This window comes from Salvia splendens, chromosome 13 (genome assembly GCF_004379255.2).
Source record: "Salvia splendens isolate huo1 chromosome 13, SspV2, whole genome shotgun sequence".
Lineage (NCBI taxonomy): Eukaryota > Viridiplantae > Streptophyta > Magnoliopsida > Lamiales > Lamiaceae > Salvia > Salvia splendens.
The window spans coordinates 15,846,093-15,918,181 of NC_056044.1; the positions used below are offsets into that span (position 1 = coordinate 15,846,093).

The window sequence follows — 72,089 nt, forward strand, 5'->3', positions numbered from 1 at the left end:
CAAGAACAAATCCGGGCAACATATATTTCTTGAATCCTTAAGATTCACATTAGATGATGTGATTGTTGGATTGTTGAGAAAGTGAGGGAGATTGTTTGTCTGGCCAGACTATGAAACACTGTTTTTGTGATACTCGATGATATTTCTTTTCTAAATGTAAAACTCGAGTTCACTATGGTATGGATGACATAACTTTTATAAAATGTTTTCGGCATGAGCCCACTGAGTATATTAAGTACTCAGCCCTGCATTTCTTTTAAAAATGTGCAGGTTGAGCGGTGATGTTGCGGCGGATGTTGAGTTGAGCCTTAAGAATTTCCGGATGCGTCGTGTCTTCATACATGCGCGTCATCCTATGACTCACTTTAGATACTTGATTTCCGCCGCCTCGTTTTAAATTGTCTTCTTTCTGAAAGTCTTCTGTTTTTCTTCATACTGTTTTATGACATTAATTACCTTGAGACATTAATCCGCTGATTAACTTTTTGATAAACTAAAATAATTCTTTTGGAAGTTAATTGAGTTTCTTATTAAATGTCGTCATTTATTGTTCCTCATAGTCACGATTTCCCCGTCTTGACTATCCTTAGTAAGGGCGGTCGTGACAACATTCTTGCAACCCCCATCCAACGAGAAGGCCGTGAGAAGCTTCTTGGGACATGCAGGGTTCTATAGAAGATTTATCAAGGACTTTTCGAAAATCTCTAAGCCTCTTTGTAAATTACTTGAAAAGGATGTGAAATTTAATTTTACTTATGATTGTTTACAGGCTTTTGAAGATTTGAAGAAGGCTTTAGTTAGTGCTCCCATTCTCATCACTCCCAATTGGAGTCAACCATTTGTAATCATGTGTGATGCAAGCGAAATTGCCGTTGGTTCCGCATTGGGGCAGAAGAGAGATAAAATTTTTAGAGTCATTTATTATGCTAGTAGAACCTTAGATTCAGCACAAGCTGACTATACGACCACAGAAAGGGAGATGCTTGCTATAGTTTATTCTTTTGATAAATTTAGAGCTTATCTTGTTGGGACTAAAACCATTGTTTACACTAATCATGCAGCTATTATGCACTTGTTTGCAAAGGAGGACGCAAAACCAAGACTCATCCGGTGGATCCTACTACTCTAAGAATTCGATGTTGAAATAAGAGATAGAGAAGGGTGTGAGAATGTAGTGGCGGATCACTTGTCTCGGTTGGAGCACCAGGTGGAAGGAGAAGATCTATCATGAGAAATTAATGAGGACTTCTCCGACGAGCATCATTCTTCACTCAAGCTACTTTTCCTTGGTATGCCGACATTGATAATTATTTAGCAGCCAAGGTACACCCTCCCGATCTTAGTCCTTATCAAAGGAAGAAATTTTATAGAGATGTTAGATCTTATTTTTGGGATGAGCCCTACTTGTTTAAAAGATGTGCAGATACTATACTTAGGGGGTGTGTACCGCAAGAAGATTGGGTAGCCATAGTAGAAAGATGTCGCTCGTCACCAACTGGAGGATACTTTGATGTGCGAAGGACCACCATCAAAATCCTACAAAGAGGGTTCTATTGGCCAACCATCTACCGTGACTTTGCCAGTTTTGTGCTCTAATGCAACGAATGTGAGCGTACGGGGGGAATATGAAAGAAGAAGGAGATGCCTATGAACACCATCATTGAGGTAGAATTATTTGATGTATGGGGGATAGACTTTATGGGACCATTCCCAAAATCAGGGGAGTACCAATACATTTTACTTGCAGTTGAATATATGTCTAGATGGGTGGAAGCAATTCCTACCAAAACTAATGATTCTAGAGTTGTAACTGCTTTTGTGAGGAAAAATATTTTTAGTATGTTTGGCACACCCCGCGCTCTCATAAGCGATGGAGGATCTCACTTCAACAATAGGTGGCTAGACAATGTATTGGACAAATATGGCGTTAAGCACAGAGTCACCTCGCCATATCACCCCCAAGCCAATGGGCAGAACAAGCTTGCAAGTAGGGAAATCAAGTCCGTCCTACAGTAAACAGTAAGCACTAATAGAAAGGATTGGGCACTCCGTTTGGATGGAGTTAAGCACAGAGTCACCTCACCATATCACCCCCCAAGCCAATGCGTTGTGGGCATACCGTACCGCATACAAATCACCTATAGGTATGTCTCCTTATCAATTAGTTTTTGGAAAATCATGTCATTTTCCTTTTGAGATGGAGTATAGGTCTTATTGGGCAATAAAGAAGTTGAATAAAGATTTCCAAAAGGCCGGGGAGGAAAGGCGTCTCTTTCTCAATGAGATGGATGAATTTCAAATGGAAGCCTATGATTGCTCATCTACTTACAAAGAAAGGATGAAGGCGTACCATGATAGGATGATTAGTCCACAAGAGCTCACCTTGGGGGATGTAGTTTTGTTGCACAATTCGAGACTCTCTCTTTTCCCAGAAAAGTTGAAGTCCAAATGGACCGGTCCGTACATGATCAAGAAAATCTATGATAGTGAGACGGTCGAGTTGCTAGCTCCGGATGGGATGTTGTTCAAGCCAATGGCCACCGTGTGAAGAAATACTATAGTCCGGACAAGGTGGTGGAAGATGAAGTAGCACTAGAAGAACCACCCAAGGAGTAAAAAGGTGGTAAAGTCAAGCTAATGACTATAAAAGAGCGTTTGTTGGGGGGCAACTCAGCCATTTATTTCAATATTTGCTTAAGTTTTTTAGTACCTTTTTGGTTTAATTTTCATTTTTGTGTTGTTAAAAAAAATTCGCAGGTTTCTGGACTTCCGCCATCGACCGCTGCAGCGGCCCGCTGGCCACTCTCTGGAACGATTCTGATCCGTCGCAACGACCGCTGCCCAATTGCAGTTTCCAGCGCAATTTTTTGAATTTTTCGAATTTTCACCACGTCCAGCACTACGCTAATTTTTTCAAGGTACATTTTCTTTTTAGTAGTTTACTTACGTCCCTACCGACTCTACAAACTTATTTTACACTTTGTTGTAAATAAGTTTAGGGGGATGGAAGGGTGGACCGTGAGTTTAGATTTTTGTTTTTAGGGTTTTGGATTAAGTTTTTGTTTTTAAAAAACTCCGAAGGTGAATCCATGTCATGAACTTAGCATGAAGAACTTAGAAACACGCATTCTTAGGAACACATTATACCGAGTTGCCGTTGATATTTAATTCCATCCATGTTTAAGTATGGCATGACGTCTTGATTTGATAGTTTGGTGAAAAGGTTCATAATTAGTGAATTGCTTGTTCGACTTGAATCATGCATATACCTTGTGAGATTTTAGCCTTAAATTCTTTCTTGTGTGATTTATCTGCATTCATGTATATGTTTCTAGAACTTGCTCCTAGTCTGCTTAAGTTTACATAGTGTTTAAGTTGTTTTTGGTGGATGTTATACCATCTTTTCTTAGCTACTTTTATACCCAAAAAATTTCGACCCTCTCAAAAAATTTTCCTTCGGAGCCAACTTTTGAGCCTTTAAGCATATTCTTTGGAAGCCAAATAAATGGGGACAATTCCTTGGGATAGTTAGATTTTGATATCTTTTGTAAAGGTATTGGAGAGAAAATGAGGAAGGTATAAAAATAGTGTGCTTATTGTAGAAAAGTGCAAGTTGTGAAATAGAAAAATTCAAAATATGTGCTTGATCTAGAAAGATGTTTATGAGAAGAAAAGAAAAAAAAAGAAATGTTGTGAAGAAAAGAAAAGAAAAAATTAAAGGATTGGAAAAGTGAGTTGAAGAAGAAAAATAAAGTGTTAAAAGTGGAGTCATTTTTACTCTACTTGGGATACTTTTATTTTTTAGTCACTTTTAGCCAAATATTCTTCACCTATCAAAGAGCCTACATTACAATAAAAAATAAAGTCCTTTCGGACTTTTGATGTTGAACCACATCTAGTAGAGGAGGGATTAGATTTTGAGCAAGCCTATGGTAAACTTTGCATGATTTGAGTGCTTATACACCTTGCCTTTATACACTTTGAGAGTGAGAGAAAAAAATCATTTCCCATCTTTGGAAGTTAGTCACATGTGAGTGTTGATTGCGTTAATACATGCTTGATCCTTTTATTCCATACTTTGAGGCAATTACGACGTCTACTCCTTGTGCATTCCGTGCGTGTATTTTGTGTCTTTATTATTTTGTTCGAGGACGAACAAAAATGTAAGTTTGGGAGAGTTGATACGCTCGGATTTTGCACTGTTTTAAGGCCTTTATTAGGTCCGTTTTTAATGTCAAACCCACAATTCATGTCCATATTTTCTCTAGTTTGGTACTTTGACGTGTTTTGTGAGATTTGTGCATATTTGAGCCTAAAAGACGTCAAAAAAGTCGAAGTTCGAAATCTGGAGCATTCAAGATGCCCAGCGGTCCGCTGCGACCGTTGGGGCCCAGCGACCGCCGAACCAGCTGCCCGCCACAAAAACGCGGCGCACGAAATTGACCTACTTTCTCCCCAAGATTTACCAAACTTAGCCATTTTTTTCCTTATTTGATGGAGCCCAATTTTCCCTCTATAAATAGCCCCTCAAACCTCTTTATTAGCATCTTCTTTTTGCATATAATTCTAGATCATAAAATTGAGAGAGTTCTTCATTGTGCAAGAGGTTGACGAAGGAATCAAGAGAAGGTCAAGGCTACAAGGATTCAACCTTTGGGTTTGATTGCTTTAGTTCTTATGTTCACTTTGTTTTCTCTTCATTCTATGTTTTTAGCTTATTCAATTATGTGTAACTAAATTCATAGGATTCTAGGGATGTGTTAGTAACGACTTTGGTTATACAATTCTGTTTTGCTATTTAATATCCGTTTTATTTTTACTTTGTTTCTTCTCTAAGTCGTTCTATAATATTTCACGTTTGAGCGACACATTCGGTGATGATTTAATATAACTTGCTACATAATCGTGAGAGGAGGTTGGCGAGTTAGATCCACTTAGTAGACACTACAATTAGCTTCCCTTAAAACGACACTGTTAACTTATAGTGAGGACTTTATAAGGGTCTTAGGAGCTTTTAGGAGTTACGGATTTAGGATTGACAACCCTAGTGTTAGTAATTGAAAGAGCAGGTTTGTGTCAGGTGTCGTGTCGAGCACAGGATGTATCCTACTGATCAGGATGGAACCCCAGCTATGCCTGAACCTGGTATCAATAATTCCTCAACCCACTTCTACTGACTAGTATAGTGGACGTAAGGGTCGAATCCCACATAGATGAATGTGCTTTGGGAATTGTGGTAAAATTCTGGAAAGGTTTGGTTAGCTACCACGCTTTGGATTGAGACTTTATCTAGGCTGGAATTTAAGATGTTACTCTACTGACTAGGAGGCGGGCTGAAAGATGATTGACATGTAGCTGTGTACGTGGAAAGTGGGGAGCATAGGTTTCAGGAAATATATGGAAAGTACGAGTTTACTATAAAAGGCTAAACGGAATATCAGAGGAAAAGAGGTAGTTAGGTGACTAGGCCTACAGATCTGAAAAGTGACAGCTGAAAAGTAAAGGACAAAAGTAAAAAGTGGTTAAAAAGCAAAAGTGGTCCAAAAGTTGGATGGAGATGTTATCTTCTTCAACATGAATCAAATCAGATCAGCGAATCCAGAAAAACACAGATTAACAACTTCATGAACACAGATCTACAATTAAAACCACAAATCAAAAGATCAAATACCGACACTGCAACTAAACTTACTGGGTGACATGCAAGGTGGCAGAAACTACGTAAACTAGGCTTTCACATTTAACCATTTCAGATCTAAAATCTATCAGCAAACTGAACTCAAGAACTCAGATCTATCAATTCGGAAATGGAAACATGCTCGCAACAACTAGAAATTACCTTAACTACTGGATTTAAGCTATCTAGGCAGAAAAGAACGAGATCAAACAAGAACCGATGCACAAAAACAACTTCATATCATAGAAACGTTTGGATCACAACTAAGACTGCAAAGTAAGCAAATATTGAAAGTGCAATAAATCCAACGTAAGAAAACAAAGTGCGATTAACTAAGAAAGCAAATAAAGATTGTTTGTCACTCCGGGCGATGAAACTGTTAACACTACGAAACACGCTGACTGTAACGAAAGGATGTGGAACTCTGGCGAACTGATGAGCTTCAGGTGACCATGGTTGTCAGCGAGGAACGAGAATATGAAGGATAATGCTAAAGGATTGATCTACCGAAGAGAGATTGCTAACTAAGCATAGGGGTTGATGAACTAATAGATGATGATTCTCTCTCCAAGTGGCTTCCTTTTATAGGGAGGCCTCCCTTGATTTTTAAGGTAGACTTCAAACATGAAATGACTCTTTTGCCCCCTTGCTTGCGGCTGATCTTCCCAGCTATCCTTCTTCTCCATCTCGAGCCTTTTTGGCATGCATACTGGTCAGGATAGCAACATCCTGACGCCCTTTTCACCTGAATTCTCCTAACATTCCCATACTGGCTAGAACACTTCCCTGCACATGTTAGCAACTGTTTTGCAGATATATTCCAACTATGCACATTATACTGACCAGTAACCAAGGCCTAGAATACGACTTATCAGTAATCTATGTTTGTACCGCATGGGCAAAACTTATAAAATGTGCTAGGGTATTGTAGTTGGAATTTGTATAACCATAACTGTGAACGCACATCCCTGGAATTCTCTTATCTCTCATACTTTTACCTCTTTAATTATTTGCATTTAGTTGTTTATTGTTTTCAAACTATTTTTAGTTTTCAAAATCTCCAAAATTCTCGATTTTGCAAATAGTGAACAAAGCTTAGTAGAAGATAGTCAGTCTGTGACTTTATTCCCCGTGTTCGATATGTGGTACTGACCTTTAGCTATATTATATGTACTCTGTATACTTGAAGGTTTATTTAGGGCTAATAAAAAGTGCATCAACCCGTCAGGAATGAATACGAGCCAGCCAAATTCTAAATTACGGAGGCAAATTGATGATGTAGTTAGGGATTTGCTGAATTCTCAACAACACATTCAAGGAAACATGCAAGCAATAATGACTTGGTGCATAACATACATGACAACCGGAAAGAGCAGAAAGCGGCTATGGATATGCTGACTAAACAACTATCCCAGATGGCCATGATGTTGAATGAAATACGTGGATATGATGGTAAGATACCCGTGACTGTCTAGATGTCGGACAAGGCTAACATTAGCAAAATCACTCTAAGGTAGGGTAAAGATTATGATGAGCCTCTGGACAGAACAGAGGAGGAAGATGGAGAAGAGAACAGTGAGGGTACCCCCTTAAAGGAGGCAAGAGAGCCATTTCCTCAGTTTGCTGAACCACAATCTCCCGACCCAGAACCAGAGGAGTTGATTGAGGAAGTTAAGAAGCATGAAAGGGATGAATCAGGTGAAGGAACAACCAATGCAGTTTAGCATCTGAAACCGTACCCATACAGGGGAGAAGCCAAAAGGCAGAAGGAGGATCCGACCGACTTCATGGAGATTTTTGGCAAGCTTGAGATCAACCTGCCCTTTCTACAAGCATTGAAGCTACTCCCATTCAGCAGGTTTATCATGGACTTCATAGCTGGAAAAGCTAAGGCCGACGGGAAGATTGTGATCGGGGAAAGTGTGTCTGTTGTAATCCAGAAGAGGAGGCTTCCTTCTAAATGGACTGATCCTCGGATGTTTACTCTACCCATCATTATTTGGGATGTTAAAATTGAGCATGCTATGTTGTAATCCAGAAGAGGAGGCTTCCGTCTATTAATGTGCTGCCTATCCCGGTTTACAAGAGATTGGCTGGAGTCAGCCTAGTAGATACAAAGGTGGTTATCCAACTTGCAGATAGATCATGCATTAGTCCTGAAGGAGTACTGGAAAATGTGATTGTGAGGGTGCATGACTTCCTATATCCTACAGATTTTCACGTGATTCGTATGAATGAGTCTGAAGCTGATGAATCCAGTGGAGTATTATTGGGAAGGCCATTCTAGCAAACGACCAAGACTATAATCGACGTGTGTGACGGTACGATTTGCTTGGATTATCATGGGGAGAAATTCACTTTCAATATTGATGAAGCAATGAAAAAACCTTTGGATACTGAAAATCTACATTCGTTAGATGTGATTTACCCATTAGTCCAAGAATTTCTTGAGACTGAACTCTTGCAGGAGCAGCTTGCAGCTGCAGAATTGAACAACTCGATTGAAGAAGAGGTCTCTGGATGGTGTGAGACAATTTTGACACAGGATATGACCGATGAAGAGATCAATGATGCAATCATGGAATTCTGCCAGAAGCCGACCTCAACTGGATCAACAAGTTTTGCTCAACTGAGCAGTTTGGAAAAAGTGCCCGATTTTGGGGAGCTAGCAGCAAAGAATATAGAGAAAAACCATTGCCCCAAGAGGCGGTCATGTCTAAGAAGGAGTTGAAGACATTACCCCCAGGATTAAAGTATGCTTACCTCGGGGAAGAGGAAACCTTTCCAGTCATCATCAACAGCCTGTTGACAGAGAGACAAGAGGAAGAGTTATTGGAAGTGCTAAGGAGAAACCAGAAGGCCATTGGATGATCTTTGTTGGACATTGTCGGGATCAGCACTGACCTCTGCATGCATCACATACGCCTCGAAGATGGTGCGAAAGCTCACAGAGAGCAACAAAGGAAGCTGAACCCCAACATGAGAGAAGAGGTTCTGAAAGAAGTGCTAAAGCTACTAGCATTGGGGATTATTTACTCCATTCCTGACAGCAAATGGGTCAGTCCAGTACACATGGTTCCAAAGAAGTCTAGAATTGAAGTGGTTGAAAACGACAAGAATGACCTGGTACCTACTAGGTTGGTTACAGGGTTGAGGATGTGTATTGATTATCGGAAATTGAATGATGCTACGAGGAAATATCATTTTCCACTACCTTTCATTGACTAGATGCTAGAGAGATTAGCCGGTAAACAATATTTTTGCTTTCTAGATGGATACAGTGGGTATTTTCAAATTTGTGTGGACTCCAAAGATCAGGAAAAAACAACTTTCACATGCCCTTTTGGGACGTATGCGTATAGGAGGATGCCCTTTGGTCTCTGCAATGCACCAGGGACGTTCCAAAGGTGCATGATGAGTATCTTCTCCGACTTGCTCGAAGATTGTATTGATATCTTCATGGATGATTTCACAATATATAAGAATTCTTTTGAGTCGTGTAATCTTGATCGAGTGTTAAGAAGATGTCAAGAGAAGAATTTGGTATTGAATTTCGAGAAATGCCATTTCATTGTCCCTGAAGGAATTGTTCTGGGCCATATTGTGTTAGAGAACGGGATACAGGTTGATAAGGCTAAGGTGGAAGTGATAAACAAATTGTCGTTCCCTACCAATCAGAAAGAAATACGGGCTTTTCTGGGACATGCTGGGTTTTACAGGAGATTCATCAGAGACTTTGCAAAAATTGCTCAGCCATCAACCCATCTTCTCAAAAATGATGTGGAGTTTGTTTTTGATGAACCATGTCAGAAGGCGTTCCAGATCCTGAAGGATCGACTTGTCACATCCCCAATCATCAGAGCTCTTGACTAGAACCACCCCTTTGAGGTGATGTACGACGCTAGAGACTTTGCAGTGGGAGCAGTTCTTGGTCAGAAGATTGATGGGAAAAGTTATGTCATCTTTTATGCTTCTAAAACTCACAACCAGGCTCAGAAGAATTATGATACAACGGAGAAGGAGATGTTGGCTATAGTGTACTCTTTTGAAAAGTTTCGCCCTTACTTACTTGGGTCCAAAGTTATTGTTTATACTGACCATGAAGCAATCAAATACCTCTTGGTGAAAAAAGAGTCGAAGCACAGACTGATCTGTTGGGTGTTACTACTGCAAGAATTTCATTGGGAGGCGAAGGACAAAGCTGGGACAGAGAATAGAGTGGCTGACCATTTAAGCAGGATAAATCAAGGAGAGGATAAAGAAGATGTCCCCGACGCTTTTCCAGAAGAGCACCTGTATTTTACCTAAGGATCGAATGTATTGATCAGCTGGAAGGATGTGCTCGACGCAGCTGATCCAGTTGCCTTTTTAAATGAAGTAAGCAGAAGGTAAGCTGAGTGATATAGCGAATTATTTGGTAACTGGATAACTGCCTTCTACTCCGGAGGTGACTAGGGCCCAGAGATTAAAGATTAAGAGTGAAGCAAAGTACTATTTGTGGGATGACCCTTACCAATGGAAAATGGGAGTTGACCAAGTCATCAGAAGGTGCATCCCTGAGTGGGATCAAGAAGATATATTGGTTCATTGTCACTCTCTCGCCTGTGGTGGTCACTTCAGCCCAAAAAAGACAGCCAGGAAAGTCCTGGATAGTGGTTTCTATTGGCCAGACTTACACAAGAATGCCTATGAATTTTGCAGGAGGTGTAGTCGTTGACAGCTGACCGGGGGGATTTTTGCTAGAGATGAGATGCCGCAAGTACCCATCGTGGTTGCGAGATATTCGATGTTTGGGGAATGGATTTCATGGGCCCCTTCCCACCGTCATACGAGAATACTTATATATTGGTTGTTGTAGATTATGTGTCTAAATGGATAGAGGCTAAAGATACAAGCTCATGTGAGTCAAAAGAAGTCGCGAAATTCCTGAAGGCCGACACTTTCAACCGATATGGAGTACCCCGAGCTATTATATCTGATTAGGGAACTTATTTCTGTAACCAGACTATCGAAGCACTGATGAGAGAGTATGGGGTTCACCACATGCTATCTACTCCTTACCATCCTCAGGAAAATGGGCAAGCAGATCTCTCGAACAGGGAAATCAAGGCTATTCTGGAGAACACAGTAAACCCTTCTAGGAAAGATAGGAGCAACCGACTCGATGATGCTTTATGGGCTTATCGAACTGAGTTCAAAACTCCCATTAGAATGCCACCTTACAGGCTTATATTTGGCAAGATGTGCCATCTCCCTGTCGGCATTGAACATAAGGCTTATTGGGCAGTAAAGGAGATGAATATGAATCCCCAGGTATGTGAGGAGGAAAGGAAGTTTCAGCTACAAAAACTGGAGGAACTTAGACTTGAGTCGTATGACGCTACCAAAATGCGGCATGACAAAAACCTCTGGGTCAAGGAATTGCAGGTGGGACAGAAAGTTTTGTTGTTTCAATCAAGACTCAAGCTAATGCCAGGAAAGTTTAAATCCAAGTGGACGGGACCATATACCATCGTCGCCCTGAGAACGAATGGGGCCGTGGAACTTCAAGGGAGTGATCTTAACTCTACTCATTCCATGGCTAATGGTCACAGGGTTAAACTCTTTAGGGACAACTCAGAAGTGCGTACAGTGGAAGAAATTCCACTGTGCACAACTAATGTTCTCGCCTGAGTCGATCAGTTCGTAAATGTTCTAGGTGATCCACTTGATTAGTTGGACGAAGCATGTCGAATCATGAGTGGATCAAGTGAATCTCTAGAACAGTTGCAAGGTTTGTACAAATTTGTGAATAGTGTCTTTTTCAGTTTTAAAATGAAAATCCAAACAAAGTAAAATGTTCAAAAATCGAAAATATTTTTCGGATTCAGATCGGGTGGATCAGGCTGCACTCGTTGAAAAATTTAAAATCTAACTTGATCCATCTGTTCCGAATTCCCAAGTTTTAGGTAGAATTTCTATTTTTCGCTAAGTGTTAAAAAGAGGGGATGACCAGCACGTATAGAAAAAAAGGGGGGGAAACGGAGATTTTAGGAGGGAAACCGAAGAGTTGCGAATAGAATAGTGATATTTGAAACCTCCGGACTCCACTCCCCCAACTACCCCCTAAATTTCTCACAATGATTTCTCTCTGCAGATTTCGGTGAAAGTAAACCCTAGCTCCTAAATCCACCACAATCCACCGAGGAAATGGAAGGAAAGTCACACAACGCTTCCGGAAGTGCCTCGGCGACAAAATCCGTCAGATGTTCGAAACCCAGACAGTAAGGAGTTGAGAGGTCAGGTGCAATCCCGACCAACGCAACACCCCAAATCGCTGGGAGTAGCAGTCAAACCACGGTCTCAGTCTCCCTGGAGTCGTTGACGAAGTTCCTCCAGGGGCTGAAACTCGATGCTGATGCTACGTTGTTGCTAGCTCAAATGGGAGCCATACCTACCCCACCACCGACTGATGATGTACAAATCCTCGAAACTTGCAGTGGGGGAACAATGGATGGTAACGAATACGAAGAAGCGGGGAGGATGAATGAGTGAAGCAGTGGAACATGGAGAAGAGGTTGAACAACAGTAAATGAGCCAATGAATTCGTAGCGAATGGAGGAAGCCGAGCAAGCCCTACTCACGCCTGAAGAAATCATAGCGAATTTGGCAGCAATGAATTCTGAAGCTGCTGATATGGAGGCGGATGGGGACAAGACTGTTGAATGGGACCCTACTGAGAGGGTACAGAAAGCTACTGATGAAACACCGGAGAGTAAAGATGTGGTGATCATAACGGATGAAGAGGAGAAGACTGAGAAGGTAGTTCCTAGAGATGAGGTTGCTAGAGCAAGAGCTGCGACCGTCCACATTTATTAGCGGAGGCTAGCCAGAGAGGAGACCTTAGGAAGGAGGTCTACAGAGGAACAATCAAGGGAAACCCCTGGGCAGAGAGAAGGGGAACCTTAGAGAAGGAGGTCTTGCCGCACTGCCCGTAATCTGAATGACTGTCATATCCTAGGGGCCATCTTCAAGAGCTATGAAGAAATGACCATCATAGAAAGGATACACAGGATGACCTACTGCCCTAAACCAGAGTTGTTTGGTGTACAATTCCTCACGAATGCAGGTGTCTTGGTACAGAAGGGTGGCATACTTCAATTCTATGAGGTGACTAGGCCAGGTTCACAGTCGGTGGGGGCTGTCAAGAAGAAAAGTAAGAAGAAGTAGGTGGAGGTAGTTGTGAATAAGAAGGAGAGAGAGGCAAAAGCAAGGATCGAAGCCACCACATCCGCAATGCAAACACAAGCTAAGGCTACCACATCTGCTGCACCTGAGATGTCTCCGGGATATGCCAACCTTGTGGAGCTGGTGGGACACCTAGATGATTGGAGAGCCAGAACGGAAGGGCATATGGAGAGGATAGCCCTGAATACTGAGAGAATAGCCCTTAGCTCCAAGGCCCAAACAAAGTTTCTAACATCCCAGATGGAGATACAGATGAAACACAATGAGGATGTTAAGACATAGGTCTACGCGGTGTGAGAGATGGTGTCCCTGATGGCCAGAGAGTTAATACCGCTGAAGCAAAGGGCTCCCCAACATGCAACCCAAGGTGCAAGCAGCAGACGTGCGGCTGGACGAGATGACTCCCACCCCAGAATAGCTGACTCTAGGAGAGATCAACCAAGGAGATGAACCCCTCCATTGACCCAGTAATTTTAGTTTTCTGTTTGTGTATAATTGTGTATCTGTTTGTCTTCTTCACACTTAGCCTGGTGTCCAGTCAAAGTATGAGAAGTTTTTCTCTTTTCTATATGTTTTCTATGTTTGATGTGATGTTTTCTCCCACTTAGCCCGATGCACGGTCTAAGTGTGAGAAGTTTTTGTCACGCCCGCATTTCCTAAGGATAGGAAGTACGGTGGACCGCGACTAGGGGGGGGGAATAAAGAAGCGGGGAAGAAAGGGGGTAACAAGAATATTTGACCCAAAACATTTAAAAAAAGGAAGTTCACTTTTAAACATTGTACTTAAGACGACATTACAAAAGTTAAAGTATTCAGAGTTTAAAGGAAAACATTGTATCGGGTTACAAGCAGCGGAAAGACCAAAAGACAGATGCTGCCATGTATGACGACACGACACCATCCAAAAGACCAAATAAAAATACTATTTCAGCTTTGGCTGCTCATCATCCGTCATCCCCATCGTCGCTCAACCTGCACATTAAGAAAACAACATGCAGGGCTGAGTACTTATGCACTCAGTGGACACACGCCAAAAACATAGTTTGTCATGCCATAACAGTGTAACCTTGGGGTTTTGAGTATAATGAAAATAACCCAAGTACACAAAATACATTTCATAAATTCGACTGCGCAGTCATTTTCCGATATTGCCACCCTTATTCCCTCAATCAAACACTATCTGATCCAAACCATGACAAGGGGCGTGGCCACACCCCAGGTCATCTAGACCGGCCAACTTGCTCTCAGATGGCACCCAGTCTCGTGTACACTAGCCTGAGGGTTCGCAGCCCAACAGACCCGAATTCGATTAAACATATGTGGTAAACCACTTCAGATAGGTTTCAAAACGAAATAATTGGCAAGACAAACAGTTCACCTCCATAAACATTTCCGGAACAAAGTCCGTATTTAAAGATAACCCACATAAAAGTAGGGTAGAAAAGCCCACCTCGATTGCTTAGCTTTTAAAACAGTTCCCTTCAACCACACTTTCCTCGAAAAAGATCACCCTTTTGAAAGATAAATAATATCATGATTAGAGTCAGAAGAGACGAGACTTTAAACGACAATGCATGATTCCTACGTGGACGACTTCAACATCTAGCACGTTACACGTACATACACTTAACAACATATTACAAAACAAACACACAAAGTCACACGTTCGAAACACACCCCGCACGCAAACGACGTACCCAAAACGCGCACACGACACACGAACACAGCACTCCAAGTCCTGGCATACCCTTACTGTGCAAACGGCTCACTTGGCTCGGACAAGGTTCGGAAAAAGCTCGGAAAAAGGATCGGCGTCTCGGCCTGGCTCGGTGTCTCGGCCGCCTGGCTCGGCACCTCGGCCGACCGTCTCGGCCGCCTGGCTCGGCACCTCGGCCGACCGTCTCGGCCGCCTGGCTCGGCACCTCGGCCGCCTGGCTCGGCACCTCGGCCGACCGTCTCGGCCGCCTGGCTCGGCACCTCGGCCGCCTGTCTCGGCACAGCTCGGCACCTGTCTCGGCACAGCTCGGCACTTGTCTCGGCACAGCTCGGCACCTGTCTCGGCACAGCTCGGCACCTGTCTCGGCACAGCTCGGCACCTGTCTCGGCTCAGCTCGGCACCTGTCTCGGCACAGCTCGGCACCTCGGCCGACCATCTCGGCCGTCCGACTCGGCACCTCGGCCGACCGTCTCGGCCGCCTGTTCGGCACCTCAGCCGACCGTCTCGGCCGTCCGGCTCGGCACCTCGACCGACCGTCTCGGCCGTCCGGCTCGGCACCTCGGCCGACCACCTCGGCCGTCTGCTCGGCGCCTAATTTACACCCCTTTTCCTCTGACCCCCGATTCTCAAACCCTATACGACAAACACACCACGCATTCTACATCCCAAAACACACCCAAACACCTGGGATCATCCCTTCCAGACTCTCCACAAATCTGCCCTAGGCTGAACCCAACAACTCTCGGCCAACACACACGAAAACTCTCGAACCAAACACTGATTCCTCCGAGCCATCTCTTGGCCAAACACACCCACATTCATCACAAAAACCTATCACTCAGAAACACGCCACTTGCACATGAAAACATCTCCCAACAACATGCAACTCGCGAAACTGCGCAGTTTACTTGCAAAAATCATAATAAAATCATACGACATCCAAAGGGGCTGAAAATTACACACCACACAGAAAACACATCCAAGATTATACAGTAAAAAAATCGTACCGAAAGGAGATCGTTTGCTCAGTCAAAAAGGGGTCGGAACCCACTGTCAGTTACCAACAAAGACATGCTTCACACAGACACATCATCCCACAACCTATTCAGCACCTAAACCCCCCAAAACGTCCTATATGCATGAGGTTTCGAAATTAACAAGGGTTAGGGGTTACCTTTCTCCGAATAGTTCGAAACGTAGGTCAAAGCTTCCCTACTCCGATTTCAAAACGGTACGCGAGAGTTTGCTACCTTAATGAAATCAGGAATCAATGAGAGGGAGTAAGAGGGAAGGTAAAAACCGAGAGGGAGAAGAAGGGAGACTTACCAGAGAGAGAGTAACTTTGCGAGAGAGAGAGCGAGCGAGAGAATGAGAGAGACCGAAGAGGGAAAGAGATTGGAAAAGGGGAAAAGAATCGGTTAAGAGGGAGTGGGGGAGGTTGAGAAATTAGTGGGGAGAGGGGGAGGGGTTTTTTTTTGAAAAGCCGAGAGAATTAGGGAGGGAGGAATTTAATTTGTTATTTAGGATTTTAATTCTAGCTTAATTAGTTAATCACTTTTAATGCTAGGTAAAAACACCCCATCCGCAACAATAGTGTAAAGCAATTAATATTTCCACACCATATATTAAGCACAACACATAAGACATCCATTAATTAAAGAACCAAAAACCACAAAATCTCGGATATTACATTCCTCCCACCTTAACAAAATTTCGTCCCGAAATTTGTTAGATCACTCAAACAGCTCTGGAAACCTCTCTCTCATCTTATCTTCTAATTCCCATGTTGCTTCTTCGATTCCATGATTCCTCCACCGTACTTTCACCGAAGCGATTGACTTATTCCTCAATTCTTGCACTCTTCGATCCACAATGGCCTCGGGCTTCTCCTCATAGCTTAGATCGGGATTTAGGACCATCATTTCTTCTTGGTGAACGATGTGTGTGGGGTCATACACATACTTCCTCAATTGTGACACATGGAAGACGTTGTGCACATTTCCGAAGCTTGGTGGTAGGGCCAATCTGTATGCTACCACGCCGACTCTATCCAAAATCTCGTATGGACCGATAAATCGGGGTCTCAGCTTTCCCCTCACTCCAAAACGAGTTATTCCCTTAGAAGGGGAAACTTTCAGAAAGACCTTTTCCCCGACCTCGAACTGTAACTCGGTCCTTCGAACATCCGCATAAGATTTCTGTCGATCTTGTGCCTCCTTGATCCTCCCACGGATTTGTCGGACAATCTCTATCATTTCTTCTACAGAGTCTGGTCCGAGAATTCTTCTCTCACCCACTTCATCCCAATAAAGTGGCGATCTACACTTCTTTCCATACAAGGCCTCATATGGGGCCATCTTGATAGTCGCCTGGTAACTATTATTGTAAGCGAACTCTACCAAGGGCAACACTTCTTCCCAACCTACGCCTCGATCTAGCACCACGGCTCGTAGCATGTCCTCCAATGCTTGTATCGTTCTCTCCGACTGCCCGTCGGTTTGCGGGTGGAACGCTGTACTGAAATTCAACTTAGTCCCCAACTCGCGCTGCAGGCTTGTCCAAAATCTAGAAGTGAATTTAGCATCACGATCAGATGTGATTGTCGCTGGGACTCCATGCAAGCGTATAATTTCCCGTACATATACCTTAGCCAACTGATCGGATCCATAAGTGGCACGAACCGGCACAAAATGGGCAGATTTGGTGAGGCGATCTATAATCACCCAAATCACCGTGTTCCCTCGCTGGGATTTTGGCAGTCCTATCACAAAGTCCATTGCAATATGTTCCCACTTCCATTCCGGAATCTCGAGGGGTTGCAATTTCCCATAGGGCCGTTGGTGTAGCGCCTTTACTTGTTGACATGCTAGGCATCTCTCCACAAATGCCGCAACATGCTTTTTCATACCGTTCCACCAAAACTGTCTTTTCAAGTCTTGATACATTTTGGTGCTCCCTGGATGAGCAGCGTATGGGGTTTCATGTGCTTCTCTCATGATTTCCATCCTCAGGCCTTCATCCTTAGGCACACACAACCTTCCCTTGTATGTGAGACCATTATCCGCTGCCTCACGAAAATTTCCGAGTTCACCCGTCCTCACTTCTGAGCGAATCTTTTCTAGTAACGTATCTCGCCGTTGAGCTTCTACAATTCTGGCTCTTAAGTCGGGTTCCATCACCAACGTGGCTACTATCCCTTCCACAGTCTCGGGCATTCTCACCACTTCCAAGCGCATCTTACTGAACTCTTGGATTATACTCTCTTCGATAGTAAGAAAGGTGGCCAGCTGAGATTGAGACTTCCTACTAAGAGCATCGGCCACTACGTTTGCTTTTCCCGGATGGTAATTTATACCACAATCGTAGTCCTTTACCAACTCGAGCCACCTACGTTGGCGCATGTTCAACTCCTTTTGCTCAAAGAAGTACTTTAGACTCTTATGGTCCGTGTATATCTCACAACGGACTCCATAAAGATGATGTCTCCAGATCTTCAAAGCATGTACCACAGCTGTCAGTTCCAAGTCATGCGTCGGATAATTCAGTTCATGGGGCTTCAATTGTCTCGATGCATATGCAATCACTTTCCCCTTCTGCATAAGCACACATCCCAGTCCCACCTTCGACGCATCCGTATATACCGCATAGTCAGTCTCTGGCTCCGGCACAGCTAGGATTGGTGCGGTGGTCAATTTCTCCTTCAACAACTGAAAGCTCGCCTCACATTCTGGCGTCCAAATCATCTTGACTCCCTTTTTCAGTTGTTGCGTCATTGGCCTTGCTATCTTCGAGAATCCCTCGATGAATCTTCGATAATAGCCCGCCAGTCCTAAAAAGCTTCGGATTTCGTTTTGTGTAGAAGGTGACTTCCACTCCTGCACCGCTTCTACCTTGGCCGGATCTACACGAATTCCATCTGAAGTTACTACATGTCCAAGAAAATTTACTTCCTTGAGCCAAAACTCGCATTTACTGAACTTGGCATATAGTTTCTCGTCCCTTAGAGTTGCTAGGACGGTTCTCAAGTGCTCTTTGTGCTCCTCCTCGTTCTTTGAGTAAACAAGCACGTCATCGATGAAAACCAGGACAAACCGATCCAGAAATGGATGGAACACGCGGTTCATAAGGTCCATGAACACTGCCGGGGCGTTCGTCAGTCCAAAAGGCATTACAACGAACTCATAATGACCATATCTTGTTCGAAAAGCTGTCTTGGGTACATCTTCTCGCCGAACCCTCAGCTGATGGTACCCAGACCTCAAATCCATCTTAGAGAAGACTCCTGCCCCTCGAAGTTGGTCAAACAAGTCGTCTATCCTTGGTAGTGGATACTTGTTCTTCAGCGTTAGTTTGTTTAGCTCCCGGTAGTCGATGTACATCCTCATCGTTCCATCCTTCTTCTTTACGAACAACACTGGTGCTCCCCATGGTGACACGCTAGGTCTAATGAATCCCAATTCCAGTAGCTCTTGCAGTTGCACCTTAAGCTCCTCCAACTCTTTTGGCGCCATTCTATAAGGTGCTTTGGATATTGGTGCCGATCCGGGCTCCAGATCGATCGTGAATTCTACCTGCCTGTCGGGTGGGGGTCCCGGCAATGCATCGGGGAAGACATCGGGATATTCACTCACTATCGCCACATCTTCTATCTTCCTGTCTTTCTTCTCCTCCCCATTCAAATAAACAAGGTACGCTGGACATCCCTTCCTCATCATTGTAGTGGCTTGCAGCGCAGAGATAATGGACTTGCGTCGGCTCATTGGGACTCCGTGAAACTTCATCGGCTCTTTTCCGGGGGTTTCAAACGAAATTTTCCTTTCTCTACAATGAAGGGTAACGTGGTTCTCCGCTAACCAATCCATACCCAAGATTATGTCTACGCTACCCATCGTCATTACTTGCAAATTATAAGCCACTAAACTGAGTTCACCTATTCCAAAGTTCACACATGCACAAGATCGGGATATATCTATAGCCCCGCCTACCGGTGAGGTCACACTCATAGTGGGTTCGGTCTTAACAGTAGGTAATTCCAAAGTATCCACACAAGACGTTGATATAAAGGAATGCGACGCACCCGTATCAAACAAGACAACTATAGGCATATTGAGAAGTGTGCCCATACCTGCCAAGTTTCCTTGCTCAAAGGTTTCTTTCCCGTTTGCCGGCTGTTTCCCCTTCAAGGCGTAGGCCCTTGCTTGCGATGGTAATCCTTGGCGGCGTTGTTGCGGTGGAGGTGCAGGTAGTGCCTGGGATTGTGGACGGAAACCTAGCTGGTTCTGTCTCGTTCCCGTTCCCATGTGCTTGTTTGGGCAATTTCGGATGTAGTGGCCACTCCCACCACAGTTGAAGCACCTAGGGTCTCGACACTCCCCGGCGTGGTACTTGAAGCACCTTCCACATTGAGGGTTCCTCGGCGGAAAGTTTGCCCTCGGTTGAAAGGTATTCTGTCTTCCGCCATTGTAGGGTGCGTTCCTCATGTGTTGTGGCCTCTTGCCACCATACTGAGTTTGATCACCATCCCACCTCCTCTTCTCTTGATGACCTGGCTGAGCTTGTAGAGGTGTCGCGTTTGTTGTCGCCACAACTCTTGGTTTAGGGAGTGCATCTTCCACGTCCAGTGCACAAGTCAAGATCTCCGAGTAGGAGAGTTCTCCTCGACAGGCCAACGCGGCCTTTATCTCATCTCTGAGCCCGGCCCGGAACTTCACCGCCCATTTCTCATCGGTGTCCATCAACTCGGGCGCATATCGTGCCATCTGCGCGAGGGCTCGGTCATACTCGGTCACAGTCATTCGGCCTTGGCTTAGCGTGTGGAATTCTACCACCTTGGCCCGTCTGTACGTCTTTGGGACATACTTGCTGTCAATCTCCACCTTAAACTCCTCCCATGTTAGCGCTTCCAGGCGTGCAGGATTCATAGTCCTTTGCCGAGTCTCCCACCAACAATCGGCATCACCCGATAGTTGAAAGGTGGCGCAAGCAATGCGCTCCTGATCTGTGCACTCCATAACCCTGAAAATACGTTCGAGGCTGCGTATCCACTCTTCGGCTTTTGATGGATCTCCTTGTTCATCGAATTTTGGGGGATTCTGCCTGGAGAACGTAACTATGAATCTTTCCTGCTGAGGCGGGGGTGGAGGTGGTGGTGGCGGTGGTGGTGGAGGTGGTGCCTCCACGTTGGGTCCTTGTCGTGGTTGGCGTGCACGTCTTGGCGGCATTCTGATTCAATATCCAAAAGTGTTACTACAATTCTCATCCAAAATTACCACTTTCTCAAAATTTTCTTATAAAACCTTCATGTAGTATAAGATGCAACACATAGGATATAAACCAAAATCAAATTCTCATTAAAAGAAAGAAGGCCAACATTGTTCCCAAGAGTAGATCGTACTGAAAGCAAAAACTGAAAAGACAACGAACTATTCTAATTCTAGACTACGACTCTATCATCCTCATCCATAGGCCCTTCCTCCGGGTCTTCGTCGTCGTCCTCCTCGGAGTTCCCTGGCAGAGCCTCCTCATAAACATCTTCATACCCTTGTTCACCCTCGTACATGCTCACATACTTGTCCTGATACACGACCCTCTCTTCCACCTCCTGTGGGGGCTGCTCCTCTCGAGAGTCCACCAGTGCACAGTACACGGCTTTCCGAAAGCCAGCCATGTCACCCACCATGTCATCGGTAGCGGGCTCATGCCACGTGTACCTCCTCGCCGTTCTTTCGGCCCACTCCTTCCAGCTATCGGGAAGCAAATCTATTAGCTTCTCAATGCCGTCATGCTCTGTCACTCCGAACTCCTGAGCTGCCCTCCAGAGGGTGTTGAAGTGTGCCACGAACTCGATCAACGGTACATGATCCTTCTTCCGGTACACTCTATAATCTCTGAGCACCCTCTGTGCCCTAAGTCTATCGCGATCACTCCGTTGCGGGGTTCGGAACATACGCGCCATCTATAGAAAAAACAGAAACAACCGCCTCGCGTATAAAAAACAGAGTACATAACCGAAGAAGAGAGAGAGAGAGAGAGAGAGTGTATGCACGTATCGCTGTTCTAACCCAAACCCGCTGGTGTTCAAAGGCCAAAAGCTCTTATCTATCATAGGTCCAAGAAGCACTAGTGAAATTCTATCACGTCTAAGTTCAAACATTCAAAAGGCCAACACATACTCACATAAAAGCTCACATCAACATTCACGTCATCATATCATCACACATCAGCCACATGCTTTCATATAAGTTCATCATACATCAACAGTTCATAACACCATAACAGTTCATAACTCAAATAATTTCCAACTTTTCCACATCACGTTGTACCCTTCCACAAGTCTCAACATTTACTTAAACTTTACATAAAACATTTTCAACACCAAAATCACAATTTCCTCCACTTCCATATACTTTCCAAAATTTCGAAATTTTCATTACCTCATTTCAGGTTGAGTGCGATGAGTCGGATGTTGAGCCAATGACACTTTTGAAAACTTACTCCAGTCAGAAAAAGAATTTTTTTTTGGGTCCAGAGCAGAAAGAGAAAACCTAGGCTCTGATACCACTCTGTCACGCCCGCATTTCCTAAGGATAGGAAGTACGGTGGACCGCGACTAGGGGGGGGAATAAAGAAGCGGGGAAGAAAGGGGGTAACAAGAATATTTGACCCAAAACATTTAAAAAAAGGAAGTTCACTTTTAAACATTGTACTTAAGACGACATTACAAAAGTTAAAGTATTCAGAGTTTAAAGGAAAACATTGTATCGGGTTACAAGCAGCGGAAAGACCAAAAGACAGATGCTGCCATGTATGACGACACGACACCATCCAAAAGACCAAATAAAAATACTATTTCAGCTTTGGCTGCTCATCATCCTTCATCCCCATCGTCGCTCAACCTGCACATTAAGAAAACAACATGCAGGGCTGAGTACTTATGCACTCAGTGGACACACGCCAAAAACATAGTTTGTCATGCCATAACAGTGTAACCTTGGGGTTTTGAGTATAATGAAAATAACCCAAGTACACAAAATACATTTCATAAATTCGACTGCGCAGTCATTTTCCGATATTGCCACCCTTATTCCCTCAATCAAACACTATCTGATCCAAACCATGACAAGGGGCGTGGCCACACCCCAGGTCATCTAGACCGGCCAACTTGCTCTCAGATGGCACCCAGTCTCGTGTACACTAGCCTGAGGGTTCGCAGCCCAACAGACCCGAATTCGATTAAACATATGTGGTAAACCACTTCAGATAGGTTTCAAAACGAAATAATTGGCAAGACAAACAGTTCACCTCCATAAACATTTCCGGAACAAAGTCCGTATTTAAAGATAACCCACATAAAAGTAGGGTAGAAAAGCCCACCTCGATTGCTTAGCTTTTAAAACAGTTCCCTTCAACCACACTTTCCTCGAAAAAGATCACCCTTTTGAAAGATAAATAATATCATGATTAGAGTCAGAAGAGACGAGACTTTAAACGACAATGCATGATTCCTACGTGGACGACTTCAACATCTAGCACGTTACACGTACATACACTTAACAACATATTACAAAACAAACACACAAAGTCACACGTTCGAAACACACCCCGCACGCAAACGACGTACCCAAAACGCGCACACGACACACGAACACAGCACTCCAAGTCCTGGCATACCCTTACTGTGCAAACGGCTCACTTGGCTCGGACAAGGTTCGGAAAAAGCTCGGAAAAAGGATCGGCGTCTCGGCCTGGCTCGGTGTCTCGGCCGCCTGGCTCGGCACCTCGGCCGACCGTCTCGGCCGCCTGGCTCGGCACCTCGGCCGACCGTCTCGGCCGCCTGGCTCGGCACCTCGGCCGCCTGGCTCGGCACCTCGGCCGACCGTCTCGGCCGCCTGGCTCGGCACCTCGGCCGCCTGTCTCGGCACAGCTCGGCACCTGTCTCGGCACAGCTCGGCACTTGTCTCGGCACAGCTCGGCACCTGTCTCGGCACAGCTCGGCACCTGTCTCGGCACAGCTCGGCACCTGTCTCGGCTCAGCTCGGCACCTGTCTCGGCACAGCTCGGCACCTCGGCCGACCATCTCGGCCGTCCGACTCGGCACCTCGGCCGACCGTCTCGGCCGCCTGTTCGGCACCTCAGCCGACCGTCTCGGCCGTCCGGCTCGGCACCTCGACCGACCGTCTCGGCCGTCCGGCTCGGCACCTCGGCCGACCACCTCGGCCGTCTGCTCGGCGCCTAATTTACACCCCTTTTCCTCTGACCCCCGATTCTCAAACCCTATACGACAAACACACCACGCATTCTACATCCCAAAACACACCCAAACACCTGGGATCATCCCTTCCAGACTCTCCACAAATCTGCCCTAGGCTGAACCCAACAACTCTCGGCCAACACACACGAAAACTCTCGAACCAAACACTGATTCCTCCGAGCCATCTCTTGGCCAAACACACCCACATTCATCACAAAAACCTATCACTCAGAAACACGCCACTTGCACATGAAAACATCTCCCAACAACATGCAACTCGCGAAACTGCGCAGTTTACTTGCAAAAATCATAATAAAATCATACGACATCCAAAGGGGCTGAAAATTACACACCACACAGAAAACACATCCAAGATTATACAGTAAAAAAATCGTACCGAAAGGAGATCGTTTGCTCAGTCAAAAAGGGGTCGGAACCCACTGTCAGTTACCAACAAAGACATGCTTCACACAGACACATCATCCCACAACCTATTCAGCACCTAAACCCCCCAAAACGTCCTATATGCATGAGGTTTCGAAATTAACAAGGGTTAGGGGTTACCTTTCTCCGAATAGTTCGAAACGTAGGTCAAAGCTTCCCTACTCCGATTTCAAAACGGTACGCGAGAGTTTGCTACCTTAATGAAATCAGGAATCAATGAGAGGGAGTAAGAGGGAAGGTAAAAACCGAGAGGGAGAAGAAGGGAGACTTACCAGAGAGAGAGTAACTTTGCGAGAGAGAGAGCGAGCGAGAGAATGAGAGAGACCGAAGAGGGAAAGAGATTGGAAAAGGGGAAAAGAATCGGTTAAGAGGGAGTGGGGGAGGTTGAGAAATTAGTGGGGAGAGGGGGAGGGGTTTTTTTTTGAAAAGCCGAGAGAATTAGGGAGGGAGGAATTTAATTTGTTATTTAGGATTTTAATTCTAGCTTAATTAGTTAATCACTTTTAATGCTAGGTAAAAACACCCCATCCGCAACAATAGTGTAAAGCAATTAATATTTCCACACCATATATTAAGCACAACACATAAGACATCCATTAATTAAAGAACCAAAAACCACAAAATCTCGGATATTACAGTTTTTGTTTGATAATAGGGTTTTTTATGTTTTTAGAGTGTCTCTTGTTGTAGCACTTACTACTCTTTTACACTTTATCATGCTAGATTGAGGGAATGTTAAGATAAAGTGAGAGGGAGAAGTAGTGTGGAGTATTTGGACATAAGCATGACTTGACTTATCTATGTTTACCTTATCTACCTGTTAAATCATCTGAATCAACTGAGCGAAGCATGTTGAATTATAACTTGATCAGTTGATAGGTCAGTTGGTAGGATAGTGAGTCATTTGAGTGAAGCATGTTGATCAGTCCTTATGTGCTTGTCCAAGTTATCTTAGGAAAACATGAATGAGCTGGCTAAAATAGAAGGCATAAAACCCTCAGTGAGAGTGAATGAAAAAGAAAAATGCATGTTGAACTGTGAGACCCCTCTTTCTAAAAGTAAGTTGAAGTCAGTCTGGACGAAGTAAGAACGATGGAAGAGCCCAGATTTTTAGCCAACTGTGAAGCCCTCTAAAAGTGAATTATAAGCTTGAGTAGAACACTTTCTACTGAAATAAAAAAAATAGAGTGGCTGCCACATGATGCTGAGAGGGAAATGACATAGGCTAGTGAGGACTAAAGGCAATAGGTAATAACCAGTTGGGCCTCTTTCTTTTTTTTCGAACCAGAAGAACCCGCCTCATTGTAAGGGCACCCCTCAGTACCCAATTTGAGCCTACATTATGAATTCACCTTCTGTTGAAACCATGAGCCTCCATGCCATGTGAGTAAGGGGATAGAATGGAGCAGCCAACCAATTGGGGGTAGAAGGGATAGGAAATAAAGAGTTATAGTCAAGATGGTAGGAAAAAGAAAAGGGCAGGCACTTATAACCTGACCTAGAAAAAAAAAGAGAGAAATAGTTGAATAAAGGGCATGAGAAAATGTAACCTGACCCTAAAAATAAAAAAATTAAAAAACTTTAAAAAAAATAAATAAATTAAATTAAATTTTAGATACACAGGGCAAAAAATGATGTAATCTGACCCTGTAGTAGAAAAGTTAGATGAATAAGGCCAAAATGGCCAAGGTATGTTGTTAAATTTTGGGAAGTTTGAAGATGTAATAGGAAGGCTGCTCCACTTTTGTTCCTGAGCTCACATGTCCATCGTTTTACAAGATTTTTATGAACTTAGTTAGGACCCATAAGACCCTGCCTATCTACATCACAACCCATGGCCCCGTTACAACCCTAATAAAAGACCTTAAGGAACTAGTCTGTGCCTATGGAACTCAATCATCAGTGGTATGGCAAAATGAACGAGAGAATGGTCCTAACATCTCTGGTGAGAAATGAGTGACCGAGTGAATCCAATAGTTAGGGGCTATCTTGACGAACAGATAGGCTGATCAGACTGAACAAAAGGAGAGGGAGGAATTTGAGACTGCAAAATATTTGGAATGACCTTAAGCTTGTGGGGAATATTGTCAAAAGTTGAGCCAGTTTCAAACACGGAGATGTAAATATTTGTCAAAAGTGTTGTTTTTGAGTTAGTTATGTGAATATTTGTGAATATGTTTGTTTTTGGAGTCGGTCAGGAACCCATGCATGTAACTTTCCCTTTTTCTTGTTGTTCTTTCATACCTGAGGACAAGCACGGTTTAAGTGTGAGCAGTTCGATAGGGCTCGTTACAAGCATGGTTTTGTAGGGTTTATTACACTAACACGGCTGATAATGTTTGAAAAGAATGGGGAATTTAAGTGTGCAGGGGCTATAAAGTGTAGAAGCGGCAAGTGCAGGATCAACTTGATCAACTCAGGAAATGAGTGAAAAATGGCCAGAAATGAAGCCAAGTTGATCAGTTGCAAAGCCTGCCTAACTGACAAATTGATCAGGTGGAGTTTACCACATGAAATGATGAGTCATAGGAGAGAGAAAAATATGTCATCTCAAGGGCATAAATATCAAGGCAGGATGGGCTTATCGTAGGGATTTGGGCCCAACATCATCCTATAAATATGAAGAGAGTGCACATAAGAGAGGGGGACACCATCATCACCTTCAGTCACCTCATTTTCACCTCACAACATGGAGTAAGGAGTTAGCAGCAGGAGTCGCCGTTCCACCTCTCTTTTCATCTCTTCTTCCTCGTCAAGGAAGGAGGGACCTGGATCTGCGTAGAAGTCTTCGTAGTTGGAGTTTCTGTTGCACCCCGAGGTGTTAAAACAATTTCTATTCTGTTTTTAGTCCATCGAGAGGTCCCACAAGCCGGGATCCTCCATGCTATCGAGAGGGAAAAAAAGAGTAAATAAACAAAATGAATAAACGAGTATAAACTAAAGATAACCATCATGAGAACAAGTTCAACCCCCATCTCTACGTCGGAAGCGAAAATTAGGATATCCCAGATGGTCCATCCTAACTAGCGCCTTTAGGTACCGAGGCGCAGAGATTGGGTCGTAGTATGTGAGTGCAGTGGTCTGGACCCCCCTACCTGCCAGAGAGTCGGCCACCCGGTTCCCTTCTTGTAGCACCCCGAAATTTTGTGACTTTTGTTTTTATTAATGAGGATGTTGAATGGGAATTTCTTTTATGGAGTTTGTTTTCTATGTGATTGAGTTAACGATGTGAAATTAGTTGTTGTGAGTTATGTGGAATAATATGATTTATTTCTCAATGTGTGAATTAAATTAAATGGGATCATGCATATTTGTTCTAGCCATTTTATTGGAATTTTCGGCCTTCCTATTTATTGGAAATAATATTTTCTCTCTTGGATTTAATTAATTGTTTTGGGATATTTATCCAAATTAAATCCAAACCAAAATATCCCTAAATTATTCTACATGATTTTCGACCTTTGCCTCATTTCTTGGTTTTTCGAAATCTTCTATTAATTAGGAGAATAAATTATTTTGTAGATTTAATTGGTACCTTACTTATCTCCTTCCTTGAATTAAAAATCTAATTAAATCTCTCCATATCCTATTTTAATTAGGATTTGACTCTTTCCTTCTTTAAGACCTCAAAAATTTTCACCCCTTATGCCTTTTAATTACCCTGTGGGATTAATTTAATTGTAACCTATTTTATGGGAGCCTTTTACACAAGAAATTACCAAATTTAAATCATATTCCTATTTAATTAGGGGATTTAAATATTTCCTCAGACTACTCCCTATTTTACACCCCCCCCCCTTCCTACTTGGAGAATTCTTGAATTATTTTGTTACCTTATTTATGGGATGCTCAATATCTTTTAACCCATTTTTGTAAGTGTATTTCTCTCCAAGTAATACCATAATTTTCAAAAAATTCCCCCCACACTACACGCCTATTTCTTTTAATTGTGGAGTTTATTCATTGACCTCTATTTTATTCTTCCACAATTTTATTTGTTTAATTAAGTGTGGGAATAATTATTGAATATAAATTAAGAAAACCCTAACCCTAATCTTCACTCCACACGCCTCCCTCTCTTCCTCTCCTCTCCCACACGTTTTTCTCCTCCTCCCCCCTCTCTCTCAAGTGCTCCAAATCAATCCTTCATTGTTGCTTCGATTTGGAGTTGGAAACTCAAGATCCGTTGAGGAATCGCACCAATTATTTTTTCTACCGATTGTTTTCAAGAGAAAGGTATAATTTTTTATCCATCTTTCCCCTCCTTATCATTGAATCCATGATTCTTGAACCCCTCATGCATATAGTGAGTGGAGAATCATAAATCTAAGAATTTATTGGTTGGGAATGATGGTTGCACATGAATGGTTGTGTGTGTGAGTGTATGTGCGTGTGTGTGAGTGTGTGGATGAATCGTTGTGAATGTTATGTGCGAATAGGAAAGCATGGTTGTAATCTCGTTTTTGAAGCATGACTATGTGTTGGAAGCATGAATATGTATGTGTGAATGTATCATAGGCAAACTAGGGTTGGTGAATGTTGAGCATGAAAATTGTTGTGTTCGGACAGTAGGTTCCGACGAGTGTTTGACCAATCAAACGATCTTGTTTCGACATAAATTTTTAACTGGATGAAGTTTTAGATGTCTTCTATGTTGTGTCAAAATTACAGCTTCAATTGATGACGGACGAATTTATAACGAATTTTACAATTTAACTGCGCAGTCCTGCCAGAAATTGTGTTTCGTCCAGTGAGTTTCGTTTTTTTTTTGACAGATCAAAAGATGTGATTTTGGTGTAAACTTTTAACTGGACAAACCTTGATGTGTCTACTGTGTGGTGACCAAATTTTATCTTCATATGAGATGGGATGGAACTTTAATGATTTTTACAAAAATACTGCGTTGTTTTGCCAGATTCTGGTTTTGTTGAAATAAGCTTTGTTGACAAGATTTGAATGCATTACATGATACATGTGTGAATAAGGAACGTATCCTATGATGTGGTTATATGTTGCACGTTGATGTATGCTAGAGTGTTCGTTTCGTTTATGTTGGTGAACGTTTGGGATGGGCAATATAAGAAAACGATGAAAGGAACGATAGGGCATGCATGATAAATGTGTTGATGGAAAAACTGATTGTTTTATGGTGTTGACAAGGGTTGTTGTGCGTACGTGGGTACAAAGAGCAAGGGTTGCATTAAAGTTGTGAATTGTGTTATATAAGCAAGCGAGAGGGGCTTTCTTTTACTAAACTCTTTTACGCTTTCAAAAGTATGATACGGTGTTATAAGAGTGGTTTAAAATGTTATGTCATGTCATGATAGTTTTGATGTTGAGATTGTTGCCTGATGCCTAGTTCGTTTGAGCTTGCTCCGTTAGGCTATGGGGCTGTGTTAAACGAATTCGGGTCTGAGTAGGGCCGCAAACCCTATCAGGCTGTGTACACTGGTGGGATCGTGAGCCGTCCTTGCTAGTCGGCTGGTCTCGTGGGCGAATATTGTGGCCACACTTTCGTCGTACTATGGTATGAGGATGTGAATGATTGATTGTTGAGAAAGTGGGGAGATTGTTTTGTCTGGCCAGACTATGAAACTGTTTTTGTGATACTCGATGATATTTCTTTTCTAAATATAAAACTCGAGTTCCCTATGGTATGGATGACATAACTTTTATAAAATATTTTTGGCATGAGCCCACTTAGTATATTAAGTACTCAGCCCTGCATTTCTTTTAAAAATGTGCAGGTTGAGCAATGATGTTGCGGCGGATGTTGAGTCGAGCCTTAAGATTTCCCGAATGCGTCGTGTCTTCATACATGGGCGTCATCCTATGACTCTCTCTAGATACTTGATTTCCGTTGCCTTGTTTGAAATTGCTTTCTTTCTAAAAGTCTTCCGTTTTTCCCCATACTATGTTATGACATTAATTACCTTGAGACATTAATCCGCTGCTTAACTATTCGATGGACTAAAATATTTCTTTTGGAAGTTAATTGAGTGTTCATATTAAATGTTGTCCTTTATTGCTTCCCCCATTTCTTCCCCGCTTCTTAGTTCCTCCCCTAGTCGCGAGTTCCCCGTCTTTACTATCCTTAGTAAGGGCGGTCGTTACAGAGTGGTATCAGAGCTTCGTTCTTTCGCTCTGGTCCGAGAGTCTTCTTTCAGTTTAAGTCTAGATTAGTACCCCTAGACTAGAAGTGTCATGAAGACTCAACATCCGAAGCATCACACTCAACCAAAAGAAAGTGAAGTATGTTTTAAGTTGTTGAAAGAATATGAAATCGATGATGATATGATATGAATGTATTGGCAAGAGTACGCATGTGTATGAAAGTTATGTGTGAATGTGATAATGTGATGATATTACTATGTGGAAACATGAGCATGAGTGACTTGATGTCATAAATATGTGTTATGTGTGAAAGTACTTTGACATAAGCATGTGAACATAGGAAGCCTTAAGATGATATCAAACTTGATGATACGTGACGAGCTTTAGATCTATCACAAATAACGAGATAAAAGATATTTTGAGGAAGTTGGTATAGAAAAGGAAGAATTATTTTTGTTGTGTGGAGAAAAGAACAAGTTATGAGTTTTGAAAGATTTGCATGGTGTTTGGTAAAAAAAAAGGGATTTTGAGGTTGATGTTTTGCAATGGTAATGACTAGTTGTGTTGGTGGAGTTTGATTGAGGAAAAATATTTATGTTGTGGAAAGTTGTTGGAAATTAAAAAAAAAGATATCTTTAAACTTTAAATGAAAGCCTATTAGTTCTTTTCTTTTGGGAAATTGAGATCTTGAAGTTAACAAGAAGTATGATGTGGTTATGCATAGCGATATACATTTATGCATGTTTAATTATGTAGTATGTGAATAACGATTTAAGTGATGGTTTGTGAACGTTGAAGTGTGAGGTATTTTATGAAAGTGCTGATAGAAGAAATTACGATGCTATGAACTTTGTATGCAAACATAGATGCTTGTTAGATCGAACGATATCGAACTTAGTTGTTACAACTGCAATATCACTTTTTCGAGTGATAAGACAAATGGAAATATGTGGCGTGAATTCGAACTTCATCGAAAAATTACAAATTCACTATTGTCTTCCTGAACGATAAGAATAAGGAGAATGCGGAGGGACTTTACATAAGATAATGAGCTCAAGAGGAGAAGGTGTGCAAATTGAAGAGAATTTCCGAATGAGAAAAAGTACGAGACAAGAGGATATGCCAAATGATGTAATCCTACAACGGGGAGAGAGATCATACCTGCGATCTGATAAGCTAAACATATTCTAACGTGGCGATGCGACGCAAACGACTATTATTGCGTGTAGAGAGCGCGAGTATAATTACAATGTTTTTAAGAGAATGGTTGCTATGACATGCAAGGAATATTATGAAGATATGGATTCCGACTATCATTTAGTGGCAATGACACGATGAATCTCAGCGTGGAATCCACAGTTCTTAGAGCGATGTTACCAGTTTCGGCTTGCGAAAGATGAACAAGGGAGTGCGACGTTAATAGCAGAATAAACTATTTTAATCAACAGTTCTTACTTGGATTCTAAGGAGTTATTTTTCAGTACCCTTCAAATTACCGTGAGCCCTTGTCTATTTAACAGCTTGTTTCACTCACTCTTTGCAAGTAATGCATATTATTTATTTTCCTCCATTGAGTCATAACTCACTTTCAGTTCTTGGAAAGTGGTGTTGCCTTCATAACTTTGGACACTTGGAATGAATGTAGTCTTCTTTGACTTATTATTTATACGAACAATATTTTGACTTTGTGAGCCTTTGCTATTGACCTTCATTCCTAAGGCTGCTTGCAGTTATGTCCTTCAATATAATCACGTTTCGCAGACATGTTTTCTATGGGATGTTCTTCTTCGAACTTTTGTTCAGCTTTTCATTTTGTAACCATGTCCGTGTCAAGTTCTTTCTTACAGAGTGAAATTCTTTTGGTTCAGTCCCACTATATGTATCATTTCCATATTAGAACTTTTCTTTCTACAAGACGAAGTTAAGGCCAACATTTTGTACCTTGCCTTAACAAATTTAATCCACTTGATTTTTTTCAAAAGTTCCTTTGACCTTGGTTGCCTTTCACAAACGTATGAACCCATTGATGTGATTTTATTATTCCATATTATGATTTTCGTTGAGCCATGATCAGTGCTGCTTTGTGACAACTGCCTACATTTCTAAATCCTCATGCAACTGATATTTTTGGCCGTGACATGAAATAGTTAGTGTCTTTAAAACGAATTGACATAGTTCCTTGAACAAAATCATTAATTGGCAGACAAGTAATCAGACTAATTAGTTAGCAAACATTCAAGCATTCAATACTTGCAAGAGACGAGACCTTTGTGGAGTACACACGTTCATGAGACTCATCAAGAATTATGTTGGTTGCTTGATCGAAACCTTTTAGAATTCCCTGCATGCAAGGTCATATTTTCAGTAAAATATACCCCAAGTTAATTTTCTCTATTTTGGCCTAAACATGAAACTTACCACAATATTGTAACACCAGTAAAAAAAAAGAAAAAAAAAATCAAATAAATCTAATTAAATCTTTTCCTAGTTGACTTGGTCAAATATATTTCTCTAAACCATATCACCAAACGATTTCCCCATATCTATACTCCCTAAAATCTCTCCAACCACCAAATCCATCAATATCTATCAGTTTTGCCTATATATATCCAATCAATCCCACGATCTTTCTACACATAAATTCAATACCAAGAAAAACCAGGAACTAAAATTTAGAGAAAGAACCGAGTTGGAGAAGAGAGTTTTCTGCCGCCTAAGAAGGTAATCACCGATCAATTCCCAGCCTTGATTTCCTTGCATTCATTTAGGATAACTCGAATTTTGGAGCATGAAATCTGTAGTATTTGGACAGTAGGTTCCGACGCATGTTTGACCGACCAAACGAACTCCTTTTTATACGATTCTTTTTTCTGAGTAAACCTTAAGGTGTCTTCTGTGTGGTGTGTGAATTTCAACCTATTTGGACGAAAGATGTATTTTTGGTGAATTTTTGAAGTTGACTGCGCAGTTCTGCCAGAAATTGTTTTTCTCGACCAGGGAGTTACGTTTTCGATTTGACCGACCTAAAAAGATTATTTTGATGTGAAATTTTAATTAAATGATATTTTATGTGTCTACTGTATTGTGGAAAAATTTCAGCCCCAACGGAGACCGGATGAATTTTAAATGATTTTTACAAACCAACCGCACAATTCTGCCAGTTTTGTTGTTAGGTGAAAATATCACTTGTTGCTAAGTTTTAATGAATTATATGATGCATGTATGATTTAAGAAGGTATCCTATGGCATGATTATGTGTAACACGTTGAGAAGTATTATGACATGTTTTTCCTTATGTTGATGAACGTTCGGGAATGGGCAATCTAAGAAAACGATGAAAGGAACGATAGGACATGCATGATAATTGTAATAATGGAAAACCTGATTGTGTGGTGATATTGACAAGGGTTGTTGCACGTACGAGGGTACCAAGAGTAAAAGGTTGCGTAAAGTCGTGATTGTGTGGTGATATTGACAAGGGTTGTTGCACGTACGAGGGTACCAAGAGTAAAAGGTTGCGTAAAGTCGTGATTGTGTGGTATAAGCAAGCGAGGTGGGCTTTCTTTTTAAATATGGGCAATGCCCCAAGTATATTTTTATGTGAAAATGATACGAATATTTGTCATGCCGTGTTTTGTTTTATTCTATGGAACCTATCTGATGTGGCTTTTGCCATCAATGGATAATCGAATTCGGGTCTGTCTAGGGAGTGAGTCCCTATTCAGGCTAGTGTACACCTATGGAGATCGTGAGCCGTCTTTTGGGTCGGCCGGTCTAGTGACTTGGAATGTGGCCACATTCCTTGTCATCAATGGATCAGATATGGTAGACATCTATGGGAAAATGACTGCAGTCACAAGTTTTTACGATGGAAATGATTTTAGTGTCTTGGGCGATTTCTAAAGTTAAAACCCCAAGGTCACTCAATGGTGGCATGATAAATACTTTTTATAAAATGTTTTCGGCATGAGTTTCGGCATGAGTCCACTGAGTGCATCAAGTACTCAGCCCTGCATTTCTTTTTAAAAATGTGCAGGTTGAGCGTGACGGGTGCGGTGGGTGTTGAGCAAGACCGTTGAAGAAATTTAAGTGTGTAGAATGTGTCATGTCTTCACACGTGGCATATTCCTTCTCTCAAATGCTTCCGCTAAGTAGTTGTTCTTCTTTTGAGTTCCTGTATCGTTGAGATAGTATTCATTTTGAGTTGTTGATTGTTGAGATACTCTGATTTTATTCGAGCTATTCCCATTTGTTTCGGGCTATGGTTGAGTTGTGTTGTTTACCCCTTTCTTCCCCGCTTCTTTAATCCTCCCCTAGTCGCGATCAACCGTGTTTTCTATCCTTAGAAAATGCGGGCGTGACAAATATTCCGCCCATCATTTGTGATAATTGAAATTGTTTCTACAGTAAAAAAAATAGAGAATAAAAAAGTCATGGCTGGTAGAGAAATAAACAACTGGAAAACACCTGTTGTGCCTAGAAAATAATCTGAGTCCATTTATACCGTCACCGTCACTGCAATTTCATGAAATGCTGATAGGACAAGCATATTCTAGAAAATAATCTGAGTCCATTTATACCGTCACCGTCGATATGAACGTCTTATCCAAAGTGAAATGGTTATACAATAGAGCAAACAAAGACTTTTGATCCACTTTTCACTCGGTCATCCCCTGCCTCATTCTATGGTTCATTTGGACGGAACGTAACAGCTACGTACATCGAGGAGTGAAGATGACAGCAGAAAATGTGTTCCAAAGAACCAAGACTTACTTGCAAAACATGATCAAAGCAGGAAAACTGGGAAGGAAGGAGTGGGAAGGATGCAACAATCTAGAGAATTTTGATACAACCACTTGGATCGAGAGGCCAACAAAGCTCATCAAAACAGTCAGATGGATTCCGCCGGACACGGGCTGGTTAAAGCTCAAAATCAAGGGAGTGTGGAACCGGGCAGGCGCAGGGGTGTGAGGAATTATCCGAGACGCCAGCAGCAACATTGTCCGAGGCTTTATTCGGAAAGTGACAGCCGCGTCGGCTCTTGATGCGGAGCTGCAAGCACTTTCCCTCGGCCTTGAGATGGTTACAGGTAGGGGTAGAAAAGTGTGGATTGAATCGGACTCTAAAGAAGTGATCTCCTTAATTCAACTCAACAAACCCGGGCCGGCACATCTACGACATCAAACGACGTTCATCCGAAACAAATTGAAGGAGGTTGTTGCCAAGTATTCCCACTGCTATAACGTCGGAAACAAAGCAGCGGAATATGCAGCGAAGCTAGGGAGTCCCGAGAATGGCCAGCAGGAATTTGACCGTGACACAGCCCCGGCGATGATCAAAGCGTTGGTAAGAATGGATCAACTCAACATGCCGAATTTCCAATTCCTAAGGCACTAGTAGGATGGTGAAGTTTGGTGAACATAGGCTGATCTTACTGTAATTTTTGAGGTGAGTAATTTGGTGTCACTCACATGTGTGCGGAGGGGACAACAAATTACTCCCTACGTGGGCTCTATGTCACTTTTGGGCATAAAACGTGTAAATGGTCTTTTATGATATGAAGGGATGAGGGACCCACGAACCCTTCACCACAATGGTGTTTAAAAAAAAAGGTTATGGCAGGAGGTGTACAAAAATTAAAATCATGAATCACCAGGATATAATACTTTCAGAAAAAAATAATCTTTCCAAGTCTATGAAAGCAGTTGCTAAGTTCATAGTAGAATAAAACAATTCAAAATTATTCAGATGATAATACAATACGTGTAGATGGAATAAGAGATTACATACGATCAACAAGAGTCTCTAGTCCAGCTCCAGTTGCCATCTTCTGATACTCGACAAAAAGCAAGAAAATGGCCTTTATGAGTTCTGCATCAGTGCAGATCATAACAACAACTCAAATGCATGAAGCACAAACTTATACACAACATTTTCCTTTTCACTTGGACTCTTAGAGTGATGTAATAACAGGGGAAATCCAAAAGTCTTAAATAAATGTACATTCTGCAAAAACTGAAGCTCCAAATGATATCCAAACAAGAGTTACATCCAATTAGATGGGGTATCTGAATTCAGAAATCTTTGATAACACAAAACTACCAATTTCTCGTCTAATTATTCCATTCACAGTCATAACAAGTTTGATTTGTTGGGATTTACGCACACACAAGGCTTTCACACACTCAATAAGATCACACACACACTCACTGTTGTATGAGATCACACAATGCAGAAACACACACACTCACACTTTGAGTATTGAAGATGATAATCTTGGAGAGAAACTGGAAAACTCTTTATTGATTGAACTCTACTCTAAACTACATACACGGTGAGCTATTTAAAGCTCTACAATCAAGTAGCAACTGCTACTAACTAACTACAAGAAGAATCAAGAAAGCAAGAAGAATAACCGCTACATCTCAGCTAACTAACTGCTGCTCCAACGGCTAGTTCGGCTAGGTTGCTTCTTCCTTCTCGGTTCAAGACCGAACTCCTTCCTCGGCTCAAGACCGAACTCCTTCTCGGCTTACAACCGAACTCTTCCTTCTCGGCTCACAACCGAACTCTTCCTTCTCGGCTAGTTCCAGCTCAAAGCCGAGCTTCCTTCTTCTGCCTTCTTCTTCTCGGCTAGTTCCAGGCTAGTTCCAGCTCGGTAAGCCGAGCTTACGCCGAGCTTACCGAACTCCTTTCTAGCCGAGCTTCTTCCAACTGAAATGAGCACTCCATTATTACAATTCTCCACCTGAGGGCTCATCTCAGTTCTTGCACAAACATTGATCAACTTCTTGCAATGATCAAACTTGTCTCTACCTAGAGACTTTGTTAGCATGTCAGCCGGATTGTGCAAGGTGTTAATCTTAATCACCTTCACTCTCCCCTTTTCAATCTCATCTCTAATGAAATGCAACTTTATGTCTATGTGCTTGCTCCTTTCATGAAAACCCGGATGTTTAGCCAAGCACATAGCTGAGCTGCTGTCACAATGAATCACCATTGTCTTTTGGTCAAAGCCAAAGTCAGAAATCACTCCCTGAATCCAAAAACTCTCCTGTACAGCTGCAGTGAGAGCTATATACTCTGATTCTGTTGTTGAGAGAGCAACAACACTTTGCAGACCTGATTTCCAGCTGATTACAGTTCCAAACATGGTGAAAAGATAACCTGTTTGGGACTTTCTGTTGTCCAGGTTTGCAGCATAGTCTGCATCACAATAGCCCTGCACAACCTCCTCAGATTCACCTTCCCAGCCATTGAAGACAATCCTCCAGTCCTTAGTTGACTTCATGTACCTCAATATCCACTTAAGAGCATTCCAATGCTCCTTCCCCGGGTCAGCCATGTATCTGCTAGTCACTGAGATAGCATGTGCCAAATCTGGTCTGGTACAGATCATAGTGTACATAACACTTCCAACCACACTGGCATAAGGGATAGCCTCCATCTCATCAGCCTCTTGCTTAGTTTTAGGGGCCTGCTCCTTTGAAAGCTTAAAACTCTGGGACAGAGGAGTTGATGCAGCTTTTGCATTTTCCATTTTGAATCTCTGCAAAACTTTCTCAATATAGTCAGTTTGCAGCATCCACAGCTTCTTGCAGCCTCTATCTCTCTGAATATGTATGCCTAGGATCTTCCTTGACTCTCCTAGATCCTTCATTTCAAAGCTTGACTTCAGATCTTGTTTAACTTTCTGAATTTCTGTCATAGAAGGCCCTGCAAGTAGCATATCATCCACATAGAGTAATAGGTAGGCAATGGGAGTCTTGCCTGCCTTCTTGATGTAAATGCAATCATCATATTCTGACTTGGAGAAGCCAATCTTCTTCATCTGTGCATCAAACTTCTTATTCCACTGTCTAGGACTTTGCTTAAGTCCATAAAGACTTTTCTGTAACAGGCACACCTTGCCTTCTTCTCCAATCTTCACATAGCCCTCTGGCTTTCCATGAAGATAGTTTCCTCTAGATCTCCATTTAGGAAGGCTGTCTTCACATCAAGCTGTTGTAGCTCCCAGTCAAGCTGATTCACCACAGCCAATAGGATCCTAATTGAAGTGTGCTTCACAACAGGTGCAAACACTTCATTGAAATCGATTCCCTCCTGCTGTGTAAAGCCTCTAGCCACCAGCCTTGCCTTGAACCTGACTCTATCCTTATCAGTGGTCTCAATCTTTCTTTTAAACAACCACTTACAGCTTACCAGCCTCCTTTCCTTACCATCTGTACTCAGCTTGGATTTGTCCACCAAAATCCATGTTTTGTTCTTGAGTAAAGACTCTATTTCCTCATTCATGGCTTCAATCCATCTTTCTCTATCTTTACTCTGCATAGCTTCTTTATATGTGAGTGGATCTGCGCCATCAATACTTTCAGCTGCACACAGAGCATAATACACAACATCAGAGAACCTTGTTGGTGGCCTTGTTTCTCTTCTAACTCTGTCCCTTGCAAGCTGATAGTCTCTGATAGAGTCTGATATAGACTCACCAGCCTGGTTGCCCTGAGTTGGAGCCTCTTCTTTATCTGAATCAGACTCACTCCCTGAGTCAATAACTCCACCTGCTCCTAGGCCAACCCCCACAGGCTCCACCTTGAAGAAATCACCCTCATCTTCATTGGAGTCCAGCTTATCTTTCAGGAATGGCATCTGATCCTCCAAGAACACCACATCCCTACTCACCAAGACCTTCTGCTTACCGGGCTCAATACACCAGAGCCTATACCCCTTAACACCCCTCTGATACCCCAACATAATACATTTCAGAGCCCTAGCTTCAAGCTTGCTTTGCCTAGCATGAGCATAGGCCACACACCCAAACACCTTGTACTTTGAGTAGTCACTATGAGCTCCATACCACATGTAATCAGGGGTTTCAGATTTCAGGGCAGTAGATGGGCATTTATTGATGAGATAGGCTGCTGTATACACAGCCTCACCCCAGAACCTGCTGCTCAAACCAGAACCAAGAAGCAGGCACCTCACCCTCTCTAGGATTGTCCTATTCATCCTCTCCACAACACCATTTTGCTGAGGATTACCAGGAACAGTCCGGTGCCTCTTCATACCCTTCTCTTTACAAAACAGATCAAACTCAGCAGACAAGAACTCTAGGCCATTGTCTGTCCTTAAGCATTTAACACTTCTACCCTTCTCTAGCTCAACCTCCTTACACCATATCTTGAACTTTGTGAGTGTTTCAGATTTTTCTTTAAGAATATATACCCACAACTTCCTTGTATAGTCATCAATGATAGCTAGATAATACTTTCCTCCACCAATTGAACACACCGGTGAAGGCCCCCAAAGATCACTATGTATGTAGTCTAAAGGGGCTGTAGAAGAGTGAATACCTGTAGGATAGGGTGCCTTCTTAGCCTTTCCAAGTATACACTGCTCACAGGGGTTCATCTTGTTGAAATCTCCAGAGATCAGACCCTTCTTGATGAGTTCTTTCAAACTTCCTTCAGCTGGGTGGCCCAATCTCTTGTGCCATAGCATTATGGAATCATCTGACACTGCATTGCTTTCTCCATCAACAGCCTTAGCCTTCAGATAATAGAGAATATGCTCTCTGTCAGCCTCCATCATCACTGCATCTCCAGATTTAACAAACAATTTTCCTTGACTCATCAATATGGTGAACCCTTTCTGCTCCAGCATTCCCAATGAGATGAGATTCCTCTTCACTTCTGGAATATACCTCACCCCAGTTAGGATCTTTATAGAGCCATCTTGTAGGCTTAGCTTTACCTTCCCTATTCCTCTGATCTGACAAATATGATTGTTTCCAAGAACAACCGTACCCGATGCTTCTTGAAGATCATGAAACCAGCTTCTATTGGGGCACATATGGAAGCTGCACCCCGAGTCCATTATCCACCTGTGACTGACCCCACTGTCACTAATATTCATAAGTTGAGCCGGGGGATCAGCACTCTCCACACAATCAGATTGGTTGTGTCCCTCAGAGGCCATCTTTCTCTTCCATGCATGACAATCTTTCTTCAAATGTCCAGGTTTCTTGCACCAATAGCAAGCTCTGGTTTCCTTCTGAGCATCAGAACTTGAGGGTTTAGAGCCCTCAAACTTCTTCTTGAAGTTCTGCTTCTTGAACTTCTTCACATTCAAGGCCTCTGCAGCTTGAACATTGGAGCTTGCAGAGCCTCTGTTGGCTGTCTTCTGGAGTTCTTTGGCCATCAAGGCTGAATAGACTTCTGCATAGGTGATAGGTTTATCTCTTCCATAGATAATTGCATCACTTAGCTGGTCATACGAGCTAGGCAAGGCATTCAATGTGAGAATGGCCTTATCCTCATCTGAAATCTTGACATCAACAGATCCCAGGTCATCAATGCTCTTGTTGAACTCCTCTAGCTGCTCAATGATGGACCTATCTCCAGAAAAACTATAGGCATACAGCCTCTTCTTGAGATACAGCCGGTTAGCCAAGGATTTGGCCAAGTAAACTTCATCTAACTTGTCCAAGATCTCCACCGCAGTCTTGGCTTCTTGAACTTCCCTCAAGACCTTATCTCCAAGGCACAGAATCACTGCAGAATGTGCCTTGAGCTGCATCTCCTCCATCTTTGCCTGAGCTTTATCATCAAGCACTGGAGCCTTTCCTTTCTCCTCTGGTTTTGCAAGAACTGCGGCCAAGCCTTGTTGAATCAAAACCGCCTTCATCTTCATCTTCCACAGGCTATAATCATTCTTGCCTGTGAACTTTTCTGCATCAAGCCTTGCTGCCATCTCTGAAACCGTTTGATCCTCTGCAAATCAGCTTCAATATCCCTTTCCCACAGACGGCGCCACTTGTTGGGATTTACGCACACACAAGGCTTTCACACACTCAATAAGATCACACACACACTCACTGTTGTATGAGATCACACAATGCAGAAACACACACACTCACACTTTGAGTATTGAAGATGATAATCTTGGAGAGAAACTGGAAAAACTCTTTATTGATTGAACTCTACTCTAAACTACATACACGGTGAGCTATTTAAAGCTCTACAATCAAGTAGCAACTGCTACTAACTAACTACAAGAAGAATCAAGAAAGCAAGAAGAATAACCGCTACATCTCAGCTAACTAACTGCTGCTCCAACGGCTAGTTCGGCTAGGTTGCTTCTTCCTTCTCGGTTCAAGACCGAACTCCTTCCTCGGCTCAAGACCGAACTCCTTCTCGGCTTACAACCGAACTCTTCCTTCTCGGCTCACAACCGAACTCTTCCTTCTCGGCTAGTTCCAGCTCAAAGCCGAGCTTCCTTCTTCTGCCTTCTTCTTCTCGGCTAGTTCCAGGCTAGTTCCAGCTCGGTAAGCCGAGCTTACCGAACTCCTTTCTAGCCGAGCTTCTTCCAACTGAAATGAGCACTCCATTATTACATGATTCATGAACCAAAAATTATAAATACCAATCTAAATCGGGAACCCTAGCCATGCTTCATATATTTGCCGGTACTTTGCATAGAGAACATGTGAAATTGCGTATCAATCCAAAAAAGCTAACAAATGAGAGAAAAGGCAATACTTCGTTCCAACACCAAACGAAAAGAATTTTACAATAGCTTCGTTAATTTATCAGCATTTTACCTCGAGCCCCTGAGAAAATAGAAGCCAAGTGCACAAGAAAGTAGCAATCAGCAGCAGCCGATGGAGTGGTATGGCAGGTTTGAGCAGCGAAAAGAGCAACAACTTTCTGAGGCTTCAGGGCGGCGGCGGCGCTGATGCTTGCGGTGGATGCGGCAGAGTTCACGTTAGATGTTAAGAGAGGGAACTAAATCCATTGCTTATTAAAAACTTCATTAATTTTACTTTTTCAATTTCTTTTATCTGAGTAGTACTACTCTCTTTGTTTCATGAAATTTCCTTTTTGATTTAATTAAAATACATTTATTAAAATCCTAAAATTTACATTCATATACTACAAAATATTCATGTGTTTTCTATTTTGACCCATTAATTGAAATTAGCACTATCTATTTATTTTTGGTGAATTTTGTATAATCCACTAGATAAGATAGTAATATCAAGATAGAGAATTATAAATGGACATTTCTAATTGTTTGATATCATATTTAAGCTTAACTCAAAGCACTAAGATAAGGGCCCGCCTCAATCTTGCCAAAATTATAACTTTAATCATGTTTATGTAACCCACCAATTTGTCAAGTTAAGCCGCTGTTATTTAAATAATTTCTTTTCTAACAAACAACAACGAAAAAATCTTATCTCGGTATATCTTGACATAAAACCCGTATTTCTTATCTTGTTTTACATATCTTCTCAGGTAAATACATAACTCAGGCAAAATGTTTCACTTTTGTTTCATATTAGTACAAAAAGTTTGAAGTTTATATAAATCATACAAAAAGTTTCATTCGTATTTCAGATTTAATACATTCCGTTATTTTTGTTTAACCGACGTTAACTCTTTGTCTATGTGATGCACAAACCATAAAACAATGATGAATTTTTTTGTACCAATATGAAACAATGATAAAAATATTTGTACCAACATGAAACAATTATGAAACATTTTTTACTTCATATAGACAAAGAGTTAACACTGTTTAAACAAAAATAACGGAATTTACTAAACTGAAACACAAATGGAACTTTTTATATGACTTATTTAAACTTCAAACTTTTTGTACTGATATAAAACAAATATGAAACAATTTGTATGAGTTATGTATTTACCCCTATCTTCCCATATTGGGCCACCTTTCTTATCAAACGGTCCTTAAGACTATCTTTTAGATGGAGGTAGTAGTACATTTTAGTGAAAATTAGACAATATATGTAATAAGCTCTAAAATTACATTTTTATTGTAAGTGAAAAAAATGCATATTCCAAATTTAAATCATTAATTAATTATTGTGGCCTAATTTTTTTTCAAATGTGTTTGGTTAGATATTGTCAACAGTTGCGTGTGGCTTGGTGTGTGGGGTTGGTTGCATTGCTAGAGCTAGACGAGCTAAGGTTACCTTCGTAAAACCAATTAAAAGAGATTTTCGTTGAATAACGAATATATTTCAAACATAGGGTTCAATTTTAAATTAATTTTTCTTACGAAGTTCACTTGCATGCCAGCGAATAGGCATTACGTTGATCGTCCATTGGTGGAGAAGGTGTGGGGCGCATGGAGGGACAACTCCCCCTCACATTACTCGTCTCATGAATAGGTGGGTGAAGGAACGCTTGCAACAATGTCCAATGTCCGATCTCTATCTTAGAACACGACAAAGAGATTGCGTTGTACATGCCTTATAATAATAATTAAACGGCCGACTTATTTCCCGATTTTGACTATTTTTATAGTATTTGTTTATATTTGGTGTTCTTTTATTTTCTTTTCATATGGCTCTATGTTATCTTATTTGTTAAAAATTTATTGCTAGTACTCTTATGTAACTTAATTATAGATCAATTTCACTAGTATATTTATTTTATTGAAATTTCTTAATTGTATCTAGTCATGTCAATTAGATTAGTTCATCGGATTTATTATCAGTTTTATACTTTTATTCTAATTGCATGTTAATTGTGGTGAAATTTTATTATATAAGAAAATTTTCAGACCTAATCTTACACATTTAGTTTTGGGCTAGCCAACATGCTTGTTAATTTGATAACTTTTTTATAATTAATCAATTTGCAGTCTTGGTTAATATTTGTGAAACTAATTCAATTAAATTTTTGAAAATCACCTATGACATCATTGGAAACATGGAACTGCAATATATTCACAATAGTTGGAACATGAGATGAAAGGGTTGCCGATAATCAATTCTTGGATTTTGCTTGTGACGTAATATTTGGGAAACAATTTGTGTGCATTCAAATTCAATAAACGATGTATCATCTTAAATAGAATTCACTTAATTTTCAGTTAAACTAAATATACAATTGAAATTTCTGTATCACGTTTAGAAGTTTAAGAAAAAGATATCCCCATTCCCCATAGTCCTTATCAATTATCTTATTTTCTTACTTGCGCATGATTTCTATCAATTATTTTATTTAATTTTAATGGAACTCATATTACATTAATTTATTTTATTCATAATTCTTAATACCTAAGTGTCACATTTAGTGTGGGCACGAGTTAGAAAAATGAGTTGAGTAAGTTACTGGATTATGAGTCTCACTTTTATATATATTAGTTTCATAATAAAATGTGAGTTAAATTAGTTGGTGGAATGTGGAGTCTACTTACCATTTATGGTAAAAGTGAAATGTGACTCTTATTATGAGACGAACCGAAATGACAAAATATGACACTTATTGTGGAACAAAGATAGTACTATTAAATTATAGTTTCTATCTTATAGAAATAGACTAATTGAAGATACACGTATAATTTATAAAATAAGAGAAAAGGAAAAAAAATAATTAAAACAACGATGATTCATAAATAATAAAAAAAAATGAGAAAAAAGTTTATTTCATATTTTATTAGTATTTATTTATTTGAGTGAACAATTCAATTTAACAACGATCTCAGATGGATATGATTGGTGATCACCGAACATGAATCGTGTGGGCATACGCATATCCACATATATTAATCACACTGTGTTATGTAAATAAAGAGGTTTCATGTCCATGACAAACTCTCACTGTATCACACAAAATGGCGTGGAATTGCTGTTGTAGCTCTACCTTCGCCGTCACCACCGCCATTTACGCCGCCGCCAGAACTCCCAACACCTTCACAATTACTCTCCAGAGGCGGAATGCCTTCTCGCAATCGATTAGGAACCCTATTAATCAAATCGCTCCGTCCAATTTCTCAGCGAAGAGCAAGGCCACAGAATCGGAGTTCAAAACCGAGTCCAACGAGATCGACTGCATAGGCACCGGGCTGGATGTGGAATGCGTGATCAGTGAAGAATCGGAGCAGGTGAGAGGGGAGGCGAGAGATACAGCGTCGGCGTTGGTTGAATTGGCGTTGGAATGGGGGCTTCTGATATCGCCCTTCTTCTTCTGGGGAACGGCCATGGTGGCAATGAAGGAAGTTCTCCCTAAAACGGGGCCCTTCGTTGTGGCGGCGTTTAGGCTAATTCCGTCGGGGCTCTTGTTGGTAGCCTTCGCCGCTTCCAGGGGAAGAGCTTTGCCTTCCGGATTCAATGCTTGGCTCTCCATCTCAGCTTTTGCTGCCATTGATGCTTCCTGCTTCCAGGTCCCTATTTAGTATCCATTAAATCAGAAACATAGATTAGATTGTGTTTTTTGCATCCTCACTTTGACTCACCGCGAGCAGGGTTTTCTCGCTCAAGGATTGGAGAGGACGACTGCTGGTTTGGGCAGTGTAAGTTGGATGATTGTTTTTGCTTTTCCTTATAATGAAATTGTTCATTAAGTTGCACATTGTCATATTAAGTCGGATATATGGAATCTACTCAACGAAAATGTGGTTATTGGATAGATCATCATTAAACCAATTTTCTTCAATCTGTACAAATTTTCTATTTCAATGGACTACTATTTTTGGCAGTGCCTTCTGGAGGTGTCACATGGCTCGAAGCTTAAATGAATCACCTTGGAAAATGTTTTCATGTATGCTTTCCATGATGATAGAATTAAGATCTTGTTTTTCAAATATGATGTTGTTGGGGTGATAGGACGGTTGAGTTTATAAGATGTTAGTAATTATAAATCTGTAACTGTTATAACTAAATATAAGAGGTTTGCCAACACAATATTTATTGCTAGTAAAAGTTGGATCCTCTTATTTTCTGAAAAACAGTTAGCTTTGTATTTTGGCATACCTTAAATTGTTCTAGGCCATACTGAAGCAGCTTGTAAGCTCTAAACCATCTTGTAAGTTGTTTTGAAGAGCTCATAAGTTCATCGAAACAGCCCTTGAAGGGGTAGGTTCTAGCTACTTGTTATATCCTTGTCAGTACTGACATATGGAAGGACATGTGCACTTGTAGCCATATTAGAACCTTGCTCTACAGATGTTATCCGTGAAAAGATTCACTAGAGATGCTATATTCTTTTTTGTCTTTGGAATAAGCTATTAATATTTATTTAACAAGGTCTTATCCAATGTGTTGCAGGTAATAATTGATTCTCAACCTCTAACCGTGGCTATTCTTGCATCCTTATTATTTGGAGAATCAATAGGATACATTGGAGCAGCTGGACTAGTCCTTGGTGTTATAGGACTTTTACTTCTTGAGGTAATGATAAAGGTTCCTTGTGAGGGAAACCTTCCATGTGCCCAAGAAATACCCAAAGCGGTGTTTGATTTCAATTTTTTTGTGTTTTCAAAGATAAAGTAAAGATAAGTTGAGCTAGCCACAAAAACTAAACTCAAAATGGTTTTGGATGGAGAGAAAGAAGGTGAGAAGAAAGTGTAAAGAAGGAGGAATCCTCTTTGAGGACCTATGACCTCCCACAAAGAGATGTGGGCAACCCTAGGCTACTTTCACCCAAAGCAAACACTCCATTGGCTCCACATTCATGACTACACAACCATAAATGCATACCTATACTTGATTTAGCCAAATGAACATAAAACAAGCAACCTACAATGTAGGAATTTGGATAGAAATCTCACATGGGAGATGCTCTCAAAGGAGTCTTCATAATAACATTCATCAAAGTCTGCCCTTAAAGTCTTACAAAAAGGATATTTATAGTTAGGGTTGGAAACCCAAGAAAAGGGCTAAAAACACAAGGAAAATCGGATGTAAAAGTTGAATCGCCCGGTCGGGCGTTTTGGGAAAGTGAAATCGCCCGGTCGGGCGAACTTTCTGGATTCGGCGCTGCTTCTTCAAACGCCCGGTCGGGCGTTCTGGGATGGTGAAATCGCCCGGTCGGGCAAACTTTCTGGACTGTGGACGATGCTCAGCGCACAAACGCCCGGTCGGGCGTTCTGGGATGGTGAAATCGCCCGGTCGGGCGAACTTTCTGGACTGTGGACGATGCTCAGCGCACAAACGCCCGGTCGGGCGTTTTGGAGGTGTGGATTCGCCCGACCGGGCATTCCATCTGCCTCCTCCATTCCCCTCCTAATGAAGTTTGAAACGCCTTCCCGAAGCCTTTGTCTCATTGATCTCGTGACGGGCCTTCCGGGCAGCTTAAGGGGAGTCGTGGTCGGGTCAGCCCGGGCCTTGGACTTCCCGTTTATATCATCCTCTCCCTCTTGAGAAGGATTTGTCCTCAAATCTGGGTCGTCCCCTACAAAATCAAACGGGCTCAAGTCAGCCACATTAAAAGTACAACTCACGTTATACTCACCGGGAAGATCAATGATGTAGGCATTGTCGTTCACACGCTCTAGGACCATAAATGGGCCATCCCCTCGCGGGGCAAGCTTGGATTTTGCTTTGTCGGGAAAACGTATTTTCCGAAAGTGTACCCAAACCCAATCTCCGGGGTTGAACAACATTTTCTTTCGCCCTTTGTTCACCCTTTGAGCTACTTGTTCCCCCATCTTGCGGATTCGTTCTTGCACTCGAGTGTGCAAGTCTTGTACAAACTTGGCCTTCTTCATCCCACCTACATCAACCATATAAGACAAAGGCAAATCGGCCGTGGACAAGTCCAACGGGGTGAGTGGATTGAAACCATAGACAACCTCAAAAGGAGATTGTTGGGTGGTGGAATGTATGGTCCTATTATAAGCAAATTCGGCTATAGGCAAACATTCTTCCCAAGAAGTTTTATTTTCAAAAACCAAGGCACGGAGAAGAGTTCCCAATGAGCGGTTTACGACTTCCGTTTGACCATCCGTTTGGGGATGTGCGGTGGTAGAGAAAAGAAGTTTGGTGCCCATCCTACCCCAAAGCGTTTTCCAAAAGAAACTCAAAAATTTGACGTCTCTATCACTTACAATAGTTCTCGGGACCCCATGGATTCTTACAACCTCCTTGAAAAATAAACTAGCAATGAATTTGGCATCACTTGTCTTCCGACATGGAATGAAGTGAGCCATTTTGGAAAACCTATCCACCACCACAAAGATGCTATCATTTTTCCGAGGAGACATTGGGAGACCTAGAACAAAGTCCATGGACAAGTCTACCCAAGGATGTGTAGGAGTAGGCAAAGGGGTGTAAAGACCATAATTGTTAGATTTAGACTTGGCTTGCCTACACTCTAAGCAACTACTACAAAACTTTTCAACATGCTTCTTCATGCAAGGCCAAAAGAAATGCTCACTTAGTATGTCAAAAGTTTTAAGCAACCCAAAATGACCCATTAGGCCCCCTAGGTGAGCCTCCTTAATCAACAAGTTTCTCAAAGAGCATGAAGGTATGCACAACCTATTCTCTCTAAAAAGATAGCCATCCAACTTATAGTATTTATCAAAAGCACCTTTTTCACAAGCTCCGTAAATAGAAGAAAAGTCATGATCATGCTCATAAAGGTCTTTAATAAACTCAAATCCAACATATTTGGAGGCACACATAGTAAGCACACGCTTTCTCAAACACACGGTATCACTCACAAGTAAAGTGCCATCATGCAAGGTCTCAAAAGGCTTCCTAGAAAGAGCATCGGCAACCACATTGTCCTTTCCCTTCTTGTACCTAATGACATAGGGAAAAGTCTCTAGGAAAACACTCCATTTAGCATGCCTTTTATCAAGTTTATGTTGACCTCCTAAGAACTTAATAGACTCATGATCCGTGTGTATCACAAACTCCTTGTGCATCAAGTAGTGTTGCCAATTCTCAAGGCAACGGACTATAGCATACAACTCCTTGTCGTATGTGGGGTAGTTCAATTGGGCTTGATTTAGTTTTTTCCGAGAAGTAAGCTATGGGCTTACCCTCTTGCATGAGAACTCCCCCGATCCCCACACCACTTGCATCACACTCAAGTTCAAAAGTTTTATCAAAATTGGGGAGTGCTAGTAAGGGAGCATGCGTGAGGTCATTTTTCAAAGTACTAAACGCTCTCTCTTGCTCCTCCCCCCACTTAAACTCAACATTTTTTTTGACAAGGTGGTTCAAGGGTGAAGCTTTTGTGGAAAAATCCCTAACAAACCTCCTATAGAAGCTAGCAAGGCCATGAAAGGACCTAACCTCACTCACATTCCTAGGTGTTGGCCATTCCCTAATGGCTTTCACCTTTTCCTCATCTACCCGCACTCCTTCCTTTCCCACAACAAAACCAAGAAACACAACTTCCTCAACACAAAAAGTGCATTTAGGCAACTTGGCATATAAAGTATGCATTCTCAACACTTCAAGCACATTCCTAAGATGACTAGCATGCTCTTCAACACTACGACTATAAATCAAGATATCATCAAAATATACCACCACAAATTTCCCAATAAAAGGACGAAGTACATGATTCATCAAACGCATGAATGTAGAAGGGGCATTAGTCAAACCAAAAGGCATCACAAGCCATTCATATAAGCCAAATTTGGTTTTGAAAGCGGTTTTCCATTCATCTCCCTCTTTCATGCGAATTTGGTGATATCCACTAGCCAAATCAATTTTAGAAAAACATATAGAGCCACAAAGATCCTCTAACATGTCGTCTAACCTAGGTATAGGGTGTCTATATTTGATGGTGATTTTGTTAATTGCCCTACAATCTACACACATCCTCCAACTTCCGTCCTTCTTAGGTACAAGAATGACGGGTACGGCACAAGGAGATAGAGATTCACGAATTAGACCTTTGGCAAGGAGTTCCTCGACTTGCCTTTGTAGCTCTTGTGTCTCCTTGGGGTTCGCCTTGTATGCGGCCCGGTTTGGGAGTGATGATCCCGGCAAAAGGTCAATTTGATGCTCGATCCCCCTCATGGGAGGGAGTTCACTCGGGAGTTCTTCCGGGAATACATCTTCAAATTCCTGCAACACACTTTGGACAATCAAAGGATACGGGTCAAGGTTAGTAGCTAAGCACAAATCCTTACGGACCACGAGGAGAACGGAGGGGTGATTGTTTAGTGCCCACCCAAGGTCGGTTTTACTAGCTATCAAACATTCCTTTCCCCCTCTTGTTTGTGGGTGCTCTCCTTTGGGCGCTTTTATTTTTCTCTCACCACCCCCACTCTCACTTGGCTTTTTTAGCTCACATTCTTCTACTAGCCTTTTTTCCCTATCTCTCTCTCTTTCCTTTTGTAGATGTTGGCTAGCCTCAAACACGGCACTAGGTAGCAATGGCTTCAAACGAACCTTCAACCCGTTGAGCATGTAGAAATACTCATTCGTGAAGCCATTTTTGTAGGCCCTTCTATCAAACTCCCATGGCCTCCCTAGCAAAACATGACATGCCGTCATAGGAATGATATCACATAGGATGTCTTCCTCAACTTCTCCAATCTTCAATGGAACTTTGCATTGAGCCTTCACCCTCAACTCTCCGGAGTCCCCTAACCATTGCAATTTGTAGGGGTTTGGGTGTTTAAGTACCTTCAATCCCAACTTGGCCACCAACCGGTCACACACCACATTTGTACAACTCCCTCCATCTATGATGACCAAGCACGTCTTGGACTTCACCTTACACTTCATATGAAAGATGTTGCACCTTTGCTCCTTATGCTCCTCAAGGTTGGGTTGTACATTGAGCATTCGGAGTACAACCATAGCCCTTAAGGGTGTATCTTCTTCTTCGCCACTAGAAAAAGCTATGTCGGTGTCCGGGCTCACTTCTTTAGTGCCCACACCCTCCCCATCTTCTTCATCTTCCTCACTATACACGCTACCATCTTGCCCGATAACCATTACCCGTTGGTTTGGGCACTCGCGTGCATAATGGCCATACCCCTTGCACTTGAAACATTGAACCTTCTTGTCTTCCATAGGGGCTATAGCTTTAATAGGTTGAGTACCCGGTAGAGCCTTCGCGATCGGCCTCCCTTGGGTGTTTGGATTGGCCATGTTTTCCACCTTCTTGCCGGGAGCACTCCACTTGCTAGTCCCCGTCCCTCCGGTTTGGCTAGACGCCCATTTAGCCCGGCTAGAAACCAACTCCTTACTTTGCCTCTCAAAAGTGTCGGCAAACCCAATCACCTCGTCCAAGGAAATTCCCCTCAATGCCTCCACTTGCACCTTGTGCTTCAAGTTGATGTTAAGGCCATGGATAAATCGATCTTGAGTCGCCTCTTCTCGCTCCTCCACCCCTACCTTGCTCATCAATGATAGGAGTTCATAGTAGTACTCCATTACGCTCTTCGTCCCTTGCTTCAAATCTTGAAACTCCCCTCGAAGTCGGAGGAAATAGGACTTTGGTACAAAGGTAGTCCTCATGAGCTCACACAACTCCGCCCACGAACCCACTTCCCCTCCCCTAACCATCCTTCTCCTCCTCATCGTATCATTCCACCATGTATCCGCATTGCCACGAAACTCGGCTATTGCCACCTTCACCTTATCACCTTCCAAAAAGTTATGGAGTGAGAAAATTTTGCTCATTTGTGACTCCCATTCCAAGTAGGCCTCGGGATCAAACTTGCCGTGGAACTCGGGAAATGTGTGCTTGATAGACTTGGTGGGATCATCATACCGCGGCTCCATCTCCTCCTCATAGTTTCTATATCTTCCATGCCTACCATTCCACCCATGGTGCCCCATGTTTCCATTTCCTCTTCCGCCCATCATGTTCCCGAACCTACCATTCCTATTCCCATTCCGTCCTCCTCCTTGTCCCCCGCGCCCCCCATGATCGTACCAACCATATGGCTCTTCCTCTCCATTACTCCCCTCGGAGGCATCATGATGTGTGTGATTGCTCCTAGGGGTGTTTGACCTTGATAGTCGCACGGCCTTCAAAGCGTTGAGCTCGTCGTGGAGAAAAGTTTGGTTTTCATGGATGGATGCTTGGTTCACCTTGAGTTCCTTCAAATCCCCGAACATAGCATCTTGAGTGACATGCATTGTGGTTTGGCCTTCTTTTAGATCCCTCAAATCCGTCATAATTTTTTCCATCAAGTTTTTCAACTCATCCCCCGCCACACTAAGACTCGTGCTCGCACCCGGTTGCGGATCCCCCATCGTGGTGGATCTAGTACGAGGTGGCATTCACAATGGTACCTACAATAAGAAATAAAAAAAAAAACTAGGATCTAGTCCTAAGGGTTAGTAAAATCCACACTCACACACACAAGAAGGGGAGATTTTAGTAAGAACTCACTTCCCAATTGGTAATCCCACCCCCAATTCACTCACCAATGTCACTCGGAAAAAGGCTTAGAATATAGTGAGGGCTAGGTTCACTCACTCTCAATATCCAACTTCCAAAATGCAAGCGCTAAGACAAATCAATCAAGGTATACACATAGGCAATATAACCAAGCAAGTAAGGCCAATCAAGCATGTGAAAGTAAGGTTCAATGCCTAAGGAAGCTAACAAACAAACTTAGTTGAGCTGAAAATTTATGTAACTCTTGGCTGATCTTTAGGAAATTTTTTTGATATGGCTACCCAACCCCAAAATTGATGAAACTTGGTAGATAACAAGATTAAAGGGTTTAGAAAGAGGGAAAAATATCCCCAATATAGCAGGTTTTCGAGAAGACCCTCGATTTTACGTTTTCCCCAAATCTGTCAAACTAGGGCACAAAACAGGGCAGCAACTTCACACATTAATTTGACCTATCAAATGATAGAATTTTTGGCTGAGATTTTTCAGGACAATAGTTCATATATCAAGGTTCATGCACACCAAAAATCAGCTCAATCCTACAACAATTGACCAATAAACAAGCAAAGGCTAAAACAAAAGAAATAAGGAAAAACAAGGAAAATGAAATTTCATAGAGGTTTAAAATCAAACACTTGGTAGGCACCTAGGCTCTAGATACCAAATGATAAAGGTTCCTTGTGAGGGAAACCTTCCATGTGCCCAAGAAATACCCAAAGCGGTGTTTGATTTCAATTTTTTGTGTTTTCAAAGATAAAGTAAAGATAAGTTGAGCTAGCCACAAAAACTAAACTCAAAATGGTTTTGGATGGAGAGAAAGAAGGTGAGAAGAAAGTGTAAAGAAGGAGGAATCCTCTTTGAGGACCTATGACCTCCCACAAAGAGATGTGGGCAACCCTAGGCTACTTTCACCCAAAGCAAACACTCCATTGGCTCCACATTCATGACTACACAACCATAAATGCATACCTATACTTGATTTAGCCAAATGAACATAAAACAAGCAACCTACAATGTAGGAATTTGGATAGAAATCTCACATGGGAGATGCTCTCAAAGGAGTCTTCATAATAACATTCATCAAAGTCTGCCCTTAAAGTCTTACAAAAAGGATATTTATAGTTAGGGTTGGAAACCCAAGAAAAGGGCTAAAAACACAAGGAAAATCGGATGTAAAAGTTGAATCGCCCGGCCGGGCGTTTTGGGAAAGTGAAATCGCCCGGTCGGGCGAACTTTCTGGATTCGGCGCTGCTTCTTCAAACGCCCGGTCGGGCGTTCTGGGATGGTGAAATCGCCCGGTCGGGCAAACTTTCTGGACTGTGGACGATGCTCAGCGCACAAACGCCCGGTCGGGCGTTCTGGGATGGTGAAATCGCCCGGTCGGGCGAACTTTCTGGACTGTGGACGATGCTCAGCGCACAAACGCCCGGTCGGGCGTTTTGGAGGTGTGGATTCGCCCGACCGGGCATTCCATCTGCCTCCTCCATTCCCCTCCTAATGAAGTTTGAAACGCCTTCCCGAAGCCTTTGTCTCATTGATCTCGTGACGGGCCTTCCGGGCAGCTTAAGGGGAGTCGTGGTCGGGTCAGCCCGGGCCTTGGACTTCCCGTTTATATCAGGTAAGCATCTTCAAAGTGTCTACATTCCGGGCTACTTATTCTTCCTTATTCTGAAAATCTAGTCCTGCCGAATCATGAATTCTATAGTCAATGATAGATTAGACTTTTGCTATCCAGAGCATAATAATATCCAAGTGAATTATATCCACACTACTCATTTCTTGTCATATGTGCAAGAAGCGTTTCCTTTTCATAGTGGATTTCCTTGAAAACGTAAGCTGTTCTGCATTTTGGTATGATTCAATCTGGATACCTATCAAGTATCATCTGGAAAATATGGATACCAATCAAATGTGTGGACACCAGAAGTCCTCCGTGCATAGCTCCTCAGCACCCTTTCTGATAGGAGTAAAGGCTGTCACTCAATTAATCAAGCATGAAAAGAGCTTGACAGAATATCTAACTCACACTTTGGCTGATATTATTAAAATAGAAGGGAATGAACAAGAACGGAAGTAACAAATGATAAAAGAAATCCTCCGAAGAGGCCCAAGATAATCCTCCGCAGAGGCCTACGAGATAACTCGTCCTAAACTGATACTTTCCAAGCCCCCCCCCCAACCAATCTGCCAAGAATCTCACTATTTATAAATGATTTAATGCAGCAAAACTAATAACAACTTAACAAGATTGTCTATTTCTTCTCCCATATCTTCTCCATTAGGTAGCTGAACAAACTAACCACTCAACTAGATTTGTGGGCTACTATCTCTCTTCCATTATCCGTATCAACTGCCTCACCCTCAAAACAGCCTTGCCCTCAAGGCGGAGGTCAAAATGGAAACCAAGTACTTTGTCCGGTGGAGGTTCAAACTCATGCTGTCGGGTAGTAGCCAGAGCATTGAACCATAGAAGATGGCCAACTATATGAAGGAGTTGCAGCCTATCCAGATAGGAGAATGGGGTGCCTGCTGATGAGAATAGAGACCCCAGAAAGGAAACCGCCATAGGCGTGGACTTGTGGGCAGCGGAAACTAGACATCGCAGCAGGGAGAACAGAAACTGAATCTGCAAATTATCGGGGTTGGCAGACAACAGAGGTGCTGTCATCATGGCTGTTGTCCGTGGAGTCGATGAACCCATGAGTTTGGTATGGTCAGCAGTAGCCGCAGAAACTAAACGCTGCAGCGGAGTCAAGAAAGGAGGTTGAAACTGCAGAATATCAGGGCTGGAGGTGGACAACAGCGGTGCTGTCACCGTTGATAGTGTAGGTGGAATTGCTGGTGAAAGTGGACTGGTAGGAGATGGTAGAGGCACCAAAACTGGAGGTGGAATGGGCAGTTGCACTTGCAAGGGCAGGGGCATGCTATTGATCTCTTTAGTATCGATATCAGTGTGGATTGCTGACGTGGTAATAGTTGGTATCTCCTTGCGAACAGCAACACTCTTGGGTTTCCATCCTTCTGAATCACCAAAACGGCGCAACAACTCTTGCGCGAATTTGTCCCACGACAACGAAGAACAACGCATGAGGAGCAATTGTAACCATGGTATTGCTGATCCGGATATGGCGCTGATGGCTACGTCGACACGTGTATGCAAAGGTGTCTTGTTGATGAGGAAATATTGGTTTGCCCGTGCAAGCCAGGCAAGAGCCTCAGATCCATCAAACTTTGGAAACGTCATCGTTGGAGACACAAAAAACTCTCGAAACTCCAACATGAAATCCTCAATCTGAGAACTCAAAGCTTTGATTCGATCTGTCGTCTTTTGCATCTGCAATATAGCCTTCTCCAATCCAACCACAGCAAGAGTGGCTTCTGTCCCGGAATTAACCATCGTTCACCGCACCAAATTGATAGGAGTAAAGGCTGTCACTCAATTAATCAAGCATGAAAAGAGCTTGACAGAATATCTAACTCACACTTTGGCTGATATTATTAAAATAGAAGGGAATGAACAAGAATGGAAGTAACAAATGATAAAAGAAATCCTCCGAAGAGGCCCAAGATAATCCTCCGTAGAGGCCTACGAGATAACTCGTCCTAAACTGATACTTTCCAAGCGCCCCCCCCCCCAAATCTGCCAAGAATCTCACTATTTATAAATGATTTAATGCAGCAAAACTAATAACAACTTAACAAGATTGCCTATTTCTTCTCCCATATCTTCTCCATTAGTTAGCTGAACAAACTTACCACTCAACTAGATTTGTGGGCTACTATCTCTCTTCCATTATCCGTATCACTTTCCCTGCTAAATTCTGCAAAATCACTATTGCAGGTGGTCTGATCTTCAAAGCTGCACGTAATCTGCAGGTACCTGCGCTTGCTTTTGATGCTAATAACTTTTCCCTGTGGGGAAGTGGGGAATGGTGGATGTTTCTTGCTGCACAAAGTATGGCCATTGGTACCGTGATGGTCCGTTGGGTCTCCAAATACTCAGATCCTGTAATGGCTACTGGATGGGTAAGTTTTACTAACTTGTATGATCAATATTTGAGTTTCTCATCACTACACATCTAGTCCATATATTTAATACAATTGGTTAGATGTATGGAGCTGTTACGCATTGTTATATTGAGTTTTAAACTGATGTTGGAGGCATTTGACACTGGTATATAGTACTCCCTCCGTCCCATAGAAGATGTCACACTTGTGGGACGGCACTAGATTTTAGGAGGTTTTGTTTTCTGTGTTAAATGGAGAGAGAAAATATAATTTTTATATTAATGTGAGAGTGAACTTTTTCCAAAAATGGAAATGTGACTATCTTTTGTCGGACAAACTAAAAAGGAAGTGTGACATCTACTATGGGACGGAAGGAGTAACATTTACTTGGAATATCCTCTACCCGTAAATTTTTGTTAACTAGCAAGCATGCGTGAGGTCACCAAAATATATAATTGCAGCGAACTTCTGACCTAAGACTTCTAGGCATACCTAGAATTTGTAAGACCAAGTATCACTACAGTGTCTGAACCTCAGGAAGGAGTTATTCGCTATTAGTTGTTGTTTATTGAAAGGATGATGCGTTATATCATCCAACCGGCAGTGATGCATTTTTCTGAAAATATGTCCCAAACTAATTACAGCACATGGTTATCGGTGGCCTCCCTCTTATGGCAATCGCCATCCTTAAACATGATCCTGCACTCTCAAGTTTTCATGAGCTTACGACAGGTGATGTTTTGGCCCTTCTTTACACTTCCATTTTTGGTAGTGCAATCAGCTACGGTGTCTACTTCTACAATGCTACAAGAGGTAACTGTGGGACTTGTCTTTCTTTGGCTCTTAAGTACTGTAATGCATTGACCAGTGAATTTGACTGGCCATCTTATATTGCAATTCAGGTAGCTTGACAAAGCTCAGCTCCCTAACCTTTTTGACTCCAATGTTTGCATCACTTTTCGGGTAAGAAATTTAACACAGCCACGATTCTGTTGTTTATTCTTGTATGTAAAACCAAGTCGCAAGAATATCCGACTCATTTATCAAAGTTCTCCTTTCGATCATCATATTATTAGCACGTTGATTTAGTTTGGCTTTAACTGCAGTTTCATATATCTCGATGAAACTTTCTCACCAGTGCAACTGGCTGGAGCAGTGGTAACTATTGCAGCAATATATATGGTTAACTACAAAAGTGAAGCCGAGTGAAACGTGCTGTTTATGTACGGTTATAGTATGTGAGAAACGTACTCGTGATTGGATAGGCGTTGGTCGTAGCCAAGATATGTTTATCCCAAAAGGAGTACATGATGGAGAAAGGAGGTTCAAAAACAATGGATGCATTTTCATTGTGTATTCAGATGGCTTATTATGAGAAACCAGAATACAGTTTGAAATGTGTAATTAGGCTGATGGTGTCACCAACATTGAGGTTTACATAACTAGGTTTGTAGATAAACGTTATCAGCAAATTAATGTTGAAAATTATTCATCATTTGTTTGAACATAGAATGTGATGATAATTATTACCAACTCTAAACTCCTCTTCTCCAGTTCTCTCATACGCAAAAAAATACTGAAGCAGGTTTATATTTTTATTTATAAGTGAACTTCAAATTTTTAATGCCTGTAAAATGTGCTTTGTGAAATAAAAATACATTGATTTTCAATTATGTTTCTTAAAATATGAAAAGATAGATTATTGTCAAAAAAATTGAAGTTCAATCTATTTATTCTTTACTTTTTTTTTCATCTTACCGAATTTTAAATTGGAGATATTGACGTCTAATATTACGAAACTTTTTCAAATATTTATTCTTTTCCACACAAACTTAATTATAGAGAAAACGAACAAATCGAGCTTTGATCTTTGTGAAAATTGTAAAATTAGAAGTGTCTATAGTAATTTTTAATATTTTAGAATCAAACTAAGAGCATCCGCAGCGGTGGCGAAAGACGCCACCGCCGTCCGCGCCGTTGGCAAGGCGCAGGACCGCCGCCGATGCAGCCGCGCCGCTGGCACGGCGCTGCTCGATGTATCGAGCACGTCCGTGCCAGCGGACGCACACGTGGCGCGCTCCCATTCGTCAACGGCATAGCCGTTGTGTTTAAACGTTTTTTTATTTTTTTTTTTAAAAATCGGTATTTAATTATAAATAATGCTAAAAAATAAAAAAAAAATATTTTCCAAATCCCAAAAATATGGCCGTTTTTTTCCCGTTTTTTCTGAATTTTTTTTATTTTTTTTTATTTTTTTTTCCCCAAAATCATCTATAAATACACACATTCATCATCCATTTATCACATCAAATCATCTCTCATTCATCTCTCATTCATAATTCTCATACAAACTATCAACACATTCATCACCCACTCAAAATCTCAAATGGATTTCACCCATATTATGGCGGAAGCGGAACGCGAAAAACAAGAATACTACGAACAACATCGTGCCGCTTACGAAGCATATGTCGCGGCGAATACCCCTGCTCCTCCTCCTCAACGAACCAGATCAAATCGACGGTACATCCATCGTGACCGGGAGGGAGCCCACGAAAGGCTCGTTGCCGACTACTTTGCCGACCAGCCGCGGTTTCCGGCAGATTACTTCAGGCGCCGTTTTCGCATGTCAAAGCGCTTGTTCATGCGAATTGTCAACACATTGTCCGCACGTGTTGAATACTTTCAAACAGGTGTAGATGCAGCCGACTACCGCCTATGGATTTGGCATGCATATTTCGGCGTTGCTGGATCCAACAACGACTTGAATGTGCTATATTCGTCACCATTCTTCAATGATGTGATGAATGGTGTAGCACCGGCGATCGACTTCACCATCAACGGAAATATATACCGCATGGGTTACTATCTCGCCGATGGTATCTACCCAAGGTGGTCGACGTTCGTGAAGACGCTCCACAACCCGCACGACCCGAGACGGGTTCTTTTTGCGCAGCGTCAAGAGTCAGCGCGGAAAGATGTCGAAAGAGCCTTCGGGGTCCTTCAAGCTCGATTCAACATTGTGAAGGCCCCGGCTCGGCTGTGGTACGTGAATAATATCGCCGACATCATGTTCACGTGTATTATATTACACAACATGATTATAGCCGACGAAGGGCCGAGGGCGGCTAGCTTCTACGACGAGGACGAAGCCGGAAGCTCAACAGCGAGGTCTCCCCTACGCCGAGGCGAGCATACGACGGTTGGCCAGAGGATCGAGACAAGACACACAATGCGCGATACTCGAATCCACAATCAACTACAAGAAGACCTAATCAACCACATGTGGGCGAAATTCGGCAACGAGTAGTGTCATTTTTAATTTTTAGGATTTTAATTATGTAATTTTTAATTTTTAGGATTTTAATTATGTAATTTTTAATTTTTAGGATTTTAATTATGCAATGTTTAATTTTATTTGTCATTTGTAATATTTATTGTGGGTTTTAAATGAATTTTAATATTATGGAAATGTTTTTGTGTAATTGAATTTTATATTAATTGTGCTCGTCCTTGCGGAAGAGCACAGTTGTGGGTGTTGTGCTCTTGCCAGAGAGCAGGCATGAATAGTACCGCCCGGGCCCACAACCGTGCCGCTGGCAAGAGCACGGTTGTGGATGCTCTAAATGTAAAAAATAAAACAAACGACACTAAATGTGCACAAACGTGGTACTCACGGATGGTGCTCACACAATGCATGTAGTGTTATCATTTATCCCTAGATTAAATACTACTCCCTCCGTCCCAAGGTAGATGACCGCTTCCCTGAGACGGCACATAATTTTATGCATCTTTGTTTTGTGTGTTAAGTGGAGAGAGGAAAGTAAGAGAAATGGAATAAAATAGAGATAAAGGTATTACCAATTTTAGTAATGGGTCGAGACAAACGAGTCATCTTTAATGAGATTGAGAGAATAGTAAATTTTAGAACTAGTATTTAATAAGATAGAATGTGAATTTGGGTAAGAAAGAGTAGTTATTTAGAAGAAGCAATTAGATTTGTTGAAATTCAAATCTAAATTTAAAGAGCTCCTTCAAATAGAACTAATCTGTGTGATCCCAATCTCCCATCCTAATCAAATTTATAGAAGCTGTATTCATTAAATCAAGTCAAGGTGTAGAGAATTGGCCAAAATCCAGTAATGATATTGGGTTATGGTTGATAAGTGGAGAGAAGCATGGCAAGTACCACCAACTAAATAACACAAGATTCCAAAGCACATCCTTTTCATCAAGCAGTAAGCATACCAACTCCACATGAAATTGTGCAAATGATCAGCCCAAATAAGGCCAAGAAACCATATCTCCTGCATTACCAAAATAGTTAGTATAACAATTTCTCACAGAAAACGGCCTAATGAATGCGTAAAGAATGATGTTCGTTTATTATGTGTTTTGAAACACAATGAATTGTGTGTTTTTGTTTCTTATTCATATTGTGATGATGTGTGGAAGGGGATTGATTATTTACCCGATGGACAGGCCTTCAAAGTAGAAAATTCGAGAGATGCAGTAAACAACTCCCAGTGAGGTGCCTGATTCCTCCCAGAATCATCAACATGGGCAGCATTTCCAGTGAATTCTGGTGCCCCCTCTGCACATACAAACACACTTAAAACAATGCCTAGACCATTGCACCACCATTTCAATTTACATTAAAACGAAAAAAGTCTTTCTTCCTTAAACTAAAACATTTTTGTTATTCTGATCCAACTTCATTCTCCTGTTTTTTCTAATTTATTTCCCAAACCTGCTTCTGTAAAAAAAACCCAAAAACATTTTTGTTATTCTGCACCAACTTCATTCTCCTGTTTTTTCTAATTTATTTCCCAAACCTGCTTCTGTAAAAAAAACCCAAAAACTATCCAAAAGAATTGAAATAAGATCATTTCAAACTATCAAAAGAATACAACGAAACAGATAAGCATTAACTAACTACGTTCCTTGAAAAGGAACAAAGTTATTCTTCTCCCTCCATGTCCATACAATAGTCTCCAATCACATCCATTTTTTGGTCAGTCCCATAAAATTAGTCAACTTCTATTTCGGATAACTAACAATACTCCAATCACTTTTCAGTTTTACCAATTTCGTATTAAAACTTATATCGACCCCAAAGTTCCTAAGCTAGAGCATTTACCATGATAAGAATTGAAATAAGATAATTTCAAACTCTCAAAAAATTACAAGATAAGCATTAATTAACTAGTACATTCCTCGAAAAGGAACAAAGTTATACTCCCTCCATCCCCAAACAATAGTCTCCAATCACTTCCATTTATTTCGGATAATTAACAATATTTCAATCACTCCTTTTTCTTTTTATCCATCTCATATTTTATGAATTTCGCATTAAATTCCAAAAGTTATGCGATTCACCAAGTGTCCAATGCAGAACCAGGAAAAAAACACATTTACACACACAGAGAGAAGTACCTGGATACAATTGAAGAGTTTGGCATCCTTATTATCAGCCTCACTCGCATACAGAGTCGGATAAGATACATTATACCTGCATCACACAACAATTCACACCCCAAAATCTCGACTTCACAAACCGAATTTCTGTAAGAAAATAAAAAATTTACTTCTTGCGGGCTCTGCCGACTTGAGCAGTCATCCAGAAATTAATGAAACAATAGAAAACCAGAACAAGAACTACGTATCCGTACTCCCTGGGTAGCAATTCAACGCCAGCCATTTTGAAAATTTTTAGATCTCAGTTCGAAATAGTTTGTTTGTGTAGTGGTGGTTTTTACGAGGATTCTCTATTGTATGGGTTTTATGACGCCAACATCATCATTGCCTGTTCTGTTCTCATTTTATTTTTTACATTTATTCTAATTTGTAAATATTTTGGGACTAGGGAGTATTAAAGTAGAAGATGGATAAAAGTGAGTGATAATTTGATATTAAATTTTTATTTTTTTTTTAAGAAACTAGTTTTGATGAATGGACTAAAAATGAAAAAATAAGACTATTTTTTATGCATTGAGTGAGTCACTACTAGGAAAGATGTAACACTAAAAATAGACTATGATGAGATATTTATTTGGATTTCTAGGTACATTAATAATGGACATCTAGGAGTTAAAAAGTCTATATTAGTAGGGTACTTGTACAAGAATTGGTCAGAGCATCCACAATGCAACCCTTTCGGGGGCGGTCGCCCAACCGGGGCTGCATTGCAGTTCCTTCTCTGCTGCGGCGGCCCACCGATGAGTCTACTTCTTTGTCTCATGGCTGCATTGCAGCAATCACACTTCTCCTTTTTTTTCAATTTTCTTTTATTTTTAAATTATTTTAAATAACTCGGTTTATTTATATATATCTCAATTTCATATATAAATACCCCTTTTTCTATCCATTTTTACCAGAAAAACTTATATACTCATATTTCTAATTTGTTTAAAAATTTTCGATATAACTTAGATTTTTCGTGATTTTTTTATAAATTATTTGATATTTAAATTATTGCATTTTTTATGGATATTTATTTTTTAATTTCATATAACGTAGCTTTCAATTAAGATTCAATTATTTAAATAACTAGAATTATGTTAAAAGTCAGAGGCTGAATTTAGGGTTGGCTGCATTTTAGCTTTTTAGGGTTGGAATTAAAAAAAGCTGACGCAACAGTTGAAAAATAGGTTTGTGGCTGGATTTTGATACCAACACGTGGATGCTCTTATTATCACCCTTTGGATGCATAAGGCCATCCACAACGTTGTTTCCCCACAGTTCCTTAAACTACTATTTGCGGGTCCCACTGTACTTTTTTACTTCATTCCTTAACTAAGCAACGGAACCTGCAACCCTCCATTTCTTATTCGTTCCTTAACCGTTCCTTAAATTACTATTCATTCAATTTCATTTTTTATTTTTATTTCCAACCCAATTCAATTAAAACAAACACACTTCATTAAATAAAATAAACTTACAACATAAAATTCATAAAAAAAACATAATTTAATAATTTCCTAAAAAATAAAAGTACGCAATTTAATAATTTCATCCGTGATTGTTCCATTATTTGACGCATTTGTTTAAAAGGATCCATTAGTTTGATTAAATTTGGGAGAAGAAAAACAGAGTGAAATGAGTATGAAATAGGAGTATTAATAGAGTAAATAAATTAAAAAAAATTAAAAACGGATAAAAAAACGGTAACATTACCGTTGCAAAAAATAAAATAAAAAATTTTAAAAAATGAATTATTGCGTCACCGTGACGAAACCCACTCGCGGGGCAGCGAGTGGGCGTCACGCATGCGCTGGGAGATCGCCACGTCGCCTCGGCGCGTGGCGAGACGTGTCGTGCCGCTTCTCGCGGCTACGACACACGGCACGCCATAGGCACGGCATGGGCACGGAATGGGCAGCTGCAACGCGTGTCTTCGCGATTTCGTTCCTCCGGAACGAAACATGGCACCGTGAAGTAGAAAAGATGAAGTATCTATTATGTATTAAAACTTATATCATCCCAAATTTTTTTATTTTTATAAAAAAGATGAAGTAATATTTATGTATTAAGAGATTCTATGAAAATAAAAAGTAGAAATTTTTATATTTAACTAACTAAATCGGTTTTTAATTAAATCAGTGAATAAATTAATGCTAAATCATCAACATAATGAAATATGAATCATCGCCCAAATGAGGTTGATAGACTCATTAAATATTTAAGCCCATATAGTTCATAGTTGTAACTTAATTAGACCTGATATATACCTAACGTCTACCATAGCATCTACTTCCCTACTGTCATCTTTTTCCCAGAATTATATCTTCTGTACATTTCTTCTTCAAATCAAAATTAATGAAACTATTATTTCTTCCACAACCACACATAAATAACCAAGGTATGTATCTTCCACAACGAATATGTAAACATGATTTGTAAAATATCATAAACTTCTGCAATGTCTTCACGTCTACTTCTCCACAAAAACCTCCTCTTCTGTCATAGCATCTCCAAAGAGAAATGGTAAATTGAGAAGCTGTAGTTCTCATTTATCTTATTAGAAAGGTAACTATACCTTTTTTAAAAGGAAATTGGGAAAGAAGTAAATTAAAAAGGCAAACCAAAATACTTTTCAAAATAAAAGAAGATATAATACTTGTTAAATACCCTTTCCATTTGTGCATTAAATTTTATAAAGAAGAAGTAAATATGGTATTCCCTTCATTTCACTCAAAATGTCCACATTCTTTAGTGATACGGGATTTTGGAGGAGTTTGGATGGAGTAAATAGAGAGAAAAAAATAGTTCAATATTTTAAAGGGGAGAGAGGAGAGAAATATATTTTCAAATATAGAAAGTGAACATCTTGAGTGAGACAAACTAAAAAGAAAAGGTAGACATCTTGAGTGGGACGGAGGGAGTAGTTATTTCACTTTACATGTTCGTTTACCCTTTCCCTTGAAGATGCTCTCACCCTTCTTGGTTTCGTGGTTGTTTGAGTGTTGATAGCCAGCGCAACGACGCTGCCGAAGTTGTTGCCTTGACGTTGTCGCTGAGCCACCAGTTCAAGCAGCCATCGTTCCCTGCCACCATCCGTGTCCGTGTCTTCATCCCAAGCCGCCGACGAGTTGGCCTAGTTGTCTCAAGCCCATGTCACTGATTTCCAGTCCAGTTCCTTTACTTATTCAATTTCAAATTTTCAAAGACAAAAGTGGTTTCTCAAATTGTTGAAGTATGTTTCTACTATTCTGAAATTTTCCATGATACACAAGCTTTGTCATCGCCAGATTCCATCAACCTGCCAACAGAGTAGCACTAACAAATATTGTACTAAATTTTAAAAAACACATGTACGAAATAAAGCTAAAAAACATAATGAAAATGATATACATAGGTAACAACATGTACATCAAAGCTTACTAACCAATATTGTAACTAAATTTTAAAAAACACATGTACGAAATAAAGCTAAAAACATAATGAAAATGATATACATAGGTAACAACATGTACATCAAAGCTTAAAATTTTGGGAGAGAAAAAAATAGTGGAATCTACGTAGTTAAAAAAAAAGACGATTATGTTAGGTAACAACATGTACATCAAAGCTTCAAATTTTGGGAGAGAAAAAAATAGTGGAATCTACGTAGTTAAAAAAAAAGACGATTATGTTAGGTAACAACATGTACATCAAAGCTTAAAAATTTGGGAGAGAAAAAAATAGTGGAATCTACATAGTTAAAAAAAAGACGATTAGTGTTTGGTATTTATAATAGTTAAAACAACTTATGTAAAAGTACAAAAAATATTATTGAATAATGAACCACATTGAACATTGGGCTAAATTATTTGTTAAGCCTGCTGGTTTTAGAGCTGGCCCAAATCCTTCTCGGCCCAACTACACGCTCCACTTACCTAATACTACCGATGACCGCCACCTGGCACTCAATGCGGATCCTGATTGCTGGCCTTCAGATTGAGGTGTGTTTGTCGCGAGTGGGATAATTTGATCCCTGACTCGTCAGTTCTCTTCATTCAGTTTCTATCTCTCCCTCTCCCTCTCCCTCATCTGTGTGATGCTCTTCCTTCTCTCTAGAAACTTCATTGTCTCTCTCTTTCTCCGATTGTCTTCTCCAATCATTCTCTTCAGTTCGATGAGTGTTTGACCAGTGGTTTCCCTAGTAGAAGAAACTCATTTGGTTGCTTTGCGAAGTCTAGCACTACATCTGGCCTTGTGGTTGGATCTGTGATAAGTCATATTCTAAGCCTCGGTTACTAGTCAGTATGATGAGCTCAATCGTATATTTTGTGCAAGAATACCGCTAAAGTGTGCAGGCTAGGGTACAAGTCAAGAAGAAAGGTGCGGAAGTGTTTCAGGTGAAAAGAACACTGGAAGGGTGCAATACTGGTCAGGATGCATGCCGCAGGGCTCGAGATGGAGAAGAAAGGACTGTTAGAAAAGACCAACTATTCAAAAGGGCAAAAGAGACATTTCACATCAAGAGGAAACCCTAAGAATCAGGGCAAGCCACCCTATAAATAGAAGGTCACTTGAAGAAAAAAAAGAGACTTTTGAGAAATCCGTTCCACATATGGAGGCTAGCTCCACTACTTCTCGTTCCTCGCCCTTAGTTTAAATCTCCTGAAGACTCTGGTACCTTGCCGGGGATGAGTGCCGTTCTAATCAGTTGCCGTAGTTAAAAGAATTCATTGTTACATCGCCCGAGGGGCAAACAATCTCTATTTTCTTTATGTTTAGGATTCCGTAGTGAACCTCTTGTTATTTTGAAGTTATTTTGCTTTTCGAAGTTGTTACCTTGTTTTGAATCTGCTACATTTGGGATCTAGTCGTAATGAAATTGCTAATGATTTCTTTTCGTCTTCTTACTTCCGATGATTTCTTTTCTGCCTAGTTTGCTAGATCTAGTAGTTTAACGTTGATTCATGTTGTTAAATGCTTAAAAATCTGCTCAACTTTGTTAGATCTAATCTTTCCTCGAGTGTTTACAAGTTTTAATTGGTCTAATGTTTCTCGAAAATGCATGGAAATCGTTTTTGTTTGTTTTTTTGTCACCTTGCATGTTAGTCAGTAAGCGTAAATTAGGAATTGCACTCTTGATCGTTTAGTTTTGAATTTAATTTCGATTTCGAGTTTGTTACAAAATTTGCTTAAGTCGTTAATGGAGTTAGTGATCTTCTGTGTTTGTGCATTTCTTGGTGATGAAGACAATGTCTCTATCTGAATTTTGGGACCACTTTATGCTTTTAGCCACCTTTTACCTTTTGTCATTTCACTTTTCCAGCTTTTCCAGCAAATCTGGCAGTTAGCAGCCCAGTACCCACCAATATTCTATGTCACCTTGTTTAGCCATTTATAGTAATCTTTCACTTTTAACATGCACCAGGATCGTTCAATCCATATATTTTCGTACACAGCCACATGCCGATATGTTAGTAGTCTATTAGTCAGGATAGTATAGGTCCCATTTCCGTTTCGTGTTTAGGTAAACTCAACCCAAAGCGTGGTAACAAACCAACCTTCCGAAATGTCATCTCAATCATACTTCACATGCATCCATCTCTGTGGGATTCGACCCTTTACTCCATTATACTAGCCAGTAGAAGTGGGTTGAGGTCTTGATAACAAGTTTTTAGGTCTTCGTGCCGACGACACGACTAGGTCTGGATTTCCTCCTGATCAGTTGATTAACACGACCCTGGTCTATGAAACCTGCTCTTTCAAATGGCGCCGTTGCCGGGGATGGATGGCGTGTTTATATATGATTGTTTCATGCCAATTTGGTGTATATATTATTAATAGTTTTTTTTGTTTTTTTTCAGTTTATGAGAAGGAGCTCAACTTTTGAGCATTGGATACCGAGGATACTCCCGCGCGGAACTATACTGGTCACTACCCTTTCTGGCCTGTCGACCGCATTGGCTGACCTAGGCACGACACGAGGATAAGGCAACACCAGAGGAGCAGGAACCTGAATCACCGATAAAGCTAGAAGATAACACAGCTACTATGGCCGAGATTGTAGAGGATGACCCTGAAATCGGGTCGTTGAATACTCATTCCGATGGCGAGCGTCCACAGGCCATTGTCATTACAGCAGGGCAAGCCGTGTGTGATGTGAAGCCACATGTTATAAGTGTGTTACCCTCGTTCCATAGGAAGAGTTATGAGGGCCCCTACGAGTTTCTACATGAATTCTGCAAGATTTGCAAGGCACATAAGCAACCAGCAGGGTCGAGTTAAGATGATTATAGGCTGAAGGCTCTCCCCTTTGTCTTTAAAGGGGAGGCAAACACGTGGTTTATGAGACTACCACCAAACTCCATCAGGACGTGGGTAGATTTCAAGCTAGCATTTTTGGACCAGTTCTTTCTATCTACGAAGACAAGTGCACTCAAGAAAGAGATCTTAGGGGTCACGCAAGATTACGATGAGTCCCTGAGTGAATATTGGGAAAGATACATGAGTCTCTCAGACGCGCGTCCCAACCATCACATGTCGGAGGTAGAAATTTACAACAACTTTTACAAATTCGTCAAGCGGAGGAGGATTCCCCCACCTACATGTCAGTGATAACCCACGAGAGTTCCATATGAGAAGGGGAGTTGCAAGTGCCTCGGCAACCGAAAAAGAGGATAAATTGGAAATGCAGATGGATATGTTAGAGAAGGCGTTATTGACAGCGATAGAGAAGAATGCACCACCTTCCCGAGCTGAGAACAAACAGGTTGCTGAACCAAGAAATCAGAGCCCTAATTATGAACAACCGGAGGATTTGGAATGTATGGCACAAGTTAACGCGGTCAGGCATTGGAATCCTAATGGGAGTTGGAACTCTGGGAGGCAGAGAGATGCACCATGGAGGGATCACCCGAACTTTAGATGGGGAGATGGGAACCAAAACCAAAGCCAAAACAGGTATAACCCCCTAAAAATACCAACCGTGGCCTCCCAAACCCAGAAGCTCAGCCTAACTGGTCAGGAAGAAACCAACAAAACAAAAACCAAGCCAAAGGCCAACATTAGAACCAAAACCCCCACAATCCAAATCAAGGTTCCACCTATGTACCACCCCACCAGAGAAACTACCTGAACATCCCTAATCAAAACTCCCAACCCTTCCAAGGTCAGCCAAGTTCTAGCCAAGACCAGCAGCATCAATCCAACCAGTACAACCAGTACCCAACCCACCAGAATCAACCCAACAACTCTTATCACTCTAACATCTAAAATTACCAGCAAAATCCTAATGCCTAGTACAACCCTCACCACAAACAAAACCCTAACCAATTCCAAAACCCACATGGGAACAGAAGGTCCATAGAGGACATGATGGGAGAAATGCTTGCCTCGCAACAAAACATGAGGAGCGAGTTGCAATCCAATAACGAAGTGGTGCAGGGGATGCAAAGTGCCCAGAAGGAACACAAGGCTAACATGGATATGATGAAAAGCAATTGTCCCAGCTGGCTAATTCGATGAGTGAGATCAAAGGAAATTGGGCAAGGTTGTCGTCTACGTGCATATACCTGAAAAGACAAATGTGAATAGGATTACGCTGCGGTCTGGTACATCATATAAGGAGACCGAAGGGAAAAGGTTGTTAGGAAGGTCTATTGAGACAGAAGGTTTGAGAGAGCATCCGACTCAAGGAAGTGGCCTAGAGCAATCCAGCAATGGAAGACCCACTGCCCAGGGAGAGTGGTCACGAAAAACCTAAAGTAGTTACCGATCCCCCAACCGGAATGGCGCAGAAGAACTCCGAAAAGATCACCAATGAGCAAAATGAAGTGGCTAAGGGGGAGAAACCACTCCCCTACCGATTTGTGAGGAAGAGAAAGGAGGAGGACCCTGTGGACTACCTGTCCATATTTGGGAAGCTCGACTTGACCATACCATTCCTCTAAACGGCAGTCTTGAGGAGACCATCTACATGGAACAAGCCGAAGGATATGCCATAAAGGGCAAAGAACATATGGTTTGGAAGCTTAAGAAGGCCATTTCTGGCCTCAAGCAAGCATCTAGATCGTGGAACCAATGTTTCGATCAAACTGTTTGCAAGTTTGGATTCGAAAAAGTGCCCAAGTGAAAGCTGCGTGTATAAGAAAGTTGATAAGGGGAATGTGGTGTTCTTAGTTTTATATGTAGATGAAATTCTTCTAATTGGAAACAATAAAAAGATGTTGTCATCAGTTTGAACATGGTTATCAAACCAGTTCGAGATGAAGGATATGGGAGACGCGGGACACATCCTCGGGATCAAGGTTCTTCAGAATCGAGAGAAGAAGATGTTGTGCTTATCTCAAAAATCTTACATCGAAACAGTACTTAGTCGTTTTAGCATGCAGGACGCCAAGAAAGGTTTCTTACCTTTTAGACATGGCATCCATTTATCTCAAGAGATGTGCCCTAAAACGCCGTCTGTGATACAAGCAATGAGAAGGATTCCATATGCTTCGGCAGTTGGAAGTCTCATGTATGCTATGCTTTATACTAGACCAGATATTTGCTTTGCTGTTGGCATGGTGGCAAGATATCAGTCGAATCCGGGCCAAGGACATTGGACTGCCGTAAAGAACATACTCAAGTACCTTAAACGGACTAAGGACTATGCTCTAGTTTACAATGCAGCCGAGCTCTGTCCTTTGGGATATACTGACTCAGACTTTCAAGCTGATCAGGACTCGAGAAAATCTACTTCAGGATATGTGTTCACCTTAGGAGGTGGAGCTGTAATTTGGAAGAGTGTGAAGCAGAAATGCATCGCGAACTCGACCATGGAAGCCGAGTATGTGGCCGCTTCGGAGGCTGCAAAAGAGGTTGTATGGTTCAAGAACTTTCTTATGGATTTAGATGTGGTTTCGAATCTGCCCAAGAGCATCACCATTTATTGTGACAATTCTGGTGCTGTGGCAAACTCGAAAGAACCAAGAGCTCACAAAGCGAGCAAACACATAGAGCGGAAGTATCATATCATTAGAGATATAGTGCAGAGAGGAGACATAAAAGTGGTCAAGATTGCGTCAGAGAACAACCTGGCAGATCCTTTTACAAAGGCTTTGGCGGTAAAACCGTTCGAGTGCCACGAAGGGATGGGAGTTCGACTCATTCAAGACCTCAACTCGCTTTCAGTATAAGTGGGAGAAATTTAGACGTGTGCACTACTATTTTGTATACTCGAAAGCTGTTTTGAGTATAAGTGGGAGATTGTTAGAGTTTTGTATACTAGAAATCACCTTTCGAGTGATTGGATACTGTAAAACTCTAATGGTTATTTTCAAATAAATGCAACAGATTATTTTTGTCATAATATTGTTATGTTTTACATTTAATGGTTGTTTATTGCATATTTAAATGTATGAGCAAACGTAACAAAGTCTAAGTCTTTGTTTTAGTAGACCGGTTGTGGGCGTCGTCCAATTTAAGGTAACACGGTCAGTTCTAAACAAAAAAAAATAAGAATTTCACCACCTAGATAGGCCTAGACTACCTATCGCGAAAGGTTGCAATGTCAGTCCGATTATTTCTAAACCTTATTGAAATAAGATGACGTTGGTGTGGTATAGCACTGAATGGATCTAACAGCAAGACGAGTCTTTATGCTATCTACTGAAAGACGAGGTCTTGAAAATTAATTTCTTAATCAATGTACGTTAGCATTGAGCATACGATATTGAGGATCCACTACTTTGACTTACCGAAGGTGCGGGTTTTTCGTAACCCAACGATCCAGGTATATTGGGTAGTGGTGATCATTATCTAGAGGTGCTAGGATTGCTATTATGTTGAAACGTGCGCGAGGAGAGTCTCGTTTGATAACATCCACAAGAGGAGCTCGAAACGAGGTTTTATTATTCGGAAACTAGCTAGTTGGAGTTTGATTACTCTATGAATAATAAATAAGAGTTTCTTGCTAAGTCCACTCTTGGAATTCGAAATATGTTAATTAATTAAGTCTATAGCAGACATTAATTAATTAATGGATGTTTCTATCTTAAGCGCGGGAAATAAATCAAATGCAATTAAAGGAAA

The 72,089-nt window shown here is 41.5% G+C and overlaps 2 protein-coding genes, 1 long non-coding RNA gene and 1 pseudogene across 7 annotated transcripts; 2 read left to right on the top strand and 2 right to left on the bottom strand.

Moving 5' to 3' along the window:
* The first annotated feature begins 2,197 nt into the window (after positions 1-2,197).
* Positions 2,198-2,548, top strand: LOC121760584. The gene has a single exon (XM_042156228.1). It carries the CDS (start codon positions 2,198-2,200, stop codon positions 2,546-2,548), a length of 351 nt encoding a protein of 116 aa, XP_042012162.1.
* A 30,027-nt stretch (positions 2,549-32,575) lies between these two features.
* Positions 32,576-42,233, bottom strand: LOC121760302. Of its 4 annotated transcripts, none has more exons than XR_006041871.1 (3): positions 42,032-42,233; positions 36,220-36,300; positions 32,576-32,770 (listed from the first exon to the last, which is right to left on the bottom strand). It is a non-coding gene; the product is annotated as an uncharacterized LOC121760302 (long non-coding RNA). The 4 variants fall into 4 exon arrangements; XR_006041870.1 differs by lacking the exon at positions 32,576-32,770 and adding an exon at positions 34,793-34,830; XR_006041872.1 differs by lacking the exon at positions 32,576-32,770 and adding an exon at positions 34,793-34,830 and having other exon boundaries at positions 36,216-36,300.
* A 2,783-nt stretch (positions 42,234-45,016) lies between these two features.
* On the top strand, positions 45,017-58,116 carry LOC121762052 (WAT1-related protein At3g02690, chloroplastic-like). Of its 2 annotated transcripts, none has more exons than XM_042157808.1 (7): positions 45,017-45,627; positions 45,709-45,756; positions 46,511-46,633; positions 56,445-56,594; positions 57,221-57,389; positions 57,479-57,539; positions 57,715-58,116. In XM_042157808.1, the coding sequence occupies exons 1-7, from the start codon at positions 45,079-45,081 to the stop codon at positions 57,761-57,763; spliced, it is 1,149 nt and encodes a 382-aa protein (XP_042013742.1). In that variant the 5' UTR covers positions 45,017-45,078; the 3' UTR covers positions 57,764-58,116. The 2 variants fall into 2 exon arrangements, with proteins under 2 accessions (XP_042013742.1, XP_042013741.1); XM_042157807.1 differs by having other exon boundaries at positions 45,019-45,627; positions 57,683-58,116.
* Positions 58,117-60,498: 2,382 nt separating this feature from the next.
* On the bottom strand, positions 60,499-62,563 carry LOC121761049 (annotated as a pseudogene).
* Between the last annotated feature and the right edge of the window lie 9,526 nt (positions 62,564-72,089).

Coding starts and splice junctions, on each gene's coding strand:
- LOC121762052 (XM_042157807.1), top strand. CDS start 45,079: ATGGCGTGGAATTGCTGTTGTAGCTCTACCTTCGCCGTCACCACCGCC. Junction 45,628..45,708: donor TTGATGCTTCCTGCTTCCAG/GTCCCTATTTAG, acceptor CACCGCGAGCAG/GGTTTTCTCGCTCAAGGATT. Junction 57,390..57,478: donor CTTCTACAATGCTACAAGAG/GTAACTGTGGGA, acceptor ATTGCAATTCAG/GTAGCTTGACAAAGCTCAGC.
- LOC121760584 (XM_042156228.1), top strand. CDS start 2,198: ATGGAGTATAGGTCTTATTGGGCAATAAAGAAGTTGAATAAAGATTTC.